Source organism: Miscanthus floridulus, chromosome 10, assembly GCF_019320115.1.
Source record: "Miscanthus floridulus cultivar M001 chromosome 10, ASM1932011v1, whole genome shotgun sequence".
In the NCBI taxonomy this organism is placed as follows: domain Eukaryota; kingdom Viridiplantae; phylum Streptophyta; class Magnoliopsida; order Poales; family Poaceae; genus Miscanthus; species Miscanthus floridulus.
The window spans coordinates 18,229,187-18,300,267 of record NC_089589.1 but is presented as its reverse complement, the minus strand read 5'-3'; the positions used below and the strand labels follow the sequence as shown (position 1 = coordinate 18,300,267).

At 47.9% G+C, this 71,081-nt stretch overlaps 4 protein-coding genes across 4 annotated transcripts; 1 reads left to right on the top strand and 3 right to left on the bottom strand.

Moving 5' to 3' along the window:
* Window positions 1-22,794: 22,794 nt before the first annotated feature.
* LOC136484782 (putative F-box protein At3g17500) lies at window positions 22,795-23,875 on the bottom strand. The gene is made up of 2 exons (XM_066481737.1): window positions 23,384-23,875; window positions 22,795-23,299 (listed from the first exon to the last, which is right to left on the bottom strand). The coding sequence occupies exons 1-2, from the start codon at window positions 23,816-23,818 to the stop codon at window positions 23,243-23,245; spliced, it is 492 nt and encodes a 163-aa protein (XP_066337834.1). The 5' UTR covers window positions 23,819-23,875; the 3' UTR covers window positions 22,795-23,242.
* Window positions 23,876-31,780: 7,905 nt separating this feature from the next.
* Window positions 31,781-32,137, bottom strand: LOC136488103 (uncharacterized). Its single transcript, XM_066485135.1, has one exon. It carries the CDS (start codon window positions 32,135-32,137, stop codon window positions 31,781-31,783), a length of 357 nt encoding a protein of 118 aa, XP_066341232.1.
* A 9,013-nt stretch (window positions 32,138-41,150) lies between these two features.
* LOC136488102 (protein VACUOLELESS GAMETOPHYTES-like) lies at window positions 41,151-41,646 on the bottom strand. The gene is made up of 2 exons (XM_066485134.1): window positions 41,442-41,646; window positions 41,151-41,347 (listed from the first exon to the last, which is right to left on the bottom strand). Exons 1-2 carry the CDS (start codon window positions 41,644-41,646, stop codon window positions 41,151-41,153), a joined length of 402 nt encoding a protein of 133 aa, XP_066341231.1.
* A 23,005-nt stretch (window positions 41,647-64,651) lies between these two features.
* Window positions 64,652-70,435, top strand: LOC136487780 (5'-3' exoribonuclease 3-like). The gene is made up of 23 exons (XM_066484894.1): window positions 64,652-64,914; window positions 65,040-65,145; window positions 65,260-65,336; window positions 65,447-65,638; window positions 66,080-66,199; window positions 66,306-66,368; window positions 66,542-66,694; window positions 66,762-66,926; window positions 67,046-67,123; window positions 67,208-67,318; window positions 67,393-67,458; window positions 67,538-67,624; window positions 67,747-67,842; window positions 67,905-68,000; window positions 68,110-68,180; window positions 68,471-68,599; window positions 68,684-68,760; window positions 68,840-68,880; window positions 69,067-69,141; window positions 69,226-69,362; window positions 69,461-69,565; window positions 69,663-69,738; window positions 69,850-70,435. Exons 1-23 carry the CDS (start codon window positions 64,708-64,710, stop codon window positions 70,045-70,047), a joined length of 2,526 nt encoding a protein of 841 aa, XP_066340991.1. The 5' UTR covers window positions 64,652-64,707; the 3' UTR covers window positions 70,048-70,435.
* Window positions 70,436-71,081: the final 646 nt, after the last annotated feature.

Here is a 71,081-nt window from a genome sequence, read left to right as displayed (position 1 = left end):
CGCCTCGTCAAACTCGTCGTCGTCACTGCTTGTCTACTCTCCTCGATCTCGTGCTTGCTACTTCCGAATCATCTCCTTCCTAAGCTCCCTCGTCCTTTTGTCCCACTCGACCGTGATGCGATTCGCTTTCGCCAGGGTCCGATCCTTCGGCAACGGAGCCGGGCTATCCTTGAAGAATAGTGCCCTCGGTTGGTCCCGCCATCACAAGGTCAGCTTCAAGGAGTCAGCAATTCAAGTAAAAAGGGGACGCGGGAAAGAAAACTTACGAAGTCGACGAACCCCGGTTCCGGCCACATTGGGGGATTCCCCGGCACCAGAAACACAAAATCGAGGACGACTCCAGTGGTGTCCTTCGAAGGCTCCATCGCCTCCTTGATGCGTTGCGCCACTTCAGAGGGAGGGAGCGCTTCGTCAACAAGCATCGTCCCTTCAAGCGGCGCTCTGGGCACCATCTGGTGCAGGGGGAGCGCACGCGCCATGAGTGGCGCCACCCTCCTCGCGTGGTAGGCGCAGATGATCCCCGATCCCTTCACGCCCCTGTCCTTCAGAGTTCGGAGGGCGACGAGAAGGTCATTGATGTTCTTCTTTTCCTTGGTCGGGATGCCCCACTTCCATGACCCCGGGACCTCCTCGACGACGCGCCCGGAGAAAACTGGCAAGGGGGCGCCGACATCATCCTTGATGTAAAACCATTGCGAATGCCACCCCTTGTTGGAGGTTGACAGACGCATTAACGGGTATGCTTCTGCCCGATTATTACGGAGGTGAATACCGGCGCATCCCACCGGTGCGAGCAGCTCTTGCCCCCCGACCCGCTTCTTCAGGAGGTTGACGGCGAAGAGATGCCGCCACAAGTCGAAGTGGGGATCAATCCCCAAGAACCCCTCGCACAAGGCGACGAACGCCGCAATGTGCTGAATCCCATTGGGAGTAAGGTGCTGCAGCTCCACCTGATAGTAATCCAACAGCCCCCGAAGGAACTTGTGGGCGGGTATGGCGAGTCCCCGCTCGTGGAAGTGAGAGAAGGACACGACATACCCTTCAGGCAGCAACAGCTCGTCTTCATTACCGGGCAGCCGCCACTTGGCGGCAGTCAGCGGGCGAAGGAGGCCACGGCGAACGAGGCCATCCAGGCGCTGAGGGGCGATGTTGGATCTGCGCCACGGCTCCATTGAAACAATTGGGAGGGGTGGCTGTGGGTTCGACGGCAGCTGCGATGCGAATGCGAGCTTGACGGTAGCGACGATGCAGGTGCGGAGGCTGCGGATGCGAAGGCGAGGAGGCGAAGTACGAAACTCTGGGGGCAAACCCCGTGGTTTTATAGGGGCGATGGATGCGAGAAGGGCAACCGTCCGCCTCGATCTCCGAGCCTGCCACGACACACCGCCGCGTCACGTCGCGGGAAACGCGCCCGCGATCCCTATCATTTCCCACCAAAATCGCGCCGAACAGTTCGCCTTCCCCAGGCAGACCGGGACTCTTTTCCCACCGAGGGAATACGGGTCAAAGGGCCCTTTGTCCGGCCCACCTAGGACCCAGAAATCCAAGGGACGGCCCAACAGCCTCAACGGTCATCCCAACGAGGGATGGGCCCGCAAGCGACCAGGGCTCAGGGACACGAGCATCAGTAGGGCCTCGACCCACAGTCGAGCCCCAGCTAGGCTAACCCTGGACGAGATCCCCGCAAACGGGATACCAGGGTTCCCTTAAAACTATCCGGTTGACAAAAACCGAATCTCACGGCCATACCCGCGAAGGGTTCGAAATTACCCCCCGGACGATTCTGCCCGAATCACCCGGGGGCTCGGGGGCTACACCCGACGACGGGTGCGCTCGCGCGCACCCTCTGGCAAATTGAAATACCCCCTGGGCGATTCTCCCTGAATCATCCGGGGGCTCGGGGGCTACACCCGTCGAGTGCGCTCACGCGCACCCTCTGACGAATTAACTCCGGCAAAGTCCAAACACCCCTGGGGCGATTCTGTCCGAATCACCCGAGGGCTCAGGGGCTACTGTCGGGGACCTAATACCGGGGTACCCAATGAGGTGAAACTAATAACCATCGAACGTCGACACTTCCGGTCTGACAAGAGCACTACTGCGCTTCTTGCCCGAACGACGGACGATTAGTTCCGCCTCGCCCGACCACCGAGGGCTAGGCTCCACCTCGCCCGATGGCTCATGGCGGGCTCCGCCTCGCCCGACGTCCAAGGGCTAGGCTTCGCCTCGCCCGATGGCTAAACGACAGACCCGATGCCCGAGGGCTAGGCTCCGCCTCGCCCGACGTCCGGGGGCGCTCCGTCTCATCCAATGACTACACCCTGATCCTTCGTGAAAACGAGCACAGGGTACGACAGGACATTCGAGTCAACCGCAGCATCGAGGGCCATGCCTTGCGCGCCTGCGGGAAGGCACCATCAAGATATGATAGGACGGGCGCTTTAAAGCCCTTTCCGACATAACAGTGCCCGAATAGTGTTGTAAGCGCCGACTTTTGTCCCACGGTGTAGTAGGCGCCGCCTTCAGCCCTCAGACGCAGATACTTACACAGGCATACGACAACCGCTACAATCTAAGAAAAAACTCATATCATCTACAATAACAGGCGTACAGTCGTCTCCCCGTAGAGTCAGAGTCATGGCTCGACGCCCTGACACCCCGCACCGTTTGTTGGGGAGGATGGGACGTAACCACTCGCTGAAGTAGGGCCAAGGCGTGGCCCTGTCAGGGGCAGCGAACGTGCCATCTCTGACACGGTCTGCCATGACAGCGGTACAGGCTCAAGGGAAAAGGAAAGCTCGGCACCTTCGAAGGGAGACCTCCACTTTAGGCTTTTTCCTCTTTCTCCCATATGTAAACCCCCCTGCTCCCCCTTGTCTATAAAAGGGAGGGCTAGGCTCCCCTACCGGGGGAGGAGTTCAACACACAACACATCACGCATACGGCCAAGCAGCGACCGAGCTCTTAACATCCTTTCGACAATTCCATCAGAGACTTGGGACCTTTCCCTCTTTCGACCGTTTTGTACCCCCTACTACGAACCTTTTTCGGTACTAATAACACGAGCAGCAGCAGACTGGGCGTAGGGATATTCAGCCCGAACCAGTATAAATCTTGTGTCCTTTAGTGCACCATCCGGACCTAACGCGCAATAATTATAAATTTACTAGCCGGTGTTTGTTCGAAACACCGACAAATAGCTATCATGGAAATTAACTTTCCAGCAGTTCGGACTAGTGGTGGTGGTGGGAGTGAAAATGCGCACCATATGAACTAGCCAAGAAGAAAGTCCTCACAACACATTGATTTTTTAGATGGGCCTCATAATACTTCTCCCAATTTCGTGCTTATATCAGTCGTTAATTGTCTTCTGAAATCATCTGTACCTCGAAATATTTTAGAGTACAAGGGCCTATACCCCAGCCCAGCTTTATGTCTGAGATATTATTAATATACTTTGTGATGTTCTTACACTGCAGTCCTACCAAGTAATCAGGGACCTGTCCACTGTATTACTTGCCTGACACTGTGGTCGGTAAGTGGTTAGAGCGTCACACATTGTTTAATATTAGATCAGTAGACAAAATCTGTTCTGTAGGGAAGGAACAGTGCATAGCAGATTGCTCCTAGGTATTCAGTAAATTTTTAGTGCAAGTAGTGTAGCTTTTTACTGATGTAATAAGCTGGGGGTGATGATAGTGGAGACAATGTAGCAATTAGCCTGTGGCCCAGATTTCCTCTAAATGGCAAGGATCCATTAGACCATCACTAGCCCTTTTATTCATCAGTACCAACAGGAAAAAAGGGAGGAAAGGTGCTTCAACGCAGATTGATTGTATCTCTGCCGGTCGATGCATAGCTAGACTGCCGACGTTGCATACAGTAGCTAAACTGTAGGAACCAGATAATAAAATATTACTGAAGGCTCTAAATTGATGCGTGGAATAGCCTCAATATCAGCAGGATCAAATAAGCGATCTATCTATCCGCACCCCAATAGCTGACAGACTTAGGTCTTCTTCCTTTCTTAAACCAAGCTGGCTGCCTGGCTCTGCATTGAAACTTGGATTGGAGGTGACCAATGAGCTGCTGATGTAGCTGTTTGCTGACGTCTTCTACGCCTGGCCTAACTATGAGGCTGTGCCTAGGCCACTCCCTCGGTACGACGTGTCGGCTCAGGCAGACCCAACCAAACGCTCAGCATGACCCCAGCCCGCTACCCTGCTTGCCATATAAATCCCCCCTCTGGCCGCTCCCCTGCTTAACCCTAGCGCCTCGCTGCCGCAACCGCTTGTGCACTCCCTCATCGCCTCCTGCCTCCACAGCTCCATTCGTCTCCTCGATACGTCTCCTTGCTCCGTCTTCATCTCCGACCGCCAAATCTACAACCATGGCCATGAAGCCACCTATTTTGGCCATCTATATTCGCCTCCTTTCCTCTCGGACCCTCTCCACTTTTTCTTCAACTCCTTGCAATGACTGGTGTTGATCCGTGAGCTCATTGCCGAATCCAACCGACAAAACTGTCGATGCGGGACCCACAGGATACCCCGCAAGAGAGATAAAAGATCTAGTTCAACTAGGATTCTTTCCATGTAATCTTAATAGTAGAACTATTAAGTAATCCTACTAGGAAATCTCATTGTAAACCGACTAGGACTCTGGCCTCCTGACAATATAAAGGAGGGCAGGGCTCCTGAAAGAGAGGACAATCGTACAACATAACACTTCAAATCAATCCAACGCAAAAGGCCAACGCCGACTGGACGTAGGGTCGTTACTCGATCTACGATCGAGGGCCTGAACCAGGATAAATCGACTGTCTCTTGCGTTTACCATCGAGTTCAGCATACGTCGAAGCCCGAACAATACTGCCACGGTACCCCCGTGGTAGGCTATCGGTGGTGAAACATCGACAGCTGGCGCGCCAGGTAGGGGATTTCGGCGACTTTGCATCCGAAAGCTCGATGGACCTCGATAACATGATCTTCCCGACGGGATCGATTTTCATCTTCGGCTCATGGATCTGCGAGGCGGACAACTACGGCAAGCTTCAAAGCCATCTCCTCAAAGATCCGGATCATCATGAAGAATTTCCTATTTCGACAACAACGACAGATCAGCTCACCAGAAGATTCGCGCAGCCCATAATACCCGATTCGAATAAGATTCCACGGCTACACGCATCCGACTCGAATTCAAGCTCCGTATCCGAGATGAAGTCTTATTCGAGTGCTTTCAAGAAACCGAGTTCTTTTTTGGGAAGATTCCAGAGCACAACCCAAAACAACTCGGATTATCCTCAGAGTTCTTTCAAAAGGCCAAGTTCTTTTCCATTTGGGCTCGACAACACGACAAAATCCTATCAGGGACAGTTTGAAAGGTCTTTCAATCCAACGCTTGGGATACCACTGACAGGAGCTCAGGAGGGTCTGGTGCTAACGATAACATCGCGAGACTGTATCATCCACTGGCCAGGTTCCGCTCCTGAGGATAGCGGAACCCAACTAGTTGGCACAACAACAACAGCTATTCTACCTTACCAAGAAGGAGACTCGATCTGCGACGTCGAGGCGCCTACTGAAGTCATCAGCAACTCCGACAGTATGAAAACTAACACCAATAACGGAACGGCTCACGCACGGGAAGTGCTCATGGTTCGACGTCCTCGGTCACCATTAAACCCCCCAGAAGCACCCGATGTCAGGTCATCAGATGAATCAGAGTCCAACATATCACCCTTTGCCCAGGGCTACGATGGAGAAACCGAGAGTGAGAGACAGGCTAGAGAAAGGAAAAACAAGTTGAAGCAAGGGCGCCAACACCGCGCTCGACAGCGTAGAGAAGCCTGGACCAGATACGAGTCAGAGTTGGCTGAATACGACAAAAGAAAATCACAACAAGAAGCCGAAGAAAGACGCACAGTGAATACGCCTTATGATAAGATTCGAGAAGCATTAGAAGAACTCAGGGCAACTTCACATCACAGAGAGAAGTACGAACAGCTCCAGGACTTGCTCCGGTCGACGATCCCAAGAACGCATGAAGAGAGAGCCCGATCAAGACTACCCGCCAGATTAACAACCCGCAGGCAAGAAGATCAAAATCAAAGGAAGTCCGCTTTTGAAAGACTTGGGCCAGGCGGAAGCCATAACGGAGAAAGTAGGAGGGAACATAGTCGGGGCCACCAATTTGAACAACCGAAGAAGACCAGGAGTAGAGTGCCTACCCAGACAGCCTCGCAGACTTATTCCCATCAAAACAACACTTGGCCAGAAGAAGGAGCCGAATCCGAATTCAAGGAAGCCGAAACGCATGACAGATTCTCCTGTTTTGCAAACAGGTTGGCATCAGTACGATTACCTCACAAATTCAAACCGTCTAACCACTCCAAGTATGATGGCAAAACCGAACCAAGACAATGGCTCAGAATATATTCACAATCAATTGAACTAGCCGGAGGAGACGATGATATCAAAACCTTGTTCTTTCCCATGGCACTGGAAGCAATGCCCCTCCAATGGTTCGATAAATTGAACCCAGGATCGATCAGAACTTGGGAAGACTTGCAAAGAGCTTTCTGTGAAAATTTCGCAGGTATCATCACACACCCGATCACTCATGCAGAACTGAAAGGACTCAAGCAAAAGGGGGGCAAAAGTCTCAGAAATTACTATCGACGATTCGGCGAACTGCGGGCTCAAGTGCATGACATCACCGAACGAGAAGTAATTGAAGCTTTCTCTCACGGAATCATGGCTAGGTGGCAATTTCAAGACTTCTGCAAAGAAAATCTGAGAAACAATGAAGAGTTCAGACGAACAGTAGAAAAAATGATTACTGCAGAAGAAAAAACACGAGAAAGGTTCCCGGAAAGAAGCAACCAAGACAACCCGGATAGGCAAAATCATCGAAATAGCAGACATCAAGAAAGAAAGCGTAGACCAGACAATACCGTGGCAATGGCCGACAAATCAAAGAAGTTTTCCAAACCCAGAAGATATGATGACATTGAAAACATACGTAGCCCATTACACCCTAACGGGAGACACACCATCGGAAACTGCTACACTTTCAATGATCGATACACAAGAAAAGATAGTAAGGAGAACACCAAAGAGGACAATCACAAGAAAGATGAAGACAACCACGAGGACAAAGGATTTCAAAAACCCAGGGGAACGGTAGCAGTGATCTTCTCAGGGGCTCCAGATTGCACAAGCAAACGTCAAGAAAAACTAGCACTACGGACTATCATGACGGCAGAACCGGCTACACCAAGATATCTCAATTATCTCAATTGGTCACAATATCCAATCCAATTTTCAAGAGAAGACCAATGGACTAGCGTAGGGAACGCAGGCCATTACCCACTAGTTTTAGACCCAACTATTGCCGATATGACTGTCACCAAAGTACTAATTGACGGAGGAGCTGGACTCAACATCATCTTTTCAGAAACACTAAGGAAGATGGGACTACAACTCGCCGGGATGATTACACCAACAAGCACTCTTTTTTACGGAATAGTACCTGGCAAAGCAGCCATGTCGCTCGGACAAGTTACTTTACTCGTCACTTTTGGAACTCCTTCGAACTATCGAACAGAGTTTATCAAATTTGAGGTCGCAGACTTCGATTCGTCATATCATGCGATCCTCGGACGCCCAGCACTGGCAAAATTCATGGCAATACCACATTATCCGTACTTATTGCTTAAGATGCCAGGACCCAACGGTTTCCTTTCTCTTCGAAGCGATTTGAAGCGTGCTTTTGACTGCGACGTTCAGGCAATCTAAATTGCGACCAAAGCACAAGCCGACAATGGAAGAAAAGAAATAGCCACAATCGCTGCGGAGATGAGCCAAGAAGGATTAGAAATACCGGCTAAAAAGCCCAGCATCATCACACCACCAAAAGAAGCCGACATCAAGCAAATCGATTTGGGCACCGGCGATACCTCCAAGACAGCAACCATCAGTGCTCACCTCTCGGCAAAATAGGAACTCGCGCTCACCAACTTTCTTCGAGACAACAAAGATATCTTCGCTTGGAAGCCGGCCGACATGTCAGGTGTCCCAAGAGAGTTGGCTGAGCACAGAATTGATGTTAATGAAAACTCCAAGCCTATAAAGCAACGGCTACGACGATTCTCACCCGACAAAAAGGCAGCGATTAAAAAAGAAATCACAAAACTGATGACAGCCGGATTCATCAGAGAAATCCTTCATCCGGACTGGCTAGCAAACCCGGTCCTTGTGCAGAAGAAGAACACAGACGAGTGGCGTATGTGCGTCGACTACACGGATCTCAACAAACATTGCCCAAAAGATCCGTTCGGGCTACCACGCATTGACCAGATAGTCGACTCAACAGCGGGGTCTGCACTATTATCCTTTCTCGATTGCTATTCAGGGTATCACCAGATCGTATTAAAAGAACAAGACCAGAGCAAGACATCTTTTATTACTCCGTTCGATGCTTACTGTTACAAGACCATGTCGTTTGGACTAAAGAACGCCGGTGCCACATACCAAAGAGCTATCCAAACTTGCCTTGGAGATCAAATCGGTGAAAATGTGGAGGCATACGTGGATGATGTAGTGGTGAAAACAAAGAACCCAGACACTATGATTAAAGATTTAGAGCAAACATTCGAAAACTTGAAGAGATGGAGATGGAAATTGAACCCAAACAAATGTGTATTCGGAGTTCCTTCAGGGCAACTACTCGGATTTTTGGTCAGTCAGCGCGGGATTGAAGCCAGCACCAAGCAAATTCGAGCTATAACAGAAATGGGGCAACCTAGAAGTATCAAAGATGTACATAAACTAACAGGATGCATGGCGGCCCTCAACCGTTTCATATCAAGACTCGGCGAAAAGGGGTTACCCTTCTTTAAACTACTAAAGAAGACAGACAAGTTTGAATGGACAAAGGAGGCCGACGAAGCTTTCAAGAAACTTAAGGTATATCTCACATCCTCACCAATCCTCACACCCCCAAGGAAAGACAAAGATATGATGCTATACATTGCGGCAACTACTACTGTAGTCAACACGACAATAGTCGTAGAAAGAGAAGAAGAAGGACGTGTGTATAAAGTACAACGACCCGTGTACTACATCAGCGAAGTATTATCTGAATCAAAAATCCGGTACCCGCATGTACAAAAACTACTCTACGCCCTACTTATCACCTCACGCAAGCTTCGCCACTATTTCGAAAGCCACAAGATTACCGTGGTGACAGACTTCCCGCTCGGAGACATCTTACACAACAGAGATGCGACGGGACGCATATCAAAGTGGGCAGTTGAACTTGGAGCTCTTAACATCGACTTCACCCCACGGAAAGCAATCAAATCTCAAGCCCTTGCCGATTTTGTGGCCGAGTGGACAGAGATTCAGCAGCCTTTATCAGATACAATCCTTGACCACTGGAAGATGTACTTTGATGGGTCACTCAAACTAGGCGGAGCCGGTGCAGGCGTTCTCCTCATTTCTCCAGAAGGAAAACAACTCAAGTACGCCCTTCAGATATTATGGCAAGCTACAAATAACGAAGCAGAATATGAAGCCCTCATCCACGGGCTACAAGTGGCAATTACCCTCGGAATAAAGAGATTACTCGTATATGACGATTCAGCAGTAGTCATCAACCAAGTAAACAAAGATTGGGATTGCACAAAAGAAAACATGGGTGCTTACTGTGCTGAAATACGGAAACTTGAAAAAACATTTCCAAGGATTAGAAATTTTACACGTCCTGCGTGATTCCAACATTGCAGCAGATGTCCTTGCCAAGCTTGGATCAGACAGAACAAAAGTTCCACCCAGCGTATTCATAGAAGAGCTATCAGTTCCCTCTATCAAACAACCCGGAGAGACGACCCACGAAATTCAGGCTAAAGGCGCTCAGATCTTGTTAATCAACACCTCATGGAGCCAAGTTTTCATCGACTATATCAAAGAAAATAAATTACCAGAAAATAAAGCAGAAGCCACCCAAGTTGTTCGCATAAGCAAAAACTACGTTTTAGTAGGAGATAGACTTTACAGAAGAGCAGCATCATCAGGGGTACTCCTAAAATGTGTCTCATTTGAAGAAGACAAAGAGATCATAGACGAGATACACTCAGGTTGCTGCGGAAATCATGCCGCTTCAAGGACACTGGTTGGCAAAGCATTTCGCACCGGATTCTACTGGCCAACCGCTTTGAAAGACGTAGAAGAACTTGTCAGAAAATGCAAAGGTTGCCAAATGTTTGCAAGACAAGCCCATGTGCCAGCTCACAATCTTATCTGCATCCCACCCGCTTGGCCTTTTTCCTGCTGGGGGCTGGATCAAGTGGGACCCCTGAAGAAAGCAAAAGGCGGCTTCGAGTACATCTTCGTAGCAATCGACAAGTTCACAAAGTGGATTGAATACAAACCACTCGCGAAGTACAGCGCAACCAAAACAGTCGAATTCATCCAAGAAATTACGCACCGCTTTGGCATGCCCAATCGAATCATCACAGATCTAGGCTCCCCCTTCACAGCTACAGAATTCAGAAGCTAGGCACAAGACTGTGGTTTCAGTATAGACTATACGTCTGTTGCACATTCAGAAGCCAACGGACAAGTAGAAAGGGCCAATGGACTCATACTAGCCGGATTAAAACCAAGGTTATACGAAGAACTAGTGGACTATGGGTCCAAATGGATTGAAGAATTACCAAAAGTAGTATGGGGGCTACGAACTCAAATAAGCAGAGCAACAGGCCACTCACCCTTCTTCCTAGTTTACGGGTCAGAGGCCGTACTGCCTGCCGACTTGATCTGGACATCACCAAAGATAGAACAATACGACGAAGGAGAAGCAGAACACACAAGAAAATTAGAACTCGACAGCTCAGAAGAAGTCAGAGTAAACGCTACCCTCCAATCAGCCAGATACCTACAAGGTTTAAGACGGCACTACAACAAGAGTACCCATCCTCGATCACTACAAGTTGGAGACTTAGTGCTAAGAAGAATACAAAAGACTGACGGACGACATAAGCTTCTCAGTCCATGGGAAGGTCCGTTCATTGTCACAAAAGTCACCGGACCAGGCACATACAAGTTAATAACCGAAGATGGAAAAGAAGTCAACAATACATGGCACATCAGCCAGCTAAAAAGATTCTACGCGTAAAAACAACTCAAGATAAAACAAATATGCAAGCCATAAGGGACCAACATTCACAATCGACGAAAGACGATATTCTTCGACAACATATGTATTAGTTCATATTCATGATCAATAAAGATGATATTCATCCACAGCATGTCTTGTCATAACTTCCAAAGAGTTGTTTTCCCAAAACAAAAAGCAAAATGGCTGAAAACATGCTTGAGCATCCCGGCCGAGAGCAAAATAGCTGAAAACACGCTTGAGCCCGCCGATGAGGGTAGCTAAAAGCTAACACCCGAAATAAAAAGCAAAATGGCTGAAAACATGCCTGAGCATCCCGGCCGAGAGCAAAATAGCTGAAAACACGCTTGAGCCCGCCGATGAGGGTAGCTAAAAGCTAACACCCGAAACAAAAAGCAAAATGGCTGAAAACATGCCTGAGCATCCCGGCCGAGAGCAAAATAGCTAAAAACACGCTTGAGCCCGCCGATGAGGGTAGCTAAAAGCTAACACCCAAAACTAGTCAATCGAAATTGAACTTCAAAAGACCCTCCAGCTCTTCGTTCCGAAAAGCAAGAGGCTCGGGGGCTACATCAAGATAGGAATACTTTTTCCTCAGAAAAGTACAAGCGCCACTCAAAAGGCGACATTCTATGCCGAGTCGTCCTCAGAAAAGTACAAGCGCCACTCAAAAGGCGACATTCTATGCCGAGTCGTTTTTACATAGCGCGGTGTCAACACAAAGATTTACATCTAACAAGTCACAGCGTGGACAAAGCACTCGACGGATCACAAAAGAGGAAGAAAAGAAAATTACTCGACAAATCGAGGGGTCTCGTCAGGATAACACACAGAGTTGTTTTGTGGAGCAGAAACGAAAACGGGACAAAGTACTCAGCAAGTCAAGTAACTTCGACCACACCCAGGCAAAGAATACATCAACGAAAACAAAAAATCTTCATTTAAAGAGGAGTTTAATATTACAAGAAGCTGGTCAATCGGATCAGGCATTGTCATCAGGAAGGGAAATGTCAATATTTAGACTGTCTACAACCCTACTGGCTAAACCTTCGACCTCAGGCTCCATCCTCTCAACGGCGTCAAGATATTCTTGGCTTTCAGCTTCCTCTGCTATCTTGGACAGAGGCGCCTCTGGAGCAAGGACCCGGACCTGGGCTAGTACATTCTTGGTACATACTTGGGCACACTTCTTCGCGAACTCTTGGAAACGAGTCGGAATCCGGGGAATGAACTGCGTCCAAGATTGCCCGTCATCCGCTGGAGTCCGGAGAACATCGGCTACTAAACGAAAAGATTTCCACAAAACGTTCTAATTTTCAGTAGCCGTCGCCAGCTTACCGGACAAGCTTTCAATAGTTTTTTGGGCCTGCACAAGATCTCTGTCAGCTCCGTGCCTAATCAGCTTAACAAGGGCGAGTTCTTCCTCAGCATGAGTAATTACCTCCTCAGCCTTATTATGACTAGAGCGGACAAGAGCCTTCATTTCATCGATACTCTCCGAGAGCTTCTGCTTCTCAGCTCGGAGAACTAGACAAGACACCCAAGAACAAGTCGGCAAAAAAAAGAAGTCAAAATACAAGAAAAAACAAGCAGAACCCGCGGCACCTTTGCATTCATTCTTCGCAGACTCCACCGTGGCATCTCTCTGCTTCTCCGTCTCCACTACCCGGGCACGAAGGGTCTTCTCCTCCTTTTGGTGCATTTGACGCTCTGTCTCCAACTCAGCCCGGAGAAGGTCGAGATCGGCTTTCAGAGCATCCACCTCAGAACACAACTTTCTCTCATTTTCAGATGAGAAAAAGAAGCCAGAATGATCACGAGAGAAAGACTAAGCGAAAAAAGGCAAATAGAAACAAGACGTAAGGACAGAAGAAAAACGAGCATGCAAAAGAGGAGCGGCAGTTAAACCTACCTAGAGCTTTTCACCAAAAGAAGTCGCGAGGGTCGACAAGCTCCCCCAGGCTGCGGTCAGCTCCGACAATCGATGGGTGGCATCGAACTGTTGGACCACGTCATCGGAAAAAGAAGGACCGCCGGAAGCAAGAGAAGGAGAAGGAGAGGCCGGATGGGGCGAAGAAGGAACGACCAAAGCAACCTCCAGGGAAGCCGGAGTCAAACCCTCAGAAGGACCCGGCGCGACGGCCACAGTCACCTCCGGAGCGGCCAAGACCGCAACTTCGCCAGGTAGCTCTGAAGCCCCCACAGCAACTTCATCAACAGAATGCTGTGAGACCTGAGGCTCGGAACTCGTTGGCACGGCGGGAGGCAGAGAAGAAGTCGATGAAGGAATGAGAGAAGACGAAACACTGAAAAGTGATAAAAGGAAGCACCGATAAGAACCAGAGGAAGAAAAATAGAAGCCAAAAAGATAAAGCTAGAATCTACTCACCCAACCACTTTCTTCTTCGCGAAGCCAAGAGAAGGCCTCGCAGGAGGAACCACGACGGTGAAAACGTCCCCGCCACCCGGCAACGAGAGCGGAATAGCCGACAACGGAGCCGCGGAAGGAGCCGGGGCTGGAGACGTGGAAGAACTCCGTACTGGAGGAGCGGTAGAGCTCGGTACCGGGGCTTCCAAGGAACTCGACACCGGAGTTTCAGAAGAAGTCGACACGGGAGCCTCGGAAGAATTCACACCCGGCCTCCGATTACTTCAAAAAGTTCAAGACTAAAAGTCAAGACAAATAAGAGAAATTCAATGCAACAGGAATATGAAAAGCAACTCACCGCCGCATGATGAGGGGTACTTCATCATCTTCTTCCTCCTTAGCCAAGGAAACCAGAGCACCTGCTGAAAAGAGGATAAAAAGTAATCGGATCATGAGAGAAACAGGAAAATAAAAGAACAAAGAGTATTAAATGTGCTCACCTAAGAGCATGCTAGCAACAACTAGAGTACCTGAGAGAGTACTTGGTTTGCGAGGCTTCTTGGAGACAGGCAGGCCAGATGAAGACCCATCCGTTCGCCCCCTCTTCGGGACACTACGAGGACCGCGAGGGACTAGACGAGAAACATATTCTTCATATACATCAACAAATCCGGAAGAAACCCCAGGAAGGGCGGTAGAGGTTTGGGACTTACTAATTGCAGAAGTTCCAGCAAGCCTATCCCCAGTCTCCGCCACGGCGGGGAAAACGTCAGGAGAGACCGGGTCGACAAAGTTCCGCCCAAGCTCCTGCGAAAAAGGATAAAACACCGAGACAAAGAAAAGCTAAGCAAGAACGGATGCAGCTAGAGTGCATAAAGTACTCAAACAAAAAGATAGACAACTCACAGCTGGGGCGGGTTGTTGGCTAAGAACTCGGTGACAGCAGGAGGAATGACGCTCACTCCTTTCAGCACCTTCTGGAGACGCTCGAGTACCTCCTCATCGGTCAGCTCAAGAGCTGGGACCATGCGTGAAGGATCCTCGGCCCCAGAATACTCAAAGCCAAGATGCTCCCGCTCTTTCAAAGGCTGAACCCGACGACGAAGAAAGCTCGAAACAATACCAAAGCCGGTCAAACCCTGCTGTTTCAGCATGCTAATCCTATCAAGGAGTGGCTGGATCACTTGAATCTCAGCAGGCGATTCGAGCTTCTTGTCCCATCGGTCATTCACCACAGGACCAGATCCGGGATGGACGGCAAGGGAAGGGATCAAATTGGCAGCGTAAAACCACTCGGCACGCCAATCTTTTACAGAATCGACCAGGTCATAGTCAAAAAACTTAATTTTGAGACCCTGACGAAACTGAATCCCATAACCGCCAAGAACGCTGGTTTCTTCACGGCGGGGTTGAGGTTTCAGACGAAAGAAAAAGCGAAAAAGAGACAGAGGAGGGATTCCAAGGAAAGCTTCGCAAAGATGAACGAAAACAGAAAGATGGAGAATGGCATTGGGGGTTAGGTGGTTCAGACTAATCCCGAAATAACCAAGAAACTGATGAAGGAAAGCGGAAGCAGGAAGGCAAAATCCGGCGCGGACAAAGGAAACGAAGAGGACAATCTCACCAGGACCCGGAGCTGGAACCCGATGCTCGCCCGGAACTCTCCATTCAGCGATGACTTTGCTTTGGATCAAGCCATCGCTAACGAGCTCGCGCAGCTGGTCTTCGCTTGTTGTTGGAGCCGGCCAAACCTTCTGAGCAGCCCTCATAGCCATGAACTCCTGGTTTTCGATCAAAGAAAGGGATGACTCCTCGTCTACGAAGGTCGCCTGAGACTTGCTTACGGTTTTCTTCTTTCCCATGAACTGGCGGAAGCAAAAAAGGCACTAAGAAAAATGAAGCTAGGATGATGGTGCTCGGGTTACGGCGACGGTGACGGCGACGGATTTCTAAAAGCTAGGGTTTAAAGGCAAGAGTTGGACAGCAAGGGTCTTTAAATAGATTTCTCAGTGATACAAACGACCCACAAGGCCCGATAAAACAGTGTGGGAACGCGACGGTCCATTTACCGACGCAGCTAAAACGACGGAGGGCACAGATCCACACAACAGTACAAACCAACGGGCAGATTTCAGACTTATCCGTCCAGCACCACGACAGGGGTATCAGATCGCTACAAGAACAACTCGTCAAAACAAGAAGAAAGAAAGAAGAAAGAGCCGAAGAAAGAAAGGGCTACCTCACAAGGAACGAAAGAACCCGGTTATTTAAGAAAGAACTCGGTAATCTCATGAACAACAGGGATCACAACAGAAAAGTAAAAGACAACTCAGAAGACAAGATTCGTTACATTACAAGCGACTTCAAAAATAGAAGATTACAAATCTTAAAGACAAGATTCGTTACATTACAAGCGACTTCAAAAATAGAAGATTATAAATCTTACAAGACCCAACGAACTCGGCACCACGAAAAGCAAGGTAGCAAAGAGGAACGCGGACACGGCTAGGCTCTGGAACGACTACGTGTCCCAAATTGCTACTCGAAAGGATAAACCGCCATCAGCTATACTGTTTTCTTCAAAGGACGGACGCAGTGCACTCAAGGCGGAAATCGGCAGCACGGCAAGACAACATAGAGCAGAGAAGGCCGGCGGGCATCTGTCTACCCAAGACCGATGTGATGCTGCATATGGTGTTGATCTGCACCGGACAGTCTCAAGACAGGCGACGAGGATCAACCCAGAACTGCCAGATGAAAAAACGAAGCCCACATCACAAGACTTCCTCCAACTACCACCACGTACATCCTGGCACAATGCTGTCGCAGGATTAGCCTACCTCTAATCCCTATCACAAGACTTCCTCCAGCTACGACAAGACACACAGGAACTACAAAATATGCTCGGAGGCTGCTCTACTTCACAAACTACCATGTTCATGACCACGAAGGTTTCAACGGAATATCCAATAGATGAAAACAAGCACTCCGGGACAGTATTTATAGACCAAAGGAGCGGCGCACATGGACTAGGAGTACCAACGAAATAAGCCTAACAAAAGACACAGTGAAAGGGCAGGACTCAATAATGGATGACTCAGGAGAGAGAAAACAGTACTCGAAGACGGGCATATTCGGAAGAATATACCAGCACAGTACAACCCGTGAACAAAAGGCATTTACACTCAACCACCACCATACAACTATATCTGACAACAGCAGACTATCAAAGAGTACGCCAAGACCTCGCATCCGAGTTCTTCCTGAACAAAACAACACGGATATACGCTCGGAGGCTCAGAACCAAAGACAAAAGACAAAGAGTACAAGAAACTCAAGACTACAACGACGACGACGCATCAAGACTCTTCATTCGACTTCTTTTCCAAAAGAGAAGAACTCGGAGAAAGCACGAGGCTGCGGGATACATAGCCCCAGAATTTTTTGAAGACAGGAATCTGGACCCTCCAACTTTTGCAAGCAAAAGCAAGAGGCTCGGGGGCTACACTCAGTGAGTACAATTTTTATGAAAAATTGCACCCACCAAAAAAAGAACCCGGACATAGGCTCGGAGGCTGCATGCCGCGAAACTACTCGGATGATGGTTTAATCCAAGACTAAAGGACCGCTTCGGAAAGATACCACAAAAACTACTCGGATGATGACATAATTCAAGTCTCGGGGACTACTTCAGAACACAGATTTTCAAACAACATAAAGGATCAAGACCCTCCAACTTTTTGTTCCAAATAGCAAGAGGCTCGGGGGCTACACTCAGTGAGTGCACTTTTTCTTCGAAAAAGTGCACGTCACCAAAAGACTTCCTCAACGCAGACCACTTCAAGACATTGCGACAAAAAGAACCCGAAACGAGCCATATTTGAGTTCTTTTTGACAAAACTTCAGCGAACAATCAGAGCAACTTCAAGAAAAAATCCTCCAGCTCCTTGTTCCAAATAGCAAGAGGCTCGGAGGCTACAACCAGATGGATGTACTTTTTCTTCACAAAACACTCACCACTCGAAGGTCCCAAGAAGCGCTACAAGGTTTCACTCCAGAAAGCACTCGGATAACATTTTGTTCCTACCTAACAAGACCTGAAGGAGCAAAGCGAGACTTTCAGAGCTCAACCATGAAGTGCTCGGGGGCTTATCGATGCGGGACCCACAGGATACCCCGCAAGAGAGATAAAAGATCTAGTTCAACTAGGATTCTTCCCATATAATCTTAATAGTAGAACTATTAAGTAATCCTACTAGGAAATCTCATTGTAAACCGACTAGGACTCTGGCCTCCTGACAATATAAAGGAGGGCAGGGCTCCTGAAAGAGAGGACAATCGTACAACATAACACTTCAAATCAATCCAACGCAAAAGGCCAACGCCGACTGGACGTAGGGTCGTTACTCGATCTACGATCGAGGGCCTGAACCAGGATAAATCGACTGTCTCTTGCGTTTACCATCGAGTTCAGCATACGCCGAAGCCCGAACAATACTGCCACGGTACCCCCGTGGCAGGCTATCGGTGGTGAAACATCGACAAAAACCTAGTCTCCCCCTCCTCTTCTTGTAGATCCATGGATCTTCAACAAGACAACTCCAATGCTCCGGTTATGCAGGTAGCGGAACTCTAACCCTAACTTCGTTTTCATCCTCTTCATCTTGATACCATCTCCCTCTAAACCCTCTCCTCTTCTCGTTGACCTGTGGATCTAGATCTACCTACTAAACGTCTTGTTGTTCTTGCACTTGCAGGTCGCAAGCATCTTGCTGGTTACGAGGCTTTTACCAGTGTGGTCGAGCCATTAGGTCAACCTAATGGAGGGAGTAGTAAATGTTGTGAATCTATTTTGCCTATGAATTGTTGTGCAGTGCGTGCAATGAGTCTTACAGCAGGCCACAGGCAAGGTCAACATTTTTCTGTCGGGTCCTTCACTAGCTCTACTTTGGCTGTAGCTTTGACAGCGCCTAATCAATGCCAAGCCAAGGTACCAAATAGCAATGGCAATGGCTATAGCAGCCATAAAAATTACTAGATCAAACATGACAGGAAACTTTATTTCACGATGAGATTGCAACCAATACGATTACAAGAACAAATCATAATATTTATCCATGCCAACAGGAATCATGCCACCAATTTTATAAGGAAAGAGGAAGTGCCAACAACACTTTCTGACTTACCTTCTTCACCATGAAACGACATGCTTGAAAAACAGATGCACTGACCCGGAGACGAGTATGAACCACAGCATGAGCAATATGGAGTTCATGTCTTATCAGCTGTCCATCAAGCGCAATGGTAACTCAGAATAGCTGCGTATGCTACTCATGTCTGATCAGCTGTCCATCACTGTGCATTTGAGTAAAGCTGCAGCCAAGAATAAAAGGAAGCTAGCAAATTAGAACTCAGAAGTGGATTACATGTATCAAAAAGCAGGACACTGCTGTGAGAAAAAAAGGACCATGCTGAAGGAGGCTCAACAGAAAGACAAACGAGATTAAGGAAATCAATATGCTAAGAGCTGGTAGCATGATGCATTTCTTCAAACAACTAGTAGAACATCCATGACATACTAGAACTGGCAATTTGGCATGGAAAACCAGACACTTATTCTGGCTTACGAAGCATCTAACAAACTTTCACAAACATCAGACACTTCATAGTGAGCTGGTAGGACATATATTGTAACTGACAATTCGATCCTGACATACTTTATTTTGTAGCAAACCTCCCAAAAAAATTTGTTTACCAGGCCAGTGGCAGAGGCTCATTAGGGCAAAGTTTGCATCTAACTTTGGTATCCAATTTCAAGGAAATTCCAATCATGTCTTGCCTTCATAAGTTGTTGAAAGACGTGCTATTAAATTGGCCTCCTCTCTATTCCTTCCCAGACTCACTGCTATAAGATGTAAACAAGAAGACTTTCTAGCCCAACCCATCTGATGTGTGCCCCCCCAAGCATGCTACTTAGTAGACTGATTTATATTCTATTGTTCATATAGGCACCCTTTTTTATAGAAACATGCATGCAAACTATGCTAATATAAGATGTCGCATCAGGTGCTAATCTTAGATATTTGGTACTAAAACTCACAGAAGACAACATTTCTTTTAGCTCACTAACTGAACCCACAATAGCTTACAAAAGTCTAGAAATCTTCTTTTTTATACAATCAATAAAACATGAACCTGCAACAGCTTATAGTAGTACGAAATAGACCAATATGATGTCTTGATGATACCAAATAATAGCCACAAATCTCATCAGGAGTTCAGGACAAGTGATCCCTAAATCAACAGACTTCCTGTGTAAACTGTAGATCATTTAAGAACCACCAAATTAAAAAATAGAAGTGCTCTGGTGTTTGGGACTTAAAGGCTTTGTTGTTGTTGTTGTTGTTGTTGCTCTGGTAGACCTTTTTCTAAAAAAATGCATAAATCCCAAAGCATAATTAGCTAAATAATGTTGGAATTCAGCAAGCCTGCACAGTGAGCAGCACCTCACTCAAACACAAACACACACACTGAGTTGGGCTGGAGGTAGAAGACAGGGAGTTGAGAACAGAGCACACACACGTACAGCAACTGCAGCAACTAAACTACCTTCAGCCAGCTCTATTACCTGGTGTATATAGAACTCTAGCCAACTACAAGTACAGCAAGTACACCTACTTCTACTATAGCCATTACTATAGCCACTACTTGCTACAGCTGGCCATACATCAGCCATCTACATCTACAAATATTTTTCAACACGGACAAACCGAATTTCATTACTTGTAAGCAACGGAATTACAAGAGTTCAACGAAAATAACGCAAACACCATACCGTTGAGCCAAATTGAACTGAACACAAAGGGTTCAGCCAACAGGCAAATCTACATCTACAATTGGGCTGGGATCAGCCGCTACTTGACACTATTGACATCTGCTACAGTAGATAGAATGGACAGCAAGGTTGACCTATTGCCTAACTTCTGCTGCAGCAAAAGATCAGGAGCAATCAGCAGATTATCTTACAAATAAGACACATAGTTAATTAGTTTAGCCCTCAGTACCTGCCTGGGCATGCCTGGCCCAAACCCATCCCAACCCATTCGAACAGAACTCCAATGATCTACTCCTATTCATTCGGTTGTTCCTCGTTTGGTTCACAGCGTTTTAATCCACGTTTTCCTAAACGGTTTTAAACGGCCGTCTAAACGCGTTTAGACGGTAAACGACAGGGTGCCGTGAAGTTTAGGGCCTGGGCGGACAGTTAAACGGCTTTCCCGTTTAGACGGTCAAAAACGGGAATAAACGTTGAAGACGGGCTAAACGGGACGGCAGGGAAACGGGAATGGACGCCTGGAACGGGAATAAACGGGCGTTTAGGTGATGGCCGCGGCCCAAATCGATGCGCGGGAGCAGCAGGCGGGAGGCGGGAAGGGAACCGGGCGGGAGGCGGGAAGAGGGAACGGGGCGGGAGCAGCAGGCGGGAAGAGTTGGCGCCTTGGCGGGCTCCTCGACAAGTTTTGGGCTGGGTACAAGTACCGGAGGCTAGGGTTGAGAGGAAATTTCCCCGTTCTGCTCAGCTCGTACGCACGCCGCCGCCAGCTCTCGCGCACGCGCGTCCCAGCGCGCCGGCGACGAGGCCGACCTGCAGCTGCGCTCGCGTCGCGGCTCCCTCCTCTGCACGCGCGTCGACCAGCGCGCCGGCGACGAGGCCAACTTCCAGCTGCGCGGGCGTCGCGGCTCCGTCCTGCGCGCGTCGCGCCTCCGTCCTCCAGCCGTGACACCGCCTCCGAGCAGCAGCAGCTCCAGCCTTGACGCCTCCTCCGACCGAACTGCCTCCCAATCCCAGGTACTGCTCTGTTCAGAAACTCAAATTATGCAAGGTATGTGCAGTTCTGTGACTCATGTTCTTTTCCCTTCTCATGTTTTGTACATGTTCTGTGACTTATGGAATTATGCAAGGTATCTTACATGTAAAATTGACATCTATATATAATTATATATACAAAACTGTTGAAACCTTGCTACAGTAACAAAACCGTTTAATCCGTTTAGACGGCGTCTACACAGTCTAAACGCTAAACGGAGGGTCACCGCCCGTTTACCGTTTACCGTCTAGGAAAACGTGGGTTTTAATGCAGCACCACCATTGCTGCACCCTCTGCCTCCTTGCTCATCTGCACGCAATCTGCCGCCACCTGCCGGCTGTCCTTGCCAATCTCTTTTGTGGTCTCATCATGATAATTTGGAGCATTAATTAGCAACACTGTGACTAGGGAGTTGCAGAGCAATTTGACTGGGAAGTGTCAGTTCCCATTGAAATATGAAAGGATGATTTGCTGTAAGTGGTGCTCATTATTGATTAGTGCAGTGGCCGCTTGATGAAACAAAATACGATATTGTTCTTGCCCAAATAAAACCAGAACGGAACTAAAGAATCCTCAGTTCTTATCATGACTTGGGATCTAATAGCAATACGGGTTGCTGATGACCTTCAGAGCTTTACTTGAGCTATGTAGCAGCTAGCTATCACGCATCAGTGTCTAGTACTGCAGCCAGATCTTGAGAGGTGAGGTGTCCAAGGAGATGAGAGGGAAGACTGATTTGTAGGTGTTGGATCTCACAAACGGTTCAGATGAAGCTAAAGTCAGCTGTAAATTCACAAGGGAGGGAAGACTGATTTCTTATTAACCAACTCAAATCAAAGTCAAGAAGAAATGGGAAAGCGACAGGTACATTCTGAATATTTATTTTTCTAGCTCATCAATAAAAAAATCTCCATGCTGCACACCATATCGAAAACAGTAGGGTACTTTTCTATTTTGGGATCTTTGGACCTAGATGACACACTTCAACCGACAATTTCAAAGTTCATGGATCTAGACAACCGCCTAAAAAGTTCAAGTGTCACCCATATATTACATTTTGTAAAATATATCAATGACTCACAAGCATACCAAGAACATAGAATAATCAACGACAGAATAATGTAACAGATTTTAAGTAAATGTAAGTTTTCACTAGAGCATTAATCACAATGCTACCTCATAAAGTTTTGAACGCAAAATAAAACAAACAACATACCAAACTCATTGGTAGAAGCAAGATTCTAGATCAACAGGCTCCCTGTGTAAACACCAATACTTTGAGATTCTCCAAGTCCCATGGCCGTGATATCCCACATATCTGCTAAATTTCCGGTTCTTGGATCATAGCATTGCAACAACCTCTGTTCCATTTCAAAGATGACTATCCTCCCATCATCCAATATCAGTAAAGGACGTGCATAGTAAAAATGTTTCTCCTGCTCGACACTTATTCTGTACTTTTTAACCCAGAGACCTCTCATGTGATCCATGAGAAACCATAGGTCAAAAGAGACACCAACATCACTGTCGACTATAACCAAGCTGCCATTTAAGTTGGCAAATGAGAGTTCTCGCTCAGGGACCCGAAAGTCAGCACTTTGCAGTGGCTCTGGAGTGTTGGCATCCACTTCTCAGTATCGAGGTTGAATGGAGCCATGCTTGCTGGTTCCATAACAACATAATCAAAGAACAAATAAACGATCCCGCTGAGGGCCCCACAATTTCACTTATCTCAAGGCCACTCGGTGGGTTCTGCTTTCTCCTCCACCTTCCCTGGCTACTCCCATCCAGGGTGATGATGTCACATAGCTGAGACCGTGGGCGATCAGGATGGCTGATGCGGAGTACCTTGTAGTCTCCTGTGGAAGCAACCTGTCCAAACCTGTCCAAAAGCATATGTAACCGTCTTGCAGTTGTGTGTGAAAATAAAACCACAATTAAATTTCCGCTCTATGCAAGTGCCCACAAATTCATCTGAATGGAGACCGAGCAAAGCGATGGCAACTCCAGTGCCCGGGTTGAGAACCCAGGCGGCCAACGAGGGTTTGCACCACCTAAAGACACAGAGGCGGTCGAGGTGGGTGAGCAGCAACTCGATGCGATCGGAGGCAATTCGTATCCGCCTGAGAATCTGCCCCGACAGGCTCACGATGGCGACGCCCCTGACGTCGCCGTCCCTAAAGGTGAGGGCGAAGAGGGGCTCCGCGTGGCGGGCCTTGTGCTCCGCTGCGAAGTGAGGGTCGGAGGTGAGGGCGCGCCAGGACCGGCAGACGGCGCGGAGGCGACAGATGTCCTTGGCCGGGAGGCGCAGCAGGACTTCGAACAGTGCGTCAAGGGGCAGCGCCGGCGCGCCGGTGTTGGGTGCCGAGGCGGCATGGCATTGCTTAGAGCTGGACGCCATCGATCTGGGGTTGTGCGAGATCGGAGGCGGAGAAGGGCGGAAGGCGGCGCCGCCGGAGGGCGGAGCGCTGGTGAATGGATCTCTGTCGTGAAGTTGCCTATTGGGCTCAGGCAAGGGTTTCGATGACAGAACCTCGGGCCATTCCAGGCTGGGCCTCTAGTCTCTAGTAAGGAATCCTTCTTGTAAACAGTGACAGCCCAATTCTTGCTCCTGCCAGCTCTATCCTTGGCCCGTGTCCATAGGGCCCTTTCTATTCGATTTGATTATTTGATGTCAACTTGCAATATGAGTTGATTTGTGCGAAGCCACATTTTGCTGGCTCCGCCCGTGAAGAGGAAAAGTGCTCCGGCTCCTTACTCCTCATCGATGCTGTTTTTGGTTTGCCCGTTTGGCAGGGCCCGGTAGGAGTCGGAGTCCAAGATGCTCGTACAGCCCTACAAAACAGGCTCTAAGTCATTATGAGTTTTTTTTTAATATGTATTTATACATAATGTATATCAGGCATTAGCAAAAATAATATAACTAAAAAAGCCAAAATAACTTATAATTTTAAGCGGTGGGAATACCTTTTAATATCAGAAAAAGATGAGTCATGGGTCCCCTTTCTCTCGGGGCAGCCCACGGGACAAGAACATGAAAAGTCTAAGGTCCGATCCACCTGTGGCCACAATAACTCCCATGCTCCGCATTCTAAAAAACCCTAATTTTTGAGCAAAAGACCTGAAAAACTTCATATTACATGGATTTCATGTTGCTTTCCAAAACTCTGTATGGTTAAGAAAGAGAAACTCCCAACACTCCTGAAAAGTGGGATGCCCCTTAGGTACAGTGGGGGTGAGGGTTCAGGAGACTGAGACCTAGTTAAAATGTTGTCAAACCACTAGTTTTTCGAGCGTTTTCACCATGACTGCTCCACCGGTCCTTGGCCACCACCTCGGCCTCCGATCCACAGTCGGCCACCCAACACCTAGCTATGACCAGCTTTGGCTTCCTACTGCTGGCTGGCTGCACACGCCGTGGGTGCCCAGCATGTGGCCATTATCGACTATGGCTAGTTGCATGATGTCGGTGTTACGGACCACCGACGAGTAAATTCGTATCTGCGCGTATGGCTCGGATGGTGTGTTCGAAGGACACAAGGATTTATACTGGTTCGGGCGGAATGTCCCTACATCCAGTTTGTTGTTGCTCATGTTATCAGCACTAGTTTGTAGTAGGGGTTACAAACGAACGAGAGATAGAGAAGTTCCCATGTCTCTAGTGAAAAGATCGAACGGAGAAGAGTCTTGCTGAGCTCGTTCGGCTGTGTGTTTGTTCTGCTATGTGTTCGCTGTCAGTTCGTTTGTCGTGTGTTGTGGGCGTCCTGCTTCCCCTTTTATAGGTGAAGGGGAAGGCGCCAGTTACAGAGAGAAAGAAGGAGAAAAGCCAGGGAGAAAAAGGCCTCCAGGGCCGCTGGGTCCTTCTTCTCCTTTATGCGGGTCCCACCGACGTTGTAGATGGTGACGGGAATGGCTCCACGTCGGGCTCCTGTTCACCACTAGTGCCATGCCCCGACGTCATTAGCTGGTCGTGGCGTCCCATCCCGTCCCGGCAGACGACGCGGCGAACCGACGTGCCAGTCAGCGGGCGTACGTGGAGTAGGTAGCACAGTGACCACGCATCCATCACTGTTGGCGATGTGAACCCCTAGGCGTGGCCTGACGTGGCCATGGGTCACGTTGAAATGTGCCTGCTTCCTGCCTAGTGTTAGAAGTTTGACCCTGGGGTCGTACCTTTCTGACCCGTAGTGGTTGGAGGCGGTATGGGCCCTCATCGGGCGAGACGGAGTCCGCGCCCCAGGGATCGGGCGAGACGGAGCCCGTGCCCTCAGGGTCGGGCGAGACGGCACCCGCACCCTTAGGATCGGGCGACGCGGGGCCTGTGCCCAAGGGGTCGGGCGAGACGGAGCCCGCGCCCCTAGGGTCGGGCGACACGGAGCCCATGCCCTCAGGGTCGGGCGAGACAGAGACTACGCCCTTGGGGTTGGTTGAGACTGAAATACGTCCTTGAGTCATCGTCCGTGCTCCTCAGATCCCTTCTTCGAGTATCCCTAATACTGATAACCGGCAGTAGCCCCCGAGCCTACGGAGGAGTAGGATACTCCTTTGTAGGCTTTTTTAGATGGGGGACTTTAAGGGCCTCGATCTTCTGCTGCCCGCGGGATGCCTTGGTGGGCTTCGATTCCCATCTGTAGCGACCGGACTCCTTGGGAGCATGTAGCTGCGGGATTCGGGGGGCGGATAAGATTTCTCTTGATTTTGACCTCTCCCTAGGATCTGATCGATCCGCCATCATCCTGCGACCGAGTATTCAGTCTCCTTGCGAGTCCAACTTCCCTCGAGCCCCTGCGCGTTGTAGGGGTCCGATCGAGGGGTCAGCTCGTCTTTGTGAGCGTCATCCCTCAAGCGTTTTTTTGATAAAACAGAGAGGCTGAGCCGTGCCATGTTTTTCCTTGATGGACGAAACATGGTGCTCGGTTAGCTGTTAACGGGCTAGTCCGAGTGGGGCCCTGACTTCTCGTTCGTGGGCGTTCGGCATGGGTCAGCTGGTGACCAACTCTAGATTCTAGACGACCAATCCATATAGTTCTTGGGTCCGTTCGACCGGTCCCAAGGGTTCGTTGCCTTTCTTCGAGGAAAAATCATGGACTGGGAACTGACCAAGACTCGAATGTGGGACGAGATGCCCACGGCGCTCGTGCGCCCGGGTACTGGCCGCTAGTGGGCCCATCCCTTTCCACCCCTCACTCTAAGGACGCCCCAGAGCGGTTGTGAACTTATCGATGGGCCAACCTTTGAACTCCTGGGCCTAAATGGGCCATGGGAGCATTTTCAACTCCGTATCCCTCCTTACCTGTGACGGTTCTTGGCCCACCGATTAGGGCAAACCGTCATCCGGTGCGTCCTTCGAGGGAGCGGCCAGAGGTAGTGCACGTGTGTTTCTTGGAGAGGCGATGTGATGCGGCGCGACGGGCGTGTAAATCTAGGCAGACGGTTCACCTCTCGCCGTACCCCGCCTTATAAATAACATCATCCCCCTTCTCATTTCAGCACACCAAAATCGCAATCTTGCCTTCTCTGCCTTTCCGCCATCGTCGTTTAGATCTGCTGCCCTTGCTAATCCGCTGCCAGCGCCCTAGATCTGTAGCCTTCGTTTCTCCGTCGCCGCCTTCACTTCTCCATCGCCGCCTTCGCCCCCCATGGAGTCATGGTACCGCTCTGACATCACCCACGCGCGTATGGAGGGCCTCATCAAGCGCGGTCTTCTCCACGGGTGGACCGATGCGACGGAGTGGCTCGTGCCCGATCGCGAGGATGCGCTGGCGCCGCCCGACGGCTACGTCGTGTCCTACGCGCCCTTCCACGAGAGCGGACTCATGATTCCGCCCCATCCGTTCTTCCGGGGACTGCTGCACCACTATGAGATCGAGCTGCAGCATCTGAACCCCAACGGAATCTAGCACATCACGGCTTTCATCGTGCTATGTGAGGGACACCTAGGGATCGAACCCCACTTTGAACTGTGGAGGTATTTCTTCTCCATCTCCCTGCTTAAGAAGAAGGAGAGAGGCAGGGAGATCCTGGTGCCGATGGGATGCGTGGGCATCCACCTCCGGGAGCAGCGAACGGCCGAGTACACACCCTACCAGCTATCCAAATCCAACAAGGGGTGGCATGCCTAGTGGTTCTAATTGAAGAATGACCCCACTGCCCCCTTGCCTGTCTTCACCGGGCGCCTGATTGAAGAGGCACCGCCGACATGGCCGTGGGGGCCACCCGTCAAGGAAAAGAAGAGGATGCGCGACCTCCTTGAGGCCGTCATGTTCCTGAAGAACAACGGCCTCCATGGGGCCGGTGTCATCGGGGCATATCACGCAAGGAGGGTGGCACCGCTGATGTCGCGCGTCCTCCCGCTATACGGGATGACGCCCGGCGCGTAGCTCGGCGGGACGGCGCTCACCCAAGGGCCACTCCACGACAGCGAGGTCGCGCAGCGCATCAAGGAGGCGACGGGGGAGTCCGACGCCATGTTCCTGATCCTGGGACATCCCACTATGCGGCCAGACGCGGGCTTTGTCGAGCTGCCGGCGAGATTGGGTTTTTGGGATTCCGTCACACAACTGCTAGAGCACGTGCCGCGAATGAACGAAGGAAAAAGGATAAGGACAACAAGGAGGCAAGGTGGCAGGCAAAGCAGCAGGCAAGGCTAGACTAAGGAAGGCGGTGGCAGGGCTCAGATGAGGCAGAGGAGGAGGAAGAAGAAGAAGAAGAAGAAGAAGAAGAAGAAGAAGAAGAAGAAGAAGGAGGAGGAGGAGGAGGAGGAGGAGGCGACGGTTTCGGGTCGCCCGTTCAATGGGACGAGCTAGGCGGTAGGGATGAGGATCCGTCTCTGCTGTACGCGGGGCCTTTCCCGTGGCATGCCATGGGGTAGGAGGGGGAGGACGCGCCCCCGGAGCCGGTGGAATCAAGTTGCCCCACCCCGTCTAGACCTCCCGCGGCGCCCCCGAAGTCGGCGGGAACCGGCCGCTCCGTTCCATCCGGACCCTTCGAGCAAAGGGACGGTTCGAAGTGGCAACATGCCAACGAGGAGCAGCCAGGGTCGGGCAGGCTGGCCCCAAAACATTCGCATGATGGCGTCAGGGTGAGTCAAGAGTTTTTTCGTCCTTTTGTTCTCACGAATTTTTGCCGTAAACTGACCGTCATGTCTTTTGCATGGTCGGAGGACGTGGGACTCTCCTGAGGCTTGCACCGAAGAAGAGCCTGCTCCGGTAGACACGCCAGGAGCCGGCTAGCACCGCACTAGAGGTGAGCAGGAGTGGCGCTAGGGCAGCCACAGCGTCGACTGAGGAGGTGCAGCCGATGGCGGCATCCACAGGAGAGCACACAGAGGAGGGCGCATCCAGGGCACCCGTGGCAGGCATGACGCGGCTGGGTGTGGCCACGATGTCATAGGCAGAGGTAGCGTAGACGGAGCCATCATCCGTGCTGGTGGCCGTGCCCATCGCGGGGCAGACGGAAGAAGGCGCGCCCGAGGCATCCTTAGCGGATGTAGCGACGGGGCAGGGCTCCGCATCTATGTTACACACCCCCTTTACCACCAGAGGGTCCGCTCTAGAGGAGTTTCTGCTGTAAGAGAGGTCGGCACCGCTGGAGATCAGCGTGGAGCCATCCCGGTCTCTGGTCCGGGTGGTTGCCCTCGATGACGTAGCAGAGGAGAGGGAATGAGGGAGCGTCCACACGGAGGTTGGGACCGCGGTTCTCGCCCTGACCACCATGCTGAGCTCTATGCACGACATTGTCTCCCCGGTTGGCTAGGTATGATATGACTGTGCTTTTGACCCTTATTTTCTCCTTCCACGTCTCTAAGTCTTGTCCTCTCCACAGTTGATTATGGTCCATAGCCGGGAGAAGTCCTAGTTCCTCGCTGAGGAGATGTGGCGGAGTCAGGGGCCAGCCATACAGCTCGCTGTCACCCGTTAGGAGGTGGCTGAGCTTGCCCCCACTGCCTGGGAGCTGGCCGACCTCTAAGTCAGGGAGAAGGACGCTCGCGGTGACACCCACGAAGCCGAGGAGAAGCTCATGGTCCTGATCGAGAGGACGTGCACGGACGCTGTGGAGGCCAAGCGGCTACGAATGGAGCAGGATGATTTGCTATAGGCCATAGAGGAGCTCCGCACGGAGACCTGGCACGCCAGGAGCGCGCTGACACCCAGTAGCGGATCGACCACCTTGAGGGTGAGCTTCAGGGAGAGAGGGACCTAAAGGTTGTGGCCAAGGGCGTGTTTGCCAAGCTCACCGCGGAGGTCGGTCAGCTCCAGGAAGAGGTCCGGCACTTGGAGACCGAGGTGACCCAGCAGCACGATGAGGTGCGTAGGCTTCAGGCGGACGTGAACGGTAAGCTTCTGGTTGCCCTTGTTGTCTTTCTCCCTAGAATCTATGGTAGGCCTTTTGACACAGTTGGTATGTGACCTGGGCAGGCCTCAACGATAAGCTTGGGGCAGAGGTGATGAAGAGTTGTGGCTTAGAAAGGAGCTCGACGAGGTGAAGGCCTCCCTCCTGAAGGAGAGCAATGAGCATGATACCCTGCGCGTCGCCATCCAGCTGGTCTACGATGACCTCAAACTGACCTTAGAGGCAGAGATAAGCTCGTATGCGGTTCATGCCACCCAGATTACGGATCAAGCGTGTGAGATCATGAGGGACGTGCTTCGCTTCGGCGTTCATGATCATTTGCGGTCGCCCGTTCTCATTACGAGAACATCGATCTAGCGACGATCAGCCAAGGCTTCGCGCCCATCTACACCGACGCTGAGCTAGACGACATTGAGAAGGAGGTGGCCTTTGTGGCACAGGACTTATCTGCCAAGATAGAGGATGAGATCATTCCCCCAAGAAATTAGTTAGTTAGATAAGCCAGGCGACGAACTTGTAATAAGTGGACAAGCTCTTAACTTTTGTTATGGCCAAACAGACTTTTAGCTCTTCTCGCCTTTTTGTATAAAAAGGTTAATGCGTTCTGACCCTTTCTGTCGTTAATGCCGAAAAGCTTGGGGCGTGGGCAAAAAAACTCTGATCACGCTGGTGAGCAAAAATTCTGTAGCCGTTGGGGCGTAGGTTTCTTGCAGTCCGACCAGTTTTACTCAGTGTTTGTTTCCCAACCCTTGCTTCTAGATCTTAACGTGAGAAAGAGTCGGGCACAGAGAATGTCTGCCGGGTAGATATACTCTTATCAGCCCCTGAGTGAGCCCCGACCCTTTATCGTTGCCGAGGTTGGGTGTCACTAAAGATCGAGGAGAAGATAGCAAAACCGATAAGAGAAAGTGTTTTTCGTTTCAGAAACGTCATTCTTAATTTTCGTAAGTATGCGCATATATTAGGGGTAAAAGTGATGTAACTGTTTGATGTTCTAGGCATTGATGAAGACTTCGCCGTCGATGGTCTTGAGCTTATAGGTGCCTGGTCAGAGCACCTCCGCGATGACATACGGTCCCTCCCACGGCGGAGAGAGCTTGTGGCGGTTCTTGATGCTCTAGACGAGGCGGAGCACTAGGTCCTCGACGTTGAAGGCCCAACCCCGCACCCGATGGTTGTGGTACCGACACAATGCTTGCTGGTACTTGGCCAAGCGGAGGAGGACAACATCGCGTGCTTCATCGAGCTGATCCATGGCATCCTCGAGGGACGCCTCGGCTCCCTGTTCGTCGTATGCCCTGACCCTCGGCGCTCCATAATCGAGGTCGATCGGGAGGATAGCCTCAAAACCATAGGCCATGAAGAATGGCGTGTAGCCGATGGCTCAGCTGGGGGTCGTCCTTAGGCTTCAGAGCACCGTGACCCATTGTCCTCCAAACTTGTTGAACCGGTTGAAGATCCTAGGCTTGAGGCCTTGTAGGACCATGCCGTTCTCGCGCTTGACCTGCCCGTTCGTGAGGCGGTACGCCATGGCAGCCCAATCGACACGGATGTGGAATTCATCGTAGAATTGGAGGAACTTTTTCTTGGTGAACTGCGTGCCATTGTCCGTGATAATGGAGTTCGAGACTCCAAAGCGATGGACGATGTCAAGGAAGAATAACACGGCTTGCTCAGACTTGATCACGGAGATCGGTCGAGCCTCTATCCACTTTGTAAACTTGTCTACGGTGACAAGCAAGTGCGTATAGCCTCCGGGCGCCCTCTTGAGAGGTCCGACCATATTGAGCCCATAGACCGCAAACGGCCATGTGATGGAGATCATTTGGAGTGCTTGGGCTGGCAAGTGGGTCTACCGAGCATAGTATTGACATGATTCACAGGTGCGCACAATCCGTTCAGCGTTGGCTACTGCAGTCGGCTAGTAGAAGCCCTGTCGAAACATGTTTCCGACCAGGGTCCTAGGTGCGGCATGGTGCTCGCAGACCCCACCATGGATATCACTCAGCAACTACTTCCCTTGTTCAATGGAAATATAGCGCTGCAGGATGCAGGTGTAGCTTCGCCTGTAGAGCTCGCCCTCGATAACAACGAAGGACTTGGTGCGACGCGCTAGCCACCAAGCCTCCATTTTGTTCATTGATAGCGCCTCACAGAGGAGGTAGTTGAGGTAAGGCATCCTCCAGTCAGCTAGAGGGTCGGGTTCTGCCGCTGGATCCTCGTTAAGCTCCATGACTTTAGGGTCGAAAGGAACCGACGGTTGGTCAGCCCTCGAGCCTAGGGCAGGTGACCTATCACCGATCTGTTCTAGCTCCTCGTAGCGGACTGAGCGCTTATACTGATCACTGGCGAAGATGCCCATTGGCATCGGCTCTCAGTTGGATGCCATCTTTGCCAGCGCATCGGCTGCTTCGTTGAGCCGCCTCGGGATGCGATTGAGCTCAAGATCGTCGAACTTGTCCTCTAGCTGGCGGACTTCTCAGCAATATGCAGCCATTTTGGAGTTGTGGTAGCTTGATTCCTTTATGACTTGGTCGACGACCAGCTAGGAGTCACCTAGACATCAAGCCGCCAGATGCCTAACTTGACGGCGATGCGTAGGCCGTTGACGAGTGCTTCATACACGACCATATTGTTGGAGGCAAGGAAATGGATGCGAACCAAGTACTCATGCGTACCCTAAGGGGCAAAACAAAGACCAGCCCCATGCCGGCGCCTTTCTTCATCAGCGATCCGTCGAAGTACATCGTCTAGTACTCTTGGTCGATGGTTGTTGGTGGCATTTGGATCTTGGTCCATTTTGTAACAAAAATGGCCAGCACTTGGGACTTGATGGCCGTCCGAGGGGCATACGAAATGCCCTGACCCATTAGCTCGAGTGCCCACTTAGCGATTCTTCCGGTGCCATCCTAGTTTTGGATGACCTCACCAAGAGGGAATGACGTCACGACCGTCACCGGGTGCGACTAGAAGTAGTGACGCAACTTCCTCTTGGCGATAAGGACGGCAATAAGGAGCTTCTACATTTGGGGATAGCGAGTCTTGGAATCAGACAAGACCTCGCTAATGAAGTGCACGAGATGCTGTACTTTGAGGGTGTGTCCCTCTTCTTCCCACTCTAATACCAGGGCGATGCTGACCACTTGCGTGGTGGCCGCAATGTAGAGCAGAAGCGGTTCCCTATAGGTCAGGGGGACCAGGATTGGGGCCTTCATCAGGAGCTACTTGACCTTGCCAAGTGCCTCCTAGGCCTCGGGCGTCCATTTGAAATGGTTGGCTTTCTTCAGAAGCCGATAGAGGGGGAGACCTCATTCGATGAGGCGTGAGATAAAATGGCTGAGCACGGCGAGGCAGCCTGTAACTAGCTATACCCCCTTTATGTTCTAAATCGGGCCCATCCTCATGATGGTCGAGATCTTCTTCGGGTTAGCTTTGATGCCACGCTTGGAGACGATAAAACCCAGCAGCATACCCCTTGGGACCCCAAAAACACACTTCTCGAGGTTGAGTTTGATGCCGTTTGCTCAGAGTTTCGTGAAGGTCTGCTCTAGGTTGACTATGACCTGGTTAGCCTATTTGGACTTGACCATGATATCGTCCACGTAAGCCTCAACGGTTTGCCCGATGAGGTCCCTAAAACACTTGAGCATACAACGCTGATATGTAGTCCCCGCGTTCTTCAGGCCGAACAGCATTATGACGTAGCAGAACGATCTGAATGGGGTGATGAAAGATGTCGTGAGCTGGTTAGACTCTTTCATCACGATTTGATGGTACTCGGAGTACGCATCAAGGAAGCAAAGGGTTTCACACCCTGAGGTCGAGTCGACTACTTGATCTATGCGTGGCAAAGGAAACGTATCCTTTGGACATGCTTTGTTGAGACCCATGTAGTCAACACACATTCTCCATTTCCCACTCTTTTTTCATATAAGAACGGGATTGGCTAACCACTTAGGGTGATACACCTCCTTGATGAATTTGGTCGCCAAAAGTTTTGCAATCTCCTCGTCGATGGCCCTGCGTTTCTCCTCATCGAAGCGATGTAGGCACTGCTTCACCGGCTTGGAGCCTAGCCTGATCTTCATGGCGTGCTCTATGACTTCTCTCGAAATGCCTATCATGTCTGAGGGTCTCCATGCAAAGATGTCTCTGTTGGCGTGGAGGAAGTCGATGAGCACGCTTTTCTATTTAGAGGAAAGCACGGTGCCGATACGCACCACTTTGCCATCAGAGCCGCTGGCGTCTATGAGGACCTCCTTGGCGCCCTCCACGGGCTCGAAACACCTGGCCGACCACTTGGGGTTAGGCGCTTCTTCGACGACTTCCTCTCTGATGGCCGCGAGCCCTTTGGAGGCGACAATCACCGTGGCGTGTTCGCAGCACTCGACCTCATACTCGTAGGCATGCTAGAAGGAGGTGCCGACGGTGATGACCCCGCATGAACCCAGCATCTTCAACTTCAGATAGGTGTAGTTAGGGACGGCCATGAACTTCGCGTAGCATGGATGTCCCAGGATGGCATGGTAGGTCTCATGGAACCTGACCACCTCAAAGGTAAGGGTCTTTGTCCTATAATTGGTTGGATTCTTAAAAGGTGACAGGCAGATCGATCTATCCAAGTGGCATGGCCCGCCTTCCAGGCACGATGCCGTGGAAAGGTGCCCCGGTAGGTCGGATGCGCGATCGGTCGATGCCCATGGCGTCGAGCGTCTCAGCATACATGATGTTGTGGTCGCTGCCTCCATCCATCAACACCTTGGTGAGGCGCTTCATGCCGACGATCGGGTCAACCATGAGTGCGTATCTTTCCGGCTGTGGGATGCTTTCCGGGTGGTCGGTCCGATCAAAGGTGATGGTGGACTCCGACCATCGGAGGAAGGAAGGCGCGGCCGGCTCGGTCGTATAGACCTCACGGCATGTAAGCTTCTAGCAGCGCTTGGAGTCATAGGCCATCGACCCTCAGAATATCATGAGGCAGCTGTCCGGTGTCGGGAAGCCACCGTCCTTCCCCTCAGCATAGTTTGTGGCTAGCTTGGGCTCCTTCCTATGCTCCCCATTGTTGGAGCTACCGGACAAGAACCGCTTCATGAGGACGCAGTCTTTATACAGGTGCTTGACAGGGAAGACATGGTTCGGGCATGGCCCTTCGAGCAGCTTCTCAAAGTGGTCTAGGGTACCCTCGGTGGGCTTCCGACCAACCTTGCGGTCGGCAGCGCCACGAGTGAGCCCTCATGCCGCTGCTTGTTCTTCTTCTTGTTGGGGCGGTTGGAGGCGCATTCACCGGTGTCCTCGTCCTACTTCGCCTTGCCCTTAGGGTGGTAAAAATCACCCCGACTACCTCCTCATCCGAGGCGTGGCTGGTGGCGATGTTGAGGAGCTCCTTGGTGGTTCATGGGCCCTTACATCCCAGCTTGTGAACTAGGGACTCACAGGTGGTCTCGGACAGGAAGGCTCCTATGACATCGGCGTTAGTGACGTCGGGCAGTTCGTTGCACTGCCAGGAGAAGCGCCAGATGTACTCACGAAGAGTTTTCCTAAACTTCTGTTGGTAGTTTTTGAGATCCCATGGGTTTCCAGGACGCGCGTAGGTGCCTTAGAAGTTTTCCATGAAAATCTCCTTTAGGTTCGCCCAACTTTGAATTCGGTTGGGCGGAAGGTGCTCCAACCATGTTCACGCCAAATCGGCCAAGAACAATGGAAGGTTACGAATAATGAAACTATCACTATCCACCCCACCGACTTGGCAAACAAGCCAGTAATCCTTGAGCCATAGTCCAGGGTTTATTTCCCTAGAGTAGTTTTGGGATGTTGGTCGGTGGTCTGTACCATGATGGGAAGACGGCGTTGAGGATATGTCAACCAAAGGCCTGAGGCCCCGGCAGGTCAAGGCTCGAGCTCCAGTCCTCGTCGTGGTTGTAGCATCCACCGCGATGAGGGTGGTAGCCATGGCTGGCTTCCTCTCTCTCGTCACTCCGTGCATGCCTATGGGCATCTAGGGTGTTACGTGCATCATGGTGGAGGCCGAAACACTCATGCATCGGAGTCACGACGCACTCCCCGCCGATGCGCGGTGCCTGGTGGATAGACACGTTCCTAACATGTCGTCCCGAGGGCGCATGTTGGCTGGCGTTGAGCTCGTGTTGCATAGACAGCGAGCTCTCCGCATGCTGCATCGCCGCGCGCTCGAGCAGCATGCGGATCTCACGTTGGGCCCGACGATCCTCGGGTATCGTAGGCTCCGAAAGCCCTCGAAGCAAGGCCACCACGACAGCGATGTTCTGGCTTACCTGGGCGAAGTGTGGGAGAGCTCCATCATCCTCAATGTCCTCCGATTCACATCACGGGCCATGGCGCGCACGCCCACCGTCTCCGCGGCGCTCGATCTCTTGCTCAAGCTCCACGTGCTCCTGCTCTAGCTAGAGTCACGCATCCTCGAGTTCCTTGTACCGCGCCCTTAGCTACTCCACCTGCAGGCAAGGTGGGGCCCCTGCATCTCCCTCGACCTCGTCGTCGAGGTCATTTGTTGGGGTAGCCCCTCCCTTATGGACACTTTTGATGCGTCCCTCGGGGGTACCTTCCATGAAACATTCTCGCGAGGGGTGATGGCTCCCCCTACTAGAGTCAGAGTTAGAGGGCGACTCTGAATCTCCTACGAGAAGGTCGTGGAAAGTCTCCACGACATATTCATTCATCCCCACGAACTCATCGTTTGTAGGGGATTTGGGCATGCATTGCGCCATAAGGTGGCCAACAGTCCTCGCAGCATTGCGGAGACCGAACAGGAATGTCGACGGGGCGCTCTAGATGAGGTATTCCGAGAAGAGCGGTTTCTCCCCGGCAAGCTGCGCCATGACATTGGTGAACGAGAAGGTGAGGCGGCGTAGGTCCTCCTAGGACGATCGGGGTCCTAGGAAGGCATCGAGCTAGTCCTCTAACCTCCTATAATCAAAGCCGAGGAGCTAGCTATTCCCGGGGGCGCGGTCCTCCGGTGCGTGCACCTACAGCTCCTCAAGCGCCTCGATGATCGCGTCGAGGTTGATAGAGTGGAGAGGATGGACGGCGACAAGAGCCTGCGCCACCTCTCCCTCCATCGTGACGATGAAGTCTAGGTTCCCGAAGCGCACGTGCACGCCTGAGACCTAGCTGACTCCGTGACTAGCCATCCAAGGCCTGATGTGGACGTCGAGACGCGCAAAAGGCCCCCTACCTAGTGTGCCAACTATCGGTGTTTTGGACCACCGACGAGTAAATTTGTATCTACACGTCTGACCTGGATGGTGTGCTCGAAGGACACAAGAATTTATACTGGTTCGGGCGTAATGTCCCTACGTCCAGTTTGCTGCTGCTCGTGTTATCAGAACTAGTTTGTAGTAGGGGTTACAAACGGGCGAGAGAGGGAGAAGTTTCCAAGTCTCTAGTGAAAAGATCGAATGCAGAAGAGTCTTGCTGAGCTCGTTCAGCTGTGTGTTTATTCTGCTATGTGTTCGCTGTCAGTCCGTTTGCCGTGTGTTGTGGGCCATCCTGCTTCCCCTTTTATAGGTGAAGGGGAAGGCGCCGGTTACAGAGAGAAAGAAGGAGAAAAGCCAGGGAGAAGAAGGCCTCTAGGGCCGTCGGGTCCTTCTTCTCCTTTATGTGGGTCCCGCCGATGCTAAAGATGGTGACGGGGATAGCTCCACGCTGGGCTCCTGTTCACCACTGGTGCCATGCCTCGGCGTCATCAGCTGGTCGTGGTGTTCCATCCCGTCCCGGCGGACGACATGGTGAACCCACGTGCCGGTTAGCGGCCGTACGAGGAGTTGGCAGCATAGTGACCACGCATTCGTCACTGTTGGCGATGTGAACCCCGGGCGTGGCCTAACGTGGCCATGGGTCGCGTTGAGACATGCCTACTTCTTGCCCGGTGTCAGATGTTTGACCCTGGGATCGTACCTTCTGACCTGTAGTGGTTGGAGGCGGTATAGTCCCTCGTCGAGCGAGACGGAGCCCGCGCCCTAGGGATCGGGCGAGACAGAGCCCATGCCCTCAGAGTTCGGGGAGATGGCTGTCGCACCCTTAGGGTCAGGCGACGCGAGGCCCATGCCCAAGGGGTCGGGCGAGATGGAGACCGCGCCCTTGGGGTTGGTCGAGACTGAAATACGTCCTTGAGCCATCGTCCGCGGTCCTCAGATTCCATCTTCGAGTATCCCTAATACTAATACCCGACACAAGCTATTTTACCTCTTTGATTGAAAATCTATTTTTTTCTCCTTGAATTCTAAATCAGACAACTTACATCTTGAACTTTGAAAATCGTTCGAATTACCCTGTTATCTTGTATTGAAATTGTTTTAAAGGCGGTTTTATCTTTTTAAGTTGAAAATCCATAAATACTTATACTAGATAAAGTTTTTGCCATAGAAAATGTCTCTAACCTTCTAGAAAATTTGATAAAAATCATAGAGACGGATTAAGATATGAAGAATCCAAGTAAAATATTTAGAGCTTGTAAAAGCTAAAATATATTTTACCTCTACCAAAAATGAGAAAAAATACACAAAAAATGTAGAAAAATACCAAAACATTTTAATTAAAGTCTAAACGTGTTTTAAAAACTTTAGGCTGCAAAAATATGAGATGCAACCAGCATGAATGCAATATATGTTAATGTCAAATGCATTCAAGCTTGTTATGTCTAATGTTTTTTGTTGTGTGAAGTTTTCAAAATACATTTATACATCAAATGGAATGTTTTGTGAATTTTACTTATTTTTTGGGATATTTTTTCATTTTTCCTAGAGCTAAATCTAACTTTGGAAGCTTCTAAAGATATTTTCACGAGATTTAAATATTTTATTTGAATTTGTTCTGTCCCAATACATCTCTAGGTATATTTTTTTGGATTTTTTTGAAATTTGAAGACATTTTCTGTGGTTCAATAGTCTTACCAAGTATTTACTATATTTTTTAACCAGAAAAAACAAAAATGCTTTCAAAACAGGACAGGGAGGTAATTTGAACGGTTTGAGAGTTCAAAGGCTAAGACTTCTAGTTTTGGAGTTTGACAAGGAAAATCAAACTACATAGATGAGGGGGTAAAATAGACCTTTTTTCCTAAAAAATATGACAATGTGCACTTGAAATTCACTACTACAATAAATCTTTTTCAAGGCGTTGCCAAATGGCCTCGGAGGCGGGAGGGCCTGTTGCCCGCCTCCGTTATTGGGTGGCCGGACAGCCAGCCCCCAACCGCCTCAGTTAATAACTGAAGCGGGCAACCTAAAAGGCCCGTCTCGGTTAATATATATTAACGAGGTGGGCATCCTAACGCAACCTCCTCGGTAAATCATTAACCCAGGTGGGCATTCTAACTCAACCGTCTCAGTAAATTAGGCCTAGCCCGCTAGCCCACTAATATCACCAATATATAAACGCAGGGGTTAGGGGTTTTCACTCCTCACTTCTATCTCCCCATCCCATAGTTGAGGCCGAGTGACGCGCCCCTCGCAGGGGGAGAGCCCGACCACGCGCCTTTCGGGAAGGAGAGCCCGATGGCGCCCCTCCACTCTCTCCCTCACACTCTCCCTCCCGAGCCTCTCTCCCTCCATACTCCGACGGCAGCACGGGCGGCTCCCTCTCCGACGTGGAGGTGAGGAGGACCACTGGCACGCCTCCCTCTCCCTCAAGCGGCGCGGCCTCCCTCTCCCTCCAGCGAGCGGAGCAGCGGCGGTGCAAATCCAGAGGCTCCCTCTTCTCCCTCCCCTCCACGGATCTGCTGGTGGCATGCGTGGGGCAGCGGATCGGGCATGCAGGGGGGCGGCGCGAGGCCCAGATCCTTCCCTGGTGGTGGATCCGACAGCCCGTGCATGAGATCCATCAGCGGCAGCGCGTCCAGGTGCAGCGGTCCCGGCGGCTCCACCAACGGCCCCGGCGAGTAGGTGACCAGATCAAGCCAGCGGGTGCCCGAATCCGGCAGCGGGCGCTTGGATCCGACGGTGGTTGCGGCGGCGCGCTGATCTAGCTGCGGCAGTGCCTGGATGGGCTCGGCGGGCCTGTCCATGGATTTTTCTCTATTTTTATTTGATTAACCGAGGCGGGCAAACAACCTTCTCGGTAGTTCGTGTATTAATCGTGACCTTTTGTTCGAGGCGGTTGCTTTGCCCGCCTCGGTTAAACTTATTGTAGTAGTGATTCTTGGATTTCAACGCTTTCTCATTGTTGCCTCTATTTTCAAACTATAGCACCGTGCACGTGAAGCCTCTAATTAGTAATAGTACGATGATTGTCTACTAAATTAAAGGCTAGATGCTTTTGATATATGAGAATTTATGTGAATTATCTTGTTCCCTAGTGTGTCTCGCGAAAATTATGAAGCCACTAATCAGTAATAATGAGATAAGATCTAATTTTTTAGGTTTATCTTTTTGTTTGTTTGGAGCCTTAATCTAGTGTAATAGTAAGATATAAGATAGAATCATTGCATGGTTTCATTAAATGTACATGAGGCACCAACAGGATCGATGTCACACTGTTACCTTTAAGATCCGTACAACTCGTGTAGGTAATATGATGAACAAAGAGAAAAGAGAGAAAGCAGGAACAAGGAGTTCTTTATTATCTATTACTAGAAACATACCCGCGCGTTGCTACGGGAATTATGAATTAGTGAATTGCGTGGTACGATGACGTGAACAACAAAATGCTTATATGTCTTGCTGACGTGGACATCTTGTGTGGTTTTACTTAGTGGTTTTAATTGTATATGACAGTGCATTGCCAACTTGGATAGCTGACATGTTAGGATAAATAGATGGTGGGTTTTGTTTTATCAGAGTATAAGATTAATTCTTCTTAATGTAGAGTACATACATACAAGTACGTAGACTAACACATAACAAAGCTGCTAAAGTGCTAATATCCACTTATTCCTTGTGGGTTTAATATAAACTAGGAAGTTATTAGAATACATAAGTGGAATATATAAACTGCATGTGCACCATGCTCTTATTATGCGGTTCATAAATCGTATGCATACAAGACACTAACAGGATCGATGTCACACTACTGCCACTTTTCAGATCGGTACACAACTCTGTATCTGTAGATAATGTTCCTTCGTTTTAGTGTCCACGCGTACGGACGGACGAAAATCTCTCACTGAAAGAGCATACTCGCCACGTCTTCACCCGCAACTTCCGCAAGGCTTTCCATGACTTTCACGCCCAGAACTTCACCCAGCGCCGACGACCACCCCTTTCCGTTCTTCCCTCTGGAGGACCTGGCGCCGTGCAGGCAGTCGATGTGGAGGTCGACGTCGCACAGCCCGCAGCGGTAGACCCAAACGCCGCAGGGCTCGCGGCACGCCGCGCACGTTGTCCCCGCACTAGGCATGGCGGTGAGGCTCAGGCCGTGGTCCGGGTGGAGCTCCTCGCTGCGCGCGGTCTGCGGCAGGCGCGAGCACCGCGGGTGCACGGCGCGCAGCGGTACAGGAAGACGCCGGCGGGGACTTTCTCCTCGCGGCACAGCTCGCAGGTGCTCCGGCGGCCGTCGGTGCGGGAGGAGAGGGTGAGGTCGTGCCACGGGTGCGCGAAGAAGCAGCCTGTTCGGGAGACCATATCGTGGATTATTTACTGCTGGCTGATTTAGTGTGAAAGCAAAACGCTGTTCCCGATTAAAAATTTACGATCGTTTACGATCAAATGAACAGGCTGTGGAGCGTAGGGTCTCCGGGTACCTGGCGCCCTCCTCGTGCAGGTCGAACTCGCAGAGGCGGTGGTGGCAGCTGTAGCCGCTGCCGGTGAGCTTCTCCCCGCACAGGTCGCACTGGCGTGACAGGTGGTACTCCCGAAACTTCAGCTCGTGCTTGGGATGCGAGAAGTGGGCTGCCGGCATGGCCATGGCGTGGAGGACCGGAGGAGTCTGCGGAGTGTTGCTTGCTCGCTTTGATAGATAGGCTCCCTCAATGGCCGCTGCTGTACGTACCATCGGACAGCGGTTACTATTTCTTATATAGGGAAATGAGCTGCGAAGACTTATCAAAATTGTTGTCGTAAAAAAAAGACTAATAAACGGAATGTCATGTCATGCTAGCCTGTGTAAAAAAGCGCGTTTTTTTAGACGAGTAAAAAAGCGCGTTGGTGCGATCGAGTTGTGCATACTAGTAAAAATTTTATTACTAATATTAGGAAATCCGAGTTTATTTATAATACTTTTAGTTGTCAAAATTATTTATATTTACGGTATCTTTTATTTATTTTATTATAACACAATAGTCATAGATAATCTGTATTCTCTATCCACACTTGACAAAACTTGCGAATTTGCCGATATGTTTCCATATCCATATAATTTTCCCCACCATGAGGAGGCACTGCATGAGTCTTTAACATATTAATTGAAACATTAGCTTAAATTACCCTGGATCTTGTTGCAGCACATGTCTTATGACATCATGAGCCTAGACTTTGTCTTTCAAATTTTGACGTCTTTCAAAAAAAAATACAAATTTATCTCGAATGAATTTTTTTTAATTTGTTTGGAACAAACTCCTCAACCTAATTTTTTCATAGTACATAGAAGAAAAATAGATTGGTTAATACTCCCTCAGTACCTAAATAAACCGATTCCTAAAGCTGTCTTTAGTAAACAAAATAAGTTTGACTAGATTTATAAAAATGAGTGTGCAGAATTAGACACCAAATTAGTATAGTCAGATACATCATAAATTACATTTTCAGAATGTGCTCATTTGATATCATAAATATCGGTTGTTTTTTCTATAAGTTTGATCAAATTTTTTAAAAAAAAGTTTATTTAAGATAATTTTAGGAATTAATTTGTTTAGGGATAGAGACAGTATAAAAAAAGCCAAAGGTGCCTAGCTCAAACGGTTAGGTGACCCGACGTTATTCCTCAGGTCCTAAGTTCGACTCCCCGTGGGAGCGAATTTTAGGCTGAGGTTAAAAAAATCCCCTCGTCCGTCCCCATAACCAAAGCACTGGGGGAGCACCGGCCCAATTCTCACTTGGGCGACGGAAAGCCACCGTGTAAAGGTGGGGGCGGAGGTTCAGAGGTTTTCTTGGCCGGGTGAGAAGGTCCTTCTTATATGTATGTATACACGATGCCATTCGTTCAACGCGATGCATTGTTTTGGTTTATATACACGTGAAATAATAATCTCTAATACATGTGACCTCCTTGACGAGAAAATCTTCGGCCGAGAAAAATACACAAAAGGTTAGCAACAATCCTTGAGTCGACTGCGAGAGACGTGTGGAGAGATGGGATAAACCTGTCTTAGATATTTAGGGCCTGTTTGATTTTACACCGTAGGATGCCACTCCCTGTTGTGGCGCCGCCACGATTGAGGGGGAGAAAATGGACGCCATAGCTATGGCGAAAATCACGTGCAAATGAACTGAGATTCTTGTGGCTTACCGCACTTTACGTGGAAATCAAGCAACAGCCTAATTTTCTGTGGCGAGCCGCATTGGTGGCATGGCAAACGGAGGCCGGGAACCAAACACTCTCTTAGGATGAGATAACCCCATTTGATGTTTGGTTGATGAGTAACAAAACCAACCAAATTTCTATTTGGTTTGGCAACATCAAAAAAAGATCAGCCACCTCACAAGCAGGGTCCACATATTATCCGCTTTGAAAAGTTGTTAAGATAACCCTTAAGTTAATTTGTGTTTAGTTTACCCTTTCGGATATTTCAGTTGATCTTGTCTACCGGCCATGTAATAATATATATATCTTTTTTATTTCTACGTGTACAAATTAAGTTTTAAGTTCAAAATTCAATGTGTATGTGAATAGAGAATACCATAATTTATGTTAGGAAAATGACCGCTTTTATATGGTTGGAAAAGTACTATTGATACTTTTAGATACTTTCATTTTTTTTATCAACTGACCATTTATTTGTTGATGATTGTTTATAAATAAAATGGTAATGCTAATGGTACTATGATTATTTACTAAGATCATCTCCAAGAGTTTCCAAAACTCACTCTAAGGCCTTGTTTAGATTCCAAGTTTTTTCACTCTCTCTTCATCACATCAAATCTTTGGACATATGTATGGAGTATTAAATATAGATAAAAAAAATAACTAATTACACAGTTTGATTGTAAATTACGACACGAATCTTTTGAGCCTAGTTAGGCCATGATTGGACAATAATTGTCAAATACAAACAAAAGTGCTACAGTGCTGAATACTGATTTCTAACCCTAAACTAAACAAGGCCTAAGTCTTGATTTTTTTTTGCAAGACTGAAAAACCCTCTCTCTCAAACAACTCCTTATGATCTCAAAACTCTCAATTTTTCCGCACTTGGAAAAATCGATCCAATCACATGGAAATACACGTGCGCTTATCCAATCGGCCAATACGAAGGTGGAAGTAGGATGTCAGGAAGAATAAGGAGAAAAAGAAAGGGTTCTCAATGCGAATATACAAGAGATGAATACAATATACAAGTTCCCAAAATAGTTTAAGATTTCTTATATAACTCATAAAATTAAGACTAGTATATGGATCCCCAGATTAGCCCGCTTGCATCTAGGCCGTAGCCCTTAGGCGGCTTGTGGGTCCCTACGAGTCGATGCCAATGTGGTTAGGTGAGAGCGTCTCCAACAGTTTTTCAATTTCATCCCTCATCCCCATAAACCTATCATATTGGGGGAGATGGGCTTTTTTTCATGCTCCAGCAGTTCCCCAATAGCTCTTCCTTTTATTGGTGATCAACAAAAAAAATCTCCATCTCCCCTCAAATAAATTAAGAGGGGGTTCCATCTCCCCAAATAGCATGGGTCCCAAAATAACTATCACTTCTTCTTCCTCTCTACTCACTACCCACACCGGAGCTCGTCGTGCGCCATGGCTGCAATTTGGCATGCACCCTCGCCGATGTTCCCGCTCAGCAAGGACCCAAAGCACAGGCAAGGGCCGGTGCCCGGCTCAACAACGATGTGCGAGGGCCGTTCCGCACGGGTGCTAGCGGGCGGCGCTCCAGTTCGAGGATGAGGCGCGAGGGACGATCCGTGCGGGGAGTCAGCGCTCTGACTCAACGACGAGGCACGAGGGCTGACATTGGTGGCTTGGGGGAGTTGGGCCGTCGAGGAGGTGTCAGAGCCGTGTGTCTCGCGCGGTGGGTGGCGGCGTCGGGGCTGGCGCACGGCGGAGGTCGGAGTTGGGACTAGCACGCGGCGGAGGTCGAGGTCGGTATTGGCGTGCGGCAACGGTCGAGTGCTATCTGATGTTGTGATGGAGAGAAAAAGGAAAGGAAAAAAGAAAATAAATAAACTGTGATTTGACAGGGTCCTAAATTTTGGGGGAGATTATTGGTGATATGCTGCAACATCTCCCCCAATAATCTAAAAAGTGGTATTGTGTTATCTTCATTATCAACTTATTAAGGGAGTTGGATTGGGGACTGCTAGAGATGCTCCGACTAAATTAAACTAGATGATTTTTTTTATTAGGCCTCTGCAGTAAAAGATAATTAAGCTATGGACTTGGATGAATTTAGAGCATGTTTGGCACGGTTCTAGTCGGCTCCGGCTCGGCTACTGCAGCGGCACTGTAGCATGGAGCTGGAGAAGCTCCAAATCGTGGAGGAGCCGGAGCCACTGGGAGCCATGCCAAACACAGCCTTAGAACTGCTGGCCAACATCATAGGTTATGTTTGCATGAGATTCTAAAATTTGAATTTTGGATAAAGATAATCTCTGATATTTCTTGGATTATTTGTCTGTGTTAGATGGCATGTTTGGATGAGATTCTAAAATCTGGATTTTGAATAAAAATAATCTCTGATGTTTATTGGATTTTGTGCTTGTGTGTTAGAATCCTCTAGAATCCTAAGGTGCTTGGGAGGGATTCTAGAATTTTGAGGGGTTTTTTTTTATCTGGATTCTTAAAATCCCTAGGTAACCAAACCGTACCAGAATCCTAGTATATTTGAATGAGATTCTAAGATTTGGATTTTTTTTCTATCCGAAGTCTTAAAATCACTATGCATGGAACATAATCTAATAAACATCGGAGATTATTTTCATCCAGAATTTAAATTTTAGAATCTGATCCAAACATGCATTGAATGGTAGGATCATGGGAGCATCTGGCGGAGATTTTTGTCGTGCAAAACCCAATTCCGTGGCATGTGGCGGAGACTCGCCAGCACTGTTGCGATAAGCGTACCGATACGCCGAGTATCTGGGGGCAATCTATCTACTCCTATCACTTGGAGTCTCCAGCTCCAGCTACCCCATTGCTCCACGATCCATCAACCATCATTGCACTTGCCTCTCACACGACACGATCTCCACTACTAGCAGCTCCTGCAAACCGCCTCGTTGGCCGTGCGCCGCGCATGCAGCCTGCCTAGGCGTGCATGCTTGCACACGTCGACGGTGCATAGGTCGGCGCCATGTCATGTCATGTCATGGCCGCCGCCCCGGCCGGCCGGCGCACCGGCCGTTCCGTCTCCCCATGCGCCCACCCCACCCACCCGATCGGCGACCGAGCCGGCCGCCCCTCCGTCTTGCCGATGTAAGATAAGAGTAGCCTCTCTCCCTCGGCGTCCATCTAGGCCCCATTTAGTTTTCAAAAAATTTATCTCAAAATATCAAATCGAATCTTACGGCATATGCATAGAGTACTAAATGTAGACAAAAAACAAAACTAATTACATAATTAGGTGAGAAATCACGAGACGAAACTTTCGAACCTAATTAGTCCATAATTAGACACTAATTACCAAATACAAATGAAAGTGCTACAGCAGTCAAAACCAAAAAATTTCGCGAACTAAACGGCCCTAAGGTGATGTTTGATTCCACAAATGGCAATGGCAACACAAAGGGAATAAATACCAGCGGTAGTGGGAAGGGAAGCTTTGATTGTTTGTGTTGTTTGCTTGAGCAGCGGGATGCCTAAGGCGGATACCTACACCCGTCTGGTTCTGACAGATTAACAACAAACAGTATTGTTGTTGTCACATCCTTTCACATGTTCCCCACTGCAAAAAAGTGAATTTTTTTCCTTAATTTGTCTTCGACGTGGCAGGGTGCAATTGATCTGCTATTGGAAGTGTACAAACAAGCATTTAACAAAATGGGAGGCTATACTGTGAGCACCGAGAAGGTACATGCATAATCGAACTATTAATTTCATTGATTATTGTTTAGTTATGTTTTGATGTACTTCTGTTGCTACCAAAAACAGTTAAAAGGCAAACATGCTGCATATCTTAAAGTTTCGAGGTTGGAAAAGTTTTTTCATAAACTGTCCTTGTGTGAAGAGAAATTTTTTCTTAAAAGATATGAACTGCGAGAGGTATGTTAGAAAACTTATGATCCTTTGGTCAAAGTGTACACTATTGCCAATTGGAGCTTGTTGATTACATGCAGAGTTACAGCGCAATTTAGTGCGCCGAGCTGCAGAAGAATGGAAAGAAAGAAACTATGACAATATGGTGAGGGCTATATACAGCTAAAAATTTTGTTCTGATTACTGTCATATTCAATTTTTAATCTCAAGGTTTCTTTTACTCAGGAAGAAAATCCTGATGGTCCAGATTTGACAGTAAAGTCTTTTTCAACAAACTGCAGTATTTCCACCTGCAGCCAAGACGAATCAGATGTAGTGAGAGCAAGCATGAAAATCACGACTGTTGCCGTAGTAGAAATGCAATGCAAGTATATTAGCCCGCGTACCCACATATAGGTTTAATTTTATGGGTAGTTTATAAGATCAGTCTCAGTAAAGATTTTATGTCATTGTTTACAAGACTCCCATGTGTTTGAAAAAGTGTAGATAAGGTTCCTCCCCATGAAACTCATTTTATCACATCAAACTTTTATCTTATCTGTCTTCATTAATATTATACTACATCAACTTATTTAATGGTCATAAAACTCTTATGAAATCTCCATTAAAATTAGCCTCACAACTCACAAAATTAAGACTAGTATATGAGTCCCCATATTAGCCCGCTTGCATCTCTAGGCCGTAGCCCTTAGGCAGTTGTGGGTCCCTATGAGATCGATGCCAATGTGGTTAGGTGAGAGCATCTTCGATAGTTCCCCAATCTCATCTCTCATACCTGTCACATCCGATTTTAATGACAAAATCGAATGTAGAATTCTATGTGTGCCTAGGAATTAGTCGCACATATAAGACGACAAATTACATTGTATCATCACAGGTGTTTATTACATAGCGAATAATAATCCATGACAAAAGTATCAAGTCTAAAACAAAAGCGGAAAAACGTGATAACTACTCTCCACGAGAGCCTCCAAACTCCACAGGAACGGTTGACTGGTGAACCACAAGTCTAGTAATCCTCTGGAAACTCAGTATATCCGCCATAATCTGTTACCCATCCGGAATTTTTGTCCAAGTAATAAAAAATAAACAAGCACAAGTACACACTCATACTTAACAAATATAACATAGGGTTTATGAGGCTCAAAAGGCTGACATTGGTTTTCCTGCGATTCGCTTTTGTTGAGTCATAATTTTAGCATTAGTAGCAACAAGTTTAGCAATGCCCCAATTAATCACATGAAACTGATAACATGAATAATGAAATAGCATTTAAAAACATCAACGATCATTTATCATTATTCCATAAGGAGTCCAGGCCGCTCGTGACCGTGAGCACGGCTATTATAACAGTTTTACACTCTGCAGAGGTTGTACATCATTACCCATGAGCCGTGATTTACCCTTTTGCCCGAGGTAACTAGCCTCTTGACCCACATCCAAGGAAGGCCGTCAGGGTTCACTATGAAGTATTTCAAAGGTTCGTCTAACAAGTTAGTAGACGCTAGGTTTACGTGGCAAGTAGATGTAGAGCCCCCCTTTCGATATGGCACACGCGCGCAGGAGCACACATAGGAACTGAGGCCGCACTATACCCATCGTGTCACACCCCTCTTGCACCTTTCGGTAACCACTAACAAGCTAAAAAAGGTCCTCATACTTGACTAAAGCCAGAGCCATATAGCACTCATGGTTGTACTTGAAAGCATCTAGGCCCCTTGTTGGGTTTCGGTGATTAATGACAATACAAGATTACTATGACTAACGTGTGTTTTGCAGAGGCAATTAAGTTAGGTCATGGTAATGGTGATCGATTGAGCAATCGAGGTGGTCATGCCCCTACGATGGAAATCATTTCGGTTTTCAAAGGATGGACGACAAGGTTAAGGATAACTAGTTCTAGGTGTCGATTGGAGTTGGAGTGACACTTAGAGTAGTTTAGGACTTTGTTTTTCCTTTGGCCGTACTATTAAGGGGGTATGGACGGGTAGCTTGACCTAGATGAGTCTAGTGAGTTAGGTGTGGTGCACACTTGTTTAAACTAGCTCTAGGTAGCTCCTACATATGCCTAAGATCCAATGGAGCAAACTTCATTCATACATGATCGAGAGTTGAAGGTGAATGGAGGGTCAAATACTGACCGGACGCTGGCCCCGGTGCGACCGGACGCTGGCCGCAGGGTCCGGTCAGTTCATTTGATCAAGGGACTGCGTTCGGTGCGACCGGACGCTGGAGTGGTCAAGTGACCGGACGCTGAAAGGCAGCGTCCGGTCGACTCCAATAAGGTTCTAGAGAAGAGAATCTGCGACCGGACGCGTCTGGTAAGTACTGACCGGACCCTGGGGGTTTAGCGTCTGGTCGAGTACAGTAAGGTTCCAGTAAGGTTTTAATGTGATCGGACGCGTCCGGTCAGTGGTGACCGGACTCTGTCAGCGTCCGGTCAACTCATTTTCACTGGTTCGCAGGTTGAACTGACCGGAGCGTCTGGTCAACATGACCGAAGCGTCCGGTCACCCCGCAGAGGTACATAACGGTTCGTTTTTCAGGCTGCCTTATAAATAGAAGCTCCACTCATTTGTGGAGTGACTTTTGCTCATTCCAACAGCTGAGAAACACGTTTGTGAGTGCCAAGAAGAGCAAGGTCCTAGTGAGGTGATTGAGATTTGAGAATACAAGAGAGTAGCCTCATTAGTGAATCAAGAGTAGTCAAGTGTGCATCCATCTTCTCATTAGGCTTCGCGTGGTCAAGTGAGAGTTCGTGCTTGTTACTCTTGGTGATCGCCATCACCTAGACGGCTTGGTGGTGATTAGGAGCTTGGTGATTACCCGGTGGAGCTTGTGGGTGACCCAACTCAAGTTGTGAGCGGCTTTGGGTGATTCACCGCGACGGAGTGTCGAAGAATCATCCCGTAGAGAGCACTTGATCCATGCGCGGATCAAGGGGGAGCTACACCCTTGTGCGAGTGCTCCAATGAGGACTAGTGGGGAGTGACGACTCTCCGATACCTCGGCAAAACATCGCCGCGTTCCTCTCTCTCTCCATTTACTTTGGGCATTTACTTTGAGCATTTACTTTGAGCAATTCAATACTTGTCTTTACATTCATAGAATTGCCATGCTAGAGTAAGTTTGGAACATAGATTGCTAGTCCGTTGTGCGTTAGTTTATTAGAAAATCTTTTCTAGGCACGATGGGTTAATTGGGCTAACCATAGGATTTAATTATTGTAAAAATTTAGAATTGGCCCAATTCACCCCCCTCTTGGGTATCTTGATCCTTTCAATTGGTATCAGAGCCTCATGCTCACACTTTTAAGCTTAACCGCTTAGAGCAAGATGTCTCACGGGGATGGACCTTCTCCTATCTTTGAGGGAGATGACTTTCTATATTGGAAAATCTGCATGGAGGCGTACTTAAAGGCTCTAGACGTTGGTATTCTTAGAGCCGCCTCGCAAGGTTTCCCAAAACCTTGGGATGCTACTAATCTTCAAGGCGATGAGGTTAATTATGAAAAATGGAATGCAAAGGCTCGCAACACCATTGAAGGGTCGAGATGGTGGACTAGAGGGGGGGTGAATAGTCTTTTCTAAAATTAATCGCGTCGGCTAACCGATATAATTGCGGAATTAAAACTATCGGTCTAGCCAAGACTATACCCCTCAATGTATGTTCACTAGCACCTTGCAAAGATAACAATTATGCAACAAAGGTGCCGGGCTAGCTAGAGCTCTCCTAATCAATTCTAGGTGCAAGGTCACACAAACCTATGCCACTAGTACTTTATGCAATGAGGGAGCTCCTACACATGCTAGTAAGCAAAAGCACAAAGCTAACTAAGCTCACTAGCAATGCTCAATAACAAGGCAACTAATGCCTAATTAGAGAGCGCAAATACTTAGCTACACAAACTAAGCAATGTGACTAACAAGGTTACTAAGACCAAATTAGCCACGCAAGGGAGATACTTCTATGCTACACAAGCTAGAAGGTAACTAGTGAGCTACACAAGCTAACTAATTACAAGAGCAACTACACAAGCACAATGTATGTGAAAGTAATTACAAGCTTGTGTAAGGGGGTTGCAAACCAACGGGAAGAACAAAGTTGACACGATGATTTTTCTCCCGAGGTTCACGTGTTTGCCAACACGCTAGTCCCCGTTGAGACAAGCTTCAAGGTTGCCGCCGGTCCTCTTGCTAGTGGTGACTCGCAAGTCACACTCTCCCACGTGGAGTGCTTACCACAAGCTCTAGCACTTGACCCGGCCGGACCACTTGTCGCCCTTCGCGTCTCGCTTTACTAGAGTTGCTCTTCGCGGCTCCCGCGGGGCGAGCACAATGCCCCTCACAAGCACTTCTCCGGAGCGCCGCACAAGCTTCTTGTGCGCTTCGACGGAGACCACCACCAAGCCGTCTAGGAGGTGGCAACCTCCAAGAGTAACAAGCACCACCGGCTTGCAACACGATCACCTAGTGCCACTCGATGCAACCTCACGATGCACTCGCACTAGAATCGCTCTCTCACACTATCGGATGAACACTATCATATATGTGTGAGATGGAGGGCTCCCAAGCACTACTACACAAGCCACCAAGGCTCTAGTGTGCTCAGCTACCGGCCCAAGGCCGGCCATGGCCTCTATTTATAACCCCATGGGCAAATAGAGCCGTTACCCCTTCACTGGGCAAAACTCGGGCCGACCGGACGCTCCGGTCCGATCGACCGGACGCTGGACCTCAGCGTCCGGTCACGCGATACTCGCCACGTGTCCCCTGCGTTCAATGGTCATCTTCCGATCCCAACGGTCATCTGCCGATCGGACGCAGCACTTCAACTGACCGGACGCTGGACCCTCAGCGTCCGGTCGTTTCCAGTAAGCTCCCGAGCATGACCGGACGTGTCCGGTCAACTCGACCAGACACAGCCCAGCGTCCGGTGCTTAACCCTAAGCACTGTGCCGACCGACAGCCTGACCGAACGCACCACCTCAGCGTCCGGTCGTTTCGGACTCAGCGTCCGGTCACTGTTAAACAGTGAGACCGAATTCCTTTCTTCTCTATCTTCTTCACCCTTGGTCCAATGTGCTAACCACCAAGAGTTTGCATCCGGCATAATAGAAAATAGGCATTCCATTTTCTCGAAAGCGCCGAATCCCGCCGAGCTTGCGAGGCGGGATTCGGCGCTTTCGAGAAAATGGAATGCCTATTTTCTATTATGCCGGATGCAAACTCTTGGTGGTTAGCACATTGGACCAAGGGTGAAAAAGATAGAGGGACCCAAAACCCATTTCACCCCTGCAAACACCACCTCCTTTGTAAATGTGCCAACACCACCAAGTGTACACCATCATGTGTATGTGTGTTAGCATTTTCACAATCATTTCCCAAAGGATGTTAGCCACTCAACTTGCCACGCCACTCGATCCTAGCGACAATGCAAAGTTAGATCACTCGAGTGGCACTAGATGACCGATATGCAAATAAGTTTGCCCCTCTTGATAGTACGGCCATCTATCCTAAACCCGGTCATAAACTTCTCTACACACCTATGACCGGTGAAATGAAATGCCCTAGGTTATACCTTTGCCTTGCGCATTCCATTCCATCTCCTTCAATGTCGATGCAACACATGCACCAACATGATCAACAATGATATGATCCACTTCATATCATCACGTGATCATATTGGTTCATCGATCTTGACTTCACTTGCTCTTCACCGTTGCCATCGTCCATCGGCGCCAAGTCTTGCTCAAGCTTCACCGCCACGCGGTCCATCACTCCAAAGCCTTCGACTTGCCCTTCACGCTTGCAACCGGTCCATCAAGCCAAGTCTTGTCTTGATCTTCTCCACCTTGATCACATGACTCAATGTCATGTCTCATGTGCATTTAAGCTCCTTCATCATCACATGTGTGAGCTTTGCAACATCTCCAAGCTATTTTCACCTTCATGGCATATGTTGCTCACACACATGTACCTATGGACTAATCACCTGTGTATCTCACATAAACACAATTAGTCCACCTAGGTTGTCACTCAATTACCAAAACCAACAAGGACCTTTCAACCATCTTTAGAGGCCTTTGCAAAGATGTGTTCAATCGCGTAAGGAACCACAAAGACGCCCATGCTCTATGGTCGGACATTTGTGCGCTCTATGAGGGAACTAAGAGTGAGCGTGAAGAACGCTATCATCTTGTGATTAAAAAGCTAAATTCATTTGAGATGCTTTCCAAAGAATGTGCTAATGAGATGTATTCATGTTTTAATGTTCTTGTAGAGGAAGTCAATGGGCTTGGAGTCACTCAAATGTCACCATCCGATGTTGTGAGAAAGATCTTGAGTGTCCTTCCCATTGAAAAATATGGGCATATTGTGACCGTGCTACACCAAGGTGATCTTTCCACTGCTACACCGACACAAATCTTGGGAAAGATCAATGCTCATGAGATATACATGCACATCACCCAACAAGATGGCTCAACCTCTAACAAGAAGAAAGATAAAGACTTAGCATTCAAAGCTAGCTAAGAGAAGGGCAAGGCAAGACTTGAGCATGAAAGCTCAAGTGAAGATGAAGTTGATGAAGAAAGTCTTGCTCTCATGGTGAAGAAGACCGCCAAGATGCTAAAGAAGCTAAACAAGAGTGGCATCAAGTTTGACGGCAAGAAGAAGAAGTTCTTCACTAGCTCAAGAAGAAAGCCAATCTCCGAGATGGATTGCTATAATTGTGGCGAACTTGGCCATCTAGCTCATCAATGCACAAAGCCCAAGAAAGACAAGTTTAAGAACAAGAACAAGGGCAAAAAAGATGACTCAAGCAATGAAGATGAAGATGAGAAGAAAAAGAACAAGCCATACAAGAAGAGTGATGGCAAAAAGAGAGACTTCTACAAGAAGAAGAAGAGTGGAAAGGCCTACATTGTCGGTAATTGGCTCATGGACATTGATTCATCAAGTGGATCATCTGATGATGATAGTGACAATGAGAAGGTGGCCGCCATTGCTATTGATCTTGCATCTTCACCACCACCATCGCCATCATCCTCTACACACCTATGCCTTATGGCCAAGGGTGAACGCAAGGTAACTAAGAATGATGATAGTAGTGATGATGAGCAAGCTAGTGATGATGATAGCGATAGCGATGATGATGATTCACCTACATATGATGATCTTGTCAAAATACTAAGAAACTACACTAAGATCTTTAGAAAGAGTAGAGCTACAAATGAAAAACTTGATGCTAAAAATGATTCACTCTTAGCTAAGTGCGATACATTGGAAAAGGATAATGATGAGCTTAGAGAAACTAATGATGCTATATCATTCAAACTCAAGGAGCTAAAATCTTCTAAGAAAGAGCTTAAAGATAAACATTATAAACTTAAGTGGGTGCACAATGAGCTCATCACTAGTCACAACAAACTAAAAGATGAGTATACAACTCTTAAGATCAATCATGATACCTTTGTCATTGCTCAAGAATTCCTACCAAATGAGCCACATGATGCTACTAACCATGTTGTTAAGATTGATATAGCTACATCATGCGATGATTTGTTTGATGAGAGCATTGAGCAAGGATCTAGTGGCAAAGGCAAGCAAGTGGTTATGTGCAATGACTATGATGAATATGTCAAGCTCAAGAACACAAATGAGAAACTCATGAAAGATCTTGAAGAGATAAAGAGCCACAACATCATTGTGCTAGAAACCCTTGATCATAATGAAGAGTTGATCCTTGAGAATGAGAAGCTCAAAGAAGAGAACAAGAGGCTAAAGGAAGAGAAGAACAATGATGTTCTCAAGGAAGAGAACAAAAAGCTCAAGATGGAGAAAGAACATCTCAAGGTTGGATTGAGCAAGTTTGTAAGAGGCAAGCATCTTCAAAGTGAGCTTCTAATGAACACCGTCATGAAGATGGATAGAAGTGGCATTGGATATGTGACACATGTAGAGAAGAAGAAGGCTCAAGTTCAACAACAACAATCAAAGCCAAAGCCAAAGAGATGCTTTGAGTGTGGACAAGGTCACTTTGCTCATGAATGCCAAACTCCACCTCCACAACCCTTGCCCAAGCATGCTAGACCCTTTGCCTTCAATGCTCACTACATGCTTAGAAAGGATTATAATGGAAAGATGAAAGTCATGTTCTTAGGACCCCCGAACAAGAATAGACCTAAGAAGATTTGGGTGAATAGTCACTTGTTGAGAAGGTGAAGAGCCCTCAACAAGTTTGGGTTCCTAAAGCTTGAATCTCTTGTGTGTAGGTGAACTACAAGACCGGTGGAAGTCATTGGGTTATTGATAGTGGCTGCACTCAACATATGACCGGTGATCCTCGTATATTCACCTCACTAGATGAAGAGGTAGATGGACAAGAGAAAATCACATTTGGAGATAACTCAAAGGGCAAGGTTAAAGGATTGGGCAAAGTGGTAATATCAAATGATCATTCTATCTCCAATGTGCTTTATGTTGCTTCATTGAGTTTCAACTTGCTATCCGTTGGACAATTGTGTGATCTTGGCTTTCAATGCTTGTTCACCGAGAAGAAGGTTGTTGTATCCAAGGTAGATGATAATCAAATGATATTCAATGGATTTAGATACAACAACGTATATCTAGTGGACTTCACCTCCGAAGATGCAAATTTGAAGACTTGTCTATTCACCAAAACAACACTTGGATGGCTATGGCATAGAAGACTTGCTCATGTCGGGATGAGCTCACTCAAGAAGCTTATGAAGAATGATTTGGTGAGAGGGTTGAAGGATGTGAAGTTTGAAAAGGACAAGCTTTGTAGTGCATGTCAAGCCGGCAAGCAAGTTGCAAATACTCATCCAACCAAAGCCTTCATGTCAACCACAAGAGTGCTAGAACTCCTTCACATGGATTTATTTGGACCAACAACATACAAGAGTTTGGGAGGGAATCTCTATTGTCTTGTGATTGTTGATGACTATTCAAGGTATACATGGGTATTCTTTCTTCATGACAAATCCGAAGTTGCATATTGCTTCAAAAAGTTTGCCAAGAGAGTTCAAAATAAATTTGAAGTGAAGCTCAAGAAGATAAGAAGTGACAACGGAAAAGAATTTGACAACACAAACATTGAAGCTTATTGTGATGAAGTTGGGATCAAGCATGAAGTCTCCGCAACTTATACTCCTCAACAAAATGGTGTAGTTGAGAGGAAAAATCGGACTTTGATCACTCTTGCAAGGACAATGCTAGATGAGTACAACACACCCGAAGCTCTATGGGCGGAAGCAATCAATATCGCATGCTATGCATCCAACCGTCTATTCCTTCAAAAGTTCCTTGGCAAGACACCGTATGAGTTGCTCAATGGGAAAAAGCCGAACGTCTCTTTCTTTAGGGTGTTTGGTTGCAAATGCTACATCTATAAGAAGCGGCAACACCTAGAGAAGTTTCAAAGGCGTTGTGATATTGGTTTTCTTGTTGGTTACTCATCAAAGTCCAAAGCATATAGAGTATTTAATCATGCCACTGGCTTGGTTGAAGAAACATATGATGTGGAATTTGATGAATCTAACGGCTCCCAAGGAGCACATGAGAATCTTGATGATGTAGGTGATGAACCATTGAGGGAGGCTATGAAGAATATTCCGGAGGGAGACATCAAGCCTAAAGATGATGAAGATAATGTACAAGTCATTGATCAACCTTCTTCATCAAGTGTGCCACAAGATGGTGAAAAAGATGGGAGAGTAGAAAATGAAGATACTCATATCTTCCATGAGCAAATGGTGGTACAAGCACAAGATGTTGATGCTCCACAACCTCCTCCTCAAGTGATCAATAGAAGAAATACACCTCTCCTATAAGATCATCCATAAGATCTTATCATAGGGAGTCTATCAAAGGGAGTGATGACTAGATCTCAAAAACTTGCTTCATTTATTACTCATCACTCTTTTGTCTCTTACTATGAGCCTACCAAGGTAGAAGAAGCTCTTAAAGATCTGGATTGGATCAATGCCATGCATGAAGAGTTGAACAACTTTACTCGCAATGAAGTTTGGACTCTTGAAGAGCGACCAAAAGGTGCAAGAGTCATTGGAACAAAGTGGGTGTTCCGCAACAAGCAAGATGATCAAGATGTTGTTGTGAAGAACAAGGCAAGACTAGTGGCAAAGGGGTTCTCTCAAGTTGAAGGTTTGGATTTTGGAGAGACCTTTGCACCGGTTGCAAGATTAGAAGCCATCCATATCCTACTTGCATATGCATCTCATCATGAAATAAAACTATATCAAATGGATGTGAAAAGTGCATTTTTAAATAGCTTTATTAATGAACTAGTCTATGTTGATTAACCTCCCGGATTTGAAGATCCTAGATATCCTAATCATGTTTATAGGTTGTCCAAGACACTATATGGGCTTAAGCAAGCCCCAAGAGCTTGGTATGAGCGCCTCCGGGACTTCCTCATTGAGAAGGGCTTCACCATTGGGAAGGTCAACACCACACTATTCACCAAGAAGCTTGATGGGCACATCTTCATTTGTCAAGTATATGTTGATGATATTATCTTTGGATCATCAAATGAAGACTCATACAAAGAATTTGGTGAATTAATGTCGAAGGAGTTCGAGATGTCCATGATTGGTGAGCTTACATTCTTTCTTGGTTTTTAAGTCAAGCAAATGAAAGAAGACATCTTCATCTCTCAAGAGAAATACACAAAAGATCTTCTCAAGAGATTCAAGATGGATGAATGTAAGCCAATCAAGACACCAATGCCTACCAATGGACATCTCGACCTAAATGAGGGAGGTAACCCGATTGATCAAACTCTCTACCGTTCTATGATCGGTAGCTTGTTATACTTAACCGCATCTAGGCCCGACACCATGTTTAGTGTGTGTGTATGTGTGCTATATTCCAAGCTAATTCTAAGAAAACATATTTAATTGCCGTAAAACGAATCCTTAGGTATCTCAAGTACACACCAAGCATTGGCCTTTGGTATCCCAAAGGTGCTATATTTGAATTAGTGGGCTATTCCGATTCGGATTATGCCGGTTGCAAAGTTGCTAAAAAAAGCACATCCGGAGGGTGCCATTTGCTTGGTAGATCACTTATGTCTTGGTCCTCCAAGAAATAAAATAGTGTGGCTTTATCCACCGCCGAAGCGAAATACATTGCCGCGGGTGCTTTGTTGTGCACAAATATTATACATGAAACAAACTTTGCTAGACTATGGTATAGTTCTAGAAAAAGTATCTCTTTTGTGCGACAATGAAAGCGCCGTAAAACTTGCAAATAACCCGGTTCAATACTCTCGCACCAAGCACATAGATATCCGCCATCACTTTCTAAGAGATCATGTTGCCAAAAATGATATATCACTAGAAGGTGTAAGGACCGAAGATCAATTAGCGGATATCTTTACTAAACCGCTAGATGAGGCAACCTTTTGTAGATTGCGAAATGAGCTCAATGTACTTGATTTTAGCAACTTCACTAAAAATTGAGCTTGTGTTGTCCCTTGCATTCATTGTTATATACAACATGTTTAACTTTTGGCAATGCATATAGGGCTTGTCTAACATGGTTAAAATAACCACCGAAAAGCGTGTGAAGAAGCTTAACCTTGGATCAAACTTGACAAGCAACTAGATTTACTTACATAGCATTGCATATGCATGGATGTTGTTTTGTCGTTTTGTTCCATTTGCCCTCTTATTGTCTATTTTCTTAAAAAGAATTATAGCCTAAGGCAAAATATTTTGAAAAATATGAGGGTTTGAGAGAGGTCACTCACATCAGTCCCAATTGGTGTTTATTTGGATCTTATTCATGTTGGGACTCAATTGGGAACAGGCAGCGCGAAGGAACTTTGAAGATTTGCTGGAAAAGGTGCACCGGACGCTGCTGTCCAGCGTCCGGTCAGTTCAAAGGAGGTGAACTGCTGCTGAAGGAGTGACCGGACGCTGCGTTTGTGCGTCTGGTCAGGAAGGGATCCAGCGTCCGGACGATTGGAGGAAAAACAGGCTATACCGATCGGACCCTTCCTGCGTCTGGTCATGGACCACCGGACGCGTCCGGTCGCGATTCCTGAGGTTTTGGACCTCTCTGGAATCGATCGGACGCTGGGTGGTAGCGTCCGGTCGCTACCACCGGAGCGTTTCGGTCAGTGGATATCGCGCGGCATCAGGACTCTTTCTTTTTTTCCTTATTTGTCGCATTGGGGGATCCTTTTAAATCCATCGGTCGTACCTATTCTGCTGTAACCTAGTCCCTGCTCGAGCTGTCGTCGCCGCCGCAGCTCTCCCACGCCCAAGCCACCGCACCGCCGCAGTCGAGCCCGCAGCCTCGCACCTTGCGCCAGCCTCGCATGCCACCGTGCCTCCCCTGCTCCGCGCCACTACAGCCACAGGCCCTAGCCCTAGCCGCCGCCAGCTCGCCGTGCCGCCTCAGCCCCGTGCCGAGCCCCTCGCACCACCGAATCTGCTTGCCTCGCTCGCCACCGCGCCAAGTTCCATCGCCCTGCTTCACCGTGCCCTAGCTTCTCCGGTAAGGCCGTGCCCTAGCATCGACTGAACTTTGCCAGCAACCTAGATCAATTTCAAAGCTTTGTTGTCAATTGCTTCCAGGGCCACCGGTTCTTCGAAGTGTTTCGCAACTCAAACCCTAGCCCCGGTTCCGTGGTTTCCCCCGCGTGACGCTTCTCTCCTTCTCTCGAATCGCCGGTTCGTCTGGTAGCTTGCCCATCGTCTCAATCTCGCACCTACATTGCTTGCTTCTTAGGTCTTTTGCATCTATTAGATATATTGTATTTATGTGTATATCCATCCATTCTATCGTGCAGCGAGTCGGTGCCGTTGAGGTTCCTGTGGCAGTTGTCAACAACTCGGAGCCAAGCTCGCGAGTACGGATCGAGGCCAAGCCTCGAAAGTGTCAGTGGCAGTTGATCTTGTCAGCGATAGTTCATCCTCTTGTTAGATCAGATGGCTCGCACCAAGAATGTTGGTGGTGGTCTAGGTGATGATGATCGGAGGCCCCCGCCTCGCCTACCCACAGATCCAAAAGGCAAGGCAACAATGAAGGTTGCATCCAAGAAGCGCAAGTATCCAGATGCTGAGACCGCCAGAGCAGCAGTAGTTGCAGAGGCAGCAGAACGTGCCGAGCGAGGAGGTGATCGCAGCGGAGTTCACCAGCAGAGCCTCAGCCAGCTCAGGAGACTCAGGAGAGCCAGCAGGCCAAGGAGGCAGAGGAGACAGAGCATGCACCATAACCCCAGTTTCGCCGCTCTGGTCGTACCCATGCTACAGTACCACCGAGGCCAGTTACTCAGTGCAGGGGTTCACGCCCACCGCCTAGACTATAGGGTCCGCCTCCAGTGGTATACCTTGACTTGAGGGCCGCCATAGCCAGATAGGTTCGCCAGTTGAGGTTCGTTGAGTTCGATGTGTGGTTTCCTCCGAGGAGGGATGAGAGAGCAGCAGAGGGGTTCTACACGCCACCCCAAGAGGATTTCTATAATGCCTATCTCAACAGTGGGGCAGTGTTCAGATCTCAGAGAGTTTGCCGTTTAGAGTCTATTGTGGCAGCAGTTGGAGAGCACATCCGCCCCTACTTGTCATATTTGTCGGGGCTCGCAGATCTGATTGGCCGGACAGGAGTATATGTACCATCTTGGGTTCGGCAGTTTTATGCTTCACTCTACGTTGATCCGCATCACAACTTCATTCACTTTGCATTCAATGGCAGAGATTACAGGGTGATGAGTTTCAGGGCCCGGGAGATACTGAGGCTACAAGATCAGCCTGTCAGATTGCATGAGGTGTGTTATGGACAGCAGGAGCCTCCTAGGCGTCCTCATGGAGGGGTGGTGCCCCCTACTGATCTTGTGCGCCATTGCTTTAAGGAGCCCTTTGGTGAGGGGTCGAGGAGGAACCCCAGTGACCTGACACCTACAGCTCGAGTGCTAGAGGCCATTATCAGGAGGACACTACTTCCCAGGTTGGGATACAGAGAGGGTCTGACTCGCCTACAGCTCTGGCTCCTTAATGCCCTGATGCAGCAGACCGTGTTCGACATTTGGGACCTCCTTCTATCAGAGATGGAGGATACTATTGCTGAGGGCTTCAAGGGTCGCAGATAGCTTCCTTATGCTCATTGGGTCACATTCTTGATGCTAAAGTCTGTGCAGGTCAGGACCCCTGAGATGGTTGCAGAGTACAAGGCTGCCACAACAGAGTTTCCCGCATATAACATGGCACAGAGGATCAGGCATAGCACTCCACAGGCACCCGCTCAGCCCCGTCGTTGTCCAGATGTTCCAGAGTCAGCAGCTCAGCAGGACAAGATCATTAGAGGCATAGCCGCTACAGAGGAGGAGCAGCTTGAGGCACAACAGGGGATGACCGAGTCCAGTGATAGTTCGGATGATGACTATCTGCTGATTCCTCAGATGCCTCCACACAGACATGATGCAAAGGCCGGCAGTTCCAGCTCAGCTCCACCAGCACCACAGACGGACCCTGCATTGATTGCCATTCTTGAGCGGATGCAGCAGGATCAGGCACGACAGGCACAGGAGACTGCTGCAAACTTTGCACAGTTCTAGGCTCATCAGGATGAGTTCCAGAGGTAGCAGCAGCTTCTCCAGCAGCAGCAGATGCATCAGCAGCAGTTACTCTTGCAGCAGCAGCTCATGGGATTCATGCAACATGTAGTGACAGCTCTTGGGGCTCCACAGCCACAACCTTCGCCCCAGCTTGCTCAGCCTGCCACCACTACAATGACTCCAGCTGTACAGCCCAGTGGCTTCAGAGTCAGGGACAGCCTCCAGTGCAGTTTGCTTCACCTCTAGTTCAGGTGTCCCAGTGGTTGTCTTCACCTGTGGTAGCCCCATAGTTCACTCCATTACAGACAGGCTTCACTCCGGAGCCGTCACCCTTGTTTTTTGTGTCTGACACGTCAGTCTCCAGGAGTCTTGGAGCATCCTTCAGCGAGTTGACGGGGATGCCTACACCGCCACATATGCATGCCCCGAGTCCTTCTACTACAGCTCCAGTCGCCGTGACGACACAGAGGCTTCCCAGCTCAGTTGCTTCCTCAGATCCTACAACAGATGTACCAGCAGCTTCACATGCAGCACCAGTCCCAGCTCAGACCCAGACTGCTTCAGCGACACTTCCTGCTTCAGAGGGTCAGTCAGTTCAGAGCTCAGGGTCAGATGCTGATGGCGCCCAGTTCCACATTGCTACACGTACTTCAGCGCCCGACTCATCCACTGCAGCCCCACCGACCGACCCTTAGTTTTGGTGTTTGACGCCAAAGGGAGAGAGGGACGAGTATGTAGATTCAGGGGGAGCATCTTTTTAGGGGGAGCTTAGATTTTTATTAGCTTTATATTATTGCATTTGGAGTTTATATGTGTGATACACTTTTACTATTAGGTATTCGTGTGTTTACTTTCATGCATATTATTATATCTATGTGATAATGATATCTACGTAATTGTGATATATGACATGTGTGCTCTCTACTTTACATTATTTATATGTCATATCACTTGTGCTATGCTCATTTGCCTTTGCTTCCGCGTTTATACTCCGATGCAAATGAGTTTTGTTTCTTGTACTCATGCATACTTCATATCTTTTGAGTACATTGTGTTGGCTTGGGTCATATAAGCTTGACTAACACTTTTGTTCTTATCGACAAAAGCTTATATGAACCAAGTCCGTCAAAAACCTCACTCTTTCACATACTCGAGGTGGTATTGTCATCAATCACCAAAAAGGGGGAGATTGAAAGCATCTAGGCCCCTTGTTGGGTTTCGGTGATTAATGACAATACAAGATTACTATGATTAACATGTGTTTTGTAGAGGCAATTAAGTTAGGTCATGGTAATGGTGATCGATTGAGCAATCGAGGTGGTCATGCCCCTACGATGGAAATCGTTTCGGTTTTCAAAGGATGGACGACAAGGTTAATGATGACTAATTCTAGGTGTCGATTGGAGTTGGAGTAACACTTGGAGTAGTTTAGAACTTTGTTTTTTCTTTGGCCGTACTATTAAGGGGGGTATGGACGGGTAGCTTGACCTAGATGAGTCTAGTGAGTTAGGTGTGGTGCACACTTGTTTAAACTAGCTCTAGGTAGCTCCTACATATGCCTAAGATCCAATGGAGTAAACTTCATTCACACATGATCGAGAGTTGAAGGTGAATGGAGGGTCAAATACTGACCGGACGCTGGCCCCGATGCTACCGGACGCTGGCCGCAGTGTCCGGTCAGTTCATTTAATTTTTGTACTAGTGAAATGAAATTGAGTTATGTAAAATCATAATAGGACATGGGTTATTAGATGCAAATTTTGGTCTACTTTAGATCATATTTCTTAATGGACAGGTGGGTAATACAAATATAGAGCAATGGTTTACTTTATATTGTTCTACACAAGATCTGAGGTGGATAATTATTATCAATAGTGATCAGATTATACTAGATTGATGTTCAGATGTTTATATTTTTTGTGAAAAAATTCAAGGATCTATCTCTTGTATTTCTATTGGGTCTTGTGAGGACTAACATGCAGGCTCCATTGGAGATTTGTAGTTAGAATCTATAATTTTTTCTAGCATATGATTTCTATTTAGTTGAAACCTAATCTTTTGATATATAAACTCTTGTTGCGTCCCATTCTATAACTTTGTAAATCTATAGTTTAGCTTTTGAGTTTTTATGAACTGGTTGCATTTTTTGTTTTCAAATGTTAAGTTGAAATTCTAGTGTTCTTTATCTTTTCTTTGAAAATTACTCTTTATTAAAATGTGTCTATGTACTTGTTGTATTGTTTTCCACATGACAAAATGAAACTCGGCTTGTACCCCGGTACTAACAAGTTGAATTTGTTATATCATAGGATTATATGTGTGTAGCATTGTTTTATATATCATAGGCTTGTACCCCGGTCAGTTCATTTGATAGGATCATGGGAGAATCCGGATCCAAACGGCCCCTAAGGCGATTGGTAGGATCATGGGAGAATCTGGCGGAGATTTTTGTCGTGCAAAACCCAATTCCGTGGCATGTGGCGGAGACTCGCCAGCACTGTTGCGATAAGCGTACATCTGGGGGCAATCTATCATACGGAGTAACTCCTACCGCTTGGAGTCTCCAGCTCCAGCTAGCCCCCGTTACTCCACGATCCATCAACCATCATTGCACTTGCCTCTCACACGACACGATCTCCACTACTAGCAGCTCCTGCAAACCACCTCGTTGGCCGTGCGTCGCGCATGCAGCCTCCCTAGGCGTGCATGCTTGTACACGTCGACGACGCATAGGTCGGCGCCATGTCATGTCATGTCATGGCCGCCGCCCCGTGCGCCCACCCCATCCACCCGATCGGCGACCGAGCCGCCCCTCCGTCTTCCCAATGCAGGATACTAGGAGATAGGAGTAGCGCCCCCCTCGGCGCCCAACTAGTACTAGTACTAGTACCAGGGGCAGTTGTACTACCACTAGTGGGAACACAAGAACGAGTGAGCGATCAGATCGGTGACCGCTGACCAGAGCTCGCGCTGCAGGCTGCAGCTGACGGCTGTTTTGCCTATCCGCCGCATGCCATGGGGGTGCCTTCCTTCTACAAGTGGCTCGTGGGCAAGTACCCCAACATCGTCGTCCCCGCCAAGGAAGAAGACGAAGCTGGCGCCGGCACGTCGTCGCCGTCGTCGCGGGGGGACGAACAAGCCGCCGGACCCAATGGCGTCTACCACAACCTGTACCTGGACATGAACGGCATCATCCACCCCTGCTTCCACCCGGAGGACCAGGTATGTCGTCTCTAACACATGCATGTTACACAAACATCACATCATCCTGATGGATTTGATCGAGTTCCTCAACTGAATCTCTTGACGCTCGAGCTGGTAAACGTGATGGATGGAATGCAATGCAGGTGTACCCGCCGAAGACGTTCGACGAGGTGTTCGCGGCCATGTTCGAGTACATCGACCGCCTCTTCCATGTCGTCAGGCCTACCAAGCTGCTCTACTTGTTAGTAGGTACGTGTACTCCTGTATACTAGTACATGTTTCATCTGTTTTTTTTCCCCATCGTCTTTGTTGGCGTTTCATCGATACAATACAATGCATATGCGTGTCTTGTTTCAACTGCAGATGGTGTTGCTCCCCGCGCCAAAATGAACCAGCAGAGGTCCAGGCGCTTCAAGGCTGCCAAGGATGCTAAAGATGCGGTAAATAAACCCCTCGGCCCTCACCTCTCCGTCGTCTGGATTTGTTTGCTGCTATGATTTATTTGCAGGAACCGTATATATATGTATGACTATGCTGTGATGATTTACAGGAACTGGAGGAGAAGATTCTGAGAGAGAAGTTCAGAGCTGAAGGGAGGGAGGTGCAACCGCGGGAGACGCATGAGGTTTCGGATCCCAACGTCATCACGCCGGGGACGGAGTTCATGGAGAAGCTTTCCAAAGCCCTCGAGTACTACATCCGGTCCCGGTTGAATAGTGACCCCGGGTGGAAAGGCATCAAGGTTTTAGTGGACACTGAGGCCCTTGCCTCACTTTAATTTCCCATTTTTGCATTGCTGCAGTAAATATCTAGATATTAATATTGACAACTTTTATTTAATATTAATATTGACAGTTTAAAGATATTAGTTTCAGTGTGTAAAATGCGCCCGCTGTTTTGAAATAATGGTTACTGTTTGATTTTACTATTTGAAACTTGTCAACTAATAGTCAAATGAAAATGATATTTTTAGCATTGTCATAAAAGGATTTAATTTCAATTTCAACTTGTGTATTTACAGTTACAGGTGAAATATCAAAGTGAAGAGTGATAATTTTCTTTTAATCTTAGACATTGTGATTTTTTTTTTGAGTGGCTAGTTGATCACACATTTTGATCAAGATCCTGGTTTTCGTCAACATGATCATTGCTTAATAACCTTCATGATACTTGCGTTTTGAAGGTAATACTCTCTGATTCAAATGTACCTGGAGAAGGTGAACACAAGATCATGTCTTTCATCCGGGGACAACGGAGCCTGGAGAACTATGACCCAAACACAAGGCACTGCTTGTATGGACTGGTACGACGATGGAATAACTGAATATTTGAATATTCCCTTTCTACATCGCTGATCTTCTAATTGTTCCCTTTATTGTGTCTCTTTTACACACTGAATATCATTACAGGATGCGGACCTAATAATGCTCGCTTTGGCATCTCACGAACCTCACTTTTCAATTTTGCGTGAGGTCTGTTAATCCATCGTCGGTGTCAACTCCTGGCTTCATCCATACTATGATAGCTCTTGCCAAACCACATTTAGTTAATTGGATTTAGCAAGCAACGGTGTATTGAAGTTAAATGTAATTGCAGAATTTTGTAAATATTTAGTTGAGAATACTCCTTTTGTTGACTTGGACAGGATGCGTTACGTCCGACTCAGCCAGAAAATTGCATCCCTCTATCTAAAGAACTGTTTAAAACTGAAGATTCCTCAAGAAAATGTAGAGGATGGTTCCCCCGCATGACAGAAACAACTCCTAGTAGGGACATGTCTCCCAAGAAACCTTATCAGGTTTGTTCCTCAGAGATGATAGCAGGGTCTTTCCATTTTAATTTTTTATAACACTGCCGTCTTGCAGTTTTTGAACATATGGGTTCTGAGGGAGTACCTGGAGCTTGATTTGAAGATACCAAACCCGGTTGTCAAAACGGATATCGAGAGGCTAATAGATGATTTCATATTTATCTGTTTCCTGACAGGAAATGATTTCATTCCACATATTCCTTCAGTTGAGATACATGAGGTGCACATATGCCGTCTGGTTCTGACAGCTTAACAGCAAACAATATTGTTGTTGTCACATCCTTTCACATGTTTCCCACTTCAAAAAAGTGATTTCCCCCCTTATCTTCGATGTGGCAGGGTGCAATTGATCTGCTATTGGAAGTCTACAAACAAGCATTTAACAAAATGGGAGGCTATATTGTGAGCACAGAGAAGGTACATGCAGAATTGAACTGTTAATTTCATTAATAATTAGTTGTTGAGTTATGTTTGATGTACTTCTGCTGCTACCAAAAACAGTTAAAAGACAAACATGCTGCATATCTTAAAGTTTCGAGGTTGGAAAAGTTTTTTCATGAACTGTCCTTGTGTGAAGAGAAAATTTTTCTTAAAAGATATGAACTGCGAGAGGTATGTTATGAAACTTATAGTCCTTGGGTCAAAGTATACACTATTGCCAATTGGAACTTGTTGATTACATGCAGAGGTTACAGCGCAATTTAGTGCGCCGAGCTGCAGAAGAATGGAAAGAAAGAAACTATGGCAATATGGTGAGGGCTACATACAGCTAAAAATTTTGTTCTGATTACTGTCAAATTGATTTTTAATCTCAAGCTTTCTTTTACTCAGGAAGAAAATCCTGATGGTCCAGACTTGACAGTAAAGTCTTTTTCAACAAACTCCAGTATTTCCACCTACAGCCAAGATGAGTCAGATGTAGGGAAGAGCTTACCTATTTTTTTCTACTTTTATTTGGACCTTATCACTTCTCCTGAACTTGTTTTGCAAAATCCATCCATACTATTCCTTGTCTTGAGTTTGACTCACTTGTTGCTTAGGTAACTGCAAATACCTTAGAGCTGAGGCGAAACTTAAAGGATACTCTTCGTAACAAGCAAGACCTTATAAAAAGTGGAGCCTGTAAACATGACGCGGTTAGTAGAGCCTATTTGAGTAAATATTTCGCATATGTGCAAATTTTGACATGCCATTGCAGATAAGACTGGGATTTGCGGGGTGGAAATCTCGATTCTACAGGGAAAAATTTGGTGTGGAAAAATGTAATGAAGTTGGGAAGCTGAAGAATGACATAGTTATGATTTTTCCTGTTTCTCTGTGCAAATAAATTTTTAGTACCAGTGGGCGTTCTGAGGAGACAACATCAGATTGTGCTAACTTTCTTTATCACTGGCTTAATTTAGGTACAAAAGTATCTGGAAGGACTTTGTTGGGTGCTGCGGTACTATTTTGCAGATGTGCCATCATGGAGCTGGTAGGATGTACATATTTATGATCTGAGCTTTCATTTGTCCTTGTATATCCATATATTCAATGTACTAGTATGCTTTCATTGTTCTGAAATTTGAATGATGATTTTTTAAAATAATTGATAATCTTGATAAATAGTTCCACATAAGTGATATATGACTGCTAATTCTTATGGATATATATATGTACTACCAGATGTTTCCATTCTACAATGTCTATTTTCCTCTTAATGAAAAACATGTCAAGGCACGGTCGCGAAAAAAAAATCTATAATGTCTATTTTGTTGTCTGCAGGTACTACCCCTTCTATTATGCTCCTTTCGCATCTGATTTTAAAGGACTATCTCAGTTCAAGATATCTTTCACTGCTGATAAGCCACTAAGACCATTCGATCAGCTCATGGCAGTTCTTCCAAAAGAAAGGCACGTGAAATATTCTCTGTTTTATAATGCACATTCTTTGTTGCAATCTTTTAATTGAAGTTTTAAGTTTATTTTCTTTTGCAGCTCATGTGCACTACCAAAGTGTTACAGAGAACTGATAGAAAATGAAGAGTCTTTGATACAAAAATTCTACCCGTCAGGTATATTTGTCACTTTAGACTCATCATGTAATCTGAATACCATATTACTTAACTAAACGGACATTTATTTTTCTCACAGATCTACAGATTGATACCCATGGGAAACGTTTCTTGTGGCAAGTAAGCCATTATATGAATACATAATTTAAGACTAGCTTACTCATATTTTTACGCACATTGGCTGGGTTGTGTAGCTAAGCCATCATCTTTCAGTTGCTACATTTAAGCCCCACTATCAGTAGTTGTGAAAGAAAAAAGAAAGCCTTCTTCACTCATGCTAGTTTTCTCCGAAATAAATTGTTTCAGGGTATTGCATTGTTGCCATTCATTGATGAAAAGGTGCTGATTTTGGCTACCAAGACGGTGGAGGACAAACTTGCAGTAAAAGAAATTGCCTGCCTTCTATGCAAATGGTCTACTAGACTTTGTTGCACGTGAGTGTTTTACATTGTTTGTATTTTGTAGGTGCATGAGATAAATAGAAACACAGTTCGGCAAGAAAAGATCTTCCTGAGGAACTCAAATACTATGCCAAATGGTCCAGCTTTTGTGCAGACATCTGACTGTTCGTCAAAAAAGCTTCTGTTAGATCCATCTACCAGGTACAATCAAGTCTGAACTGACACTACGTTGGTGCATTTCTTTTATTTCTGAGCAGCTTATAAGATTGTTGCTAAATCCTAAATTTCATTCGACGTAGTGAACTTGGAGGGTGGTTGTCACCTGTTGACGAAGATAGTGTAAGCTGTGGTTTCTTCCGTTCACCGATAAGAGACCCACAGGACATTAGGAATGACCAGACAATGTATGTTTTCTCTTGACCCTATCATATTCAGGCAGTACTTTTCTAAGAAAAGAAGTCATCCTTTAATTTTCACTACATGTCCCTGTGTATGTTTCAGATCATTCTTGTTCTCCAACCCAGAACCAGTGCAAATCGTTCCAAGACTACTTGATCATGTCAAAAAGCCTGAAAAGGTATATTCAGATGTCTATTTGGCTGCACATTTCAATCGTTTAGGGGGCATGGCATTTGCCGCCATACCGCCGATTCACCTTCATCTCTGAAAGAAACCATATCTTCTGCAGACTATAACTGAAAGTGAGATTTCAAAGAGGCCGTTGTGGCACACCTATCCGGGTTGCCGACCGCCTGAAACCATCCCAACCGTGGCAGAGCAGGCAGTTGACGATCAGCGGCTTTGGACGTGGGAGAGGGAGAGCCATCGCTGCCGAGACAGTGCTGGGCAGCGGCCGCGGCTACGGGAGAAGTTTCCATGGGGCTGACACGGCGCAAAGCCGAGGCAGCAGGAATGACAGAGGTGGCGCCTACGCATTCGGAAGCGCTTGTGCAGGAAGAGGGGCAGTATGGCGCCGCGTTCCAGAGGCAGCAGACGGCTTGGCGCCCAGTTGGAAATTCAGGCGGCCGTGGTGGGAGTGGGAGCGAGCAGCGCCGTGGTTAGTAGAACGGAAGGGCAGATGTCGGGGATGCGATGAACTGATGATGAACTAGCTTAGTTTTTGGTCTCACGCCTCACCGTTTTGCCTGAAACATGAGGAATGCTATTTTGATGAGTTCTGAAATTATCTGTGATATGTCAAAATAGAGCTGGTCTGGCAAGAGGTTCCCTCGCTCCCTGACAGAAGAATGCCTTTTTCTGTTGCTAATCCTGGGTCTGGCAGCTTGTCCCATTTCATCCCGTTTGCTTTGTATAGCGAATGTTGTGTCAGGAATCAAAGGCTCCCTTGAGCGAACAAATCGACTTTGCACAGCGAACTTTACGAATTATTTTAATGAGAGAGATTGAATGACATAACTACACCCGAGACCCTACCTCTGTAGACTACCGCGACAACCGGTCTTCATCTTCGTCGCCTGTGTTTTCTCCTCCCATTCAAATATCCGGCTCTGTTTGCTCCCCCTCTCTGTTTACGAATGCCCGGCTTGCTCTGTTGCGTCGTCGACACGACCTAGCGCCGTCGAGCCGCAGCCGCGTCCCCCGGCCGTGCGCTGCGGCCACGTCCTGCACCAACAACTCCGCGTGAGGAGTGAGGACTTGCATCAGTGCCGCCCCAGCCGGTTTGCGTGGTGCTGAGGTAAGGAGAGGAGAAGGAGCAGGAAGTTTGGGTTTCACCAGTAGAGGTGCTTATATTATATACTCCAACGACTCTAGTTCATCAAGTGTTCATCTAATAGCAGACAGCTGCGTAGTCTCGGCCCTTTTTAGCCGTGCCATGCCGGGCCAGCGCTGCGGGCTAGACTCGTGGCCCAGGCATGACCCTACACTGGTCTAAGCACCTAGTTTCCAGGCTTACGCCAT

What these genes read in the sequence shown, in the direction of transcription:
- LOC136488103 (XM_066485135.1), bottom strand. Translation starts at nt 32,137, where the DNA reads ATGCCAATGGGCATCTTCGCCAGTGATCAGTATAAGCGCTCAGTCCGC.
- LOC136488102 (XM_066485134.1), bottom strand. Translation starts at nt 41,646, where the DNA reads ATGGCCATGCCGGCAGCCCACTTCTCGCATCCCAAGCACGAGCTGAAG. An exon ending in CACAGCCTGTTCATTTGATC is followed by an intron (nt 41,348 to 41,441) that starts GTAAACGATCGT and finishes TCTCCCGAACAG; the next exon opens with GCTGCTTCTTCGCGCACCCG.
- LOC136484782 (XM_066481737.1), bottom strand. Translation starts at nt 23,818, where the DNA reads ATGGCGTCCAGCTCTAAGCAATGCCATGCCGCCTCGGCACCCAACACC. An exon ending in GTCTCCATTCAGATGAATTT is followed by an intron (nt 23,300 to 23,383) that starts GTGGGCACTTGC and finishes GCTTTTGGACAG; the next exon opens with GTTTGGACAGGTTGCTTCCA.
- LOC136487780 (XM_066484894.1), top strand. Translation starts at nt 64,708, where the DNA reads ATGGGGGTGCCTTCCTTCTACAAGTGGCTCGTGGGCAAGTACCCCAAC. An exon ending in CTTCAGTTGAGATACATGAG is followed by an intron (nt 66,927 to 67,045) that starts GTGCACATATGC and finishes TCGATGTGGCAG; the next exon opens with GGTGCAATTGATCTGCTATT. An exon ending in AAAGAAACTATGGCAATATG is followed by an intron (nt 67,459 to 67,537) that starts GTGAGGGCTACA and finishes TCTTTTACTCAG; the next exon opens with GAAGAAAATCCTGATGGTCC.